This window comes from Crinia signifera, chromosome 6, assembly GCF_055691185.1.
Source record: "Crinia signifera chromosome 6, ASM5569118v1, whole genome shotgun sequence".
In the NCBI taxonomy this organism is placed as follows: Eukaryota; Metazoa; Chordata; class Amphibia; order Anura; family Myobatrachidae; genus Crinia; species Crinia signifera.
Window position 1 is genome coordinate 228,088,066 of NC_139222.1, and position 72,089 is coordinate 228,160,154.

General features: G+C 44.3%; 1 protein-coding gene across 1 annotated transcript; it reads right to left on the reverse strand.

Annotated features, from left to right (window-relative positions):
- Nucleotides 1-5,983: 5,983 nt before the first annotated feature.
- Nucleotides 5,984-42,766, reverse strand: FAS (Fas cell surface death receptor). The gene is made up of 10 exons (XM_083149048.1): nt 42,635-42,766; nt 36,867-37,035; nt 34,684-34,821; nt 28,224-28,350; nt 27,240-27,292; nt 16,075-16,158; nt 15,150-15,172; nt 12,440-12,517; nt 11,007-11,034; nt 5,984-9,658 (listed from the first exon to the last, which is right to left on the reverse strand). The coding sequence occupies exons 1-10, from the start codon at nt 42,662-42,664 to the stop codon at nt 9,354-9,356; spliced, it is 1,035 nt and encodes a 344-aa protein (XP_083005174.1). The 5' UTR covers nt 42,665-42,766; the 3' UTR covers nt 5,984-9,353.
- Nucleotides 42,767-72,089: the final 29,323 nt, after the last annotated feature.

The following is a 72,089-nucleotide window of genomic DNA, read 5'->3' on the forward strand; positions in this document are numbered from 1 at the left end:
CCCCGGCCAAAGCATTCAGCCCTCTGACCGGTCAGCATGGGCAGGGGTCCTGGGGGAGTGGGGACCCCCCCAAAGAAGGGGACCCCCCCCTCCAGAACTTACCAGCCCATGCTGAAGCCCGGGGCTGTCCTCGATGCCCCTGGGCTGTGGGCATCGAGCTGATTAATTGTGTAAAAAAATAGAGAAAATCCTATTGTGTATTGCTGTGGAACTATGAGTCCCAGCAAGCCTGCACCACATGCAGGGACTTGGAGAACCACAAGTCCCAGCATGTGGGGCAATAAAGGGCCCGCTGGGACTAGTAGTCCCACAGTACTACAAATAGTTAAAAAAGTACACAAACACACTGACAGTACAAGTTTAATACACACCAAGCCCATTCATCCATACTCACCTATGTTGACACGAAGCTTCGGTCCCCTTGTCCAGTAGAATCCAGAGGGGAGGCTGTGGAGAGAAATCATACTCACCACAGACGTCTTCAGCGCTTCTCCGGGTGCTCAGCAGCATTCTTCCCACGGTCCGGTGTTCTGTTGACATCTGAGGCTCCGCCTCCCGACCGGGACTTAGGCCCGCCCATTAGCCAATCGTGGTCCTGGAAAACCGGCATGCCGGTTTTCCAGGACCATGATTGGCTGATGGGCGGGCCTAAGTCCCGGTCAGGGGGCGGAGCCTCAGATGTCAACAGAACACCGGAGGACGGTGATCGTGGGAAGAATGCTACTGGGCACCCGGAGAAGCGCTGAAGACGTCTGTGGTGAGTATGATTTCACTCCACAGCCTCCTCTCTGGATTCTACTGGACAAGGGGACCGAAGCTTCGTGTCAACATAGGTGAGTATGGATGAATGGGCTTGGTGTGTATTAAACTTGTACTGTCAGTGTGTTTGTGTACTTTTTTAACTATTTGTAGTACTGTGGGACTACTAGTCCCAGCGGGCCCTTTATTGCCCCACATGCTGGGACTTGTGGTTCCCCAAGTCCCTGCATGTGGTGCAGGCTTGCTGGGACTCATAGTTCCACAGCAATACACAATAGGATTTTCTCTATTTTTTTACACAATTAATCAGCTCGATGCCCACAGCCCAGGGGCATCGAGGACAGCCCCGGGCTTCAGCATGGGCTGGTAAGTTCTGGAGGGGGGGGACCCCTTCTTTGGGGGGGTCCCCACTCCCCCAGGACCCCTGCCCATGCTGACCGGTCAGAGGGCTGAATGCTTTGGCCGGGGGGACTTGTATAAAAAGTCTCCCCCCAGCTGTGGCATTACCCTGCTGGCTGGTTGGGCCCGGTGCTGGTTCTTGAAATACGGGGGACCCCTAGTCATTTTGTCCCCCGTATTTTGGGAACCAGGACCGGCCCTTGAGCCTGGTGCTGGTTTTATAAAATGCACGGAACCCCAACTTGTTTGTTCCTGTGATTTTATGAAACCAGGAACGGCTCTTTCAGCCCGGGGCTGGTTATGCTCTGGAGGGGGGACCCCACGCCGTTTTTTTTTTTATTTTATTTTTTTACCCAAAATCGCATATATGAAAATGCGCACATTTTCATGACTGAAATTCGCCCGAAATCGCGGCAAATCGCATTTTTTGCCGCTAATTCGCATCTCATTACATATGCGAATTCGCGGCAAAAAACGCGATTTTTAAAGGTGCGATTTCTGGCGAGTTTGGAACTCGTCCAAAAATCGCACCCTATTACATTTCGCCCCAGAAGTGCGTCTCCATTCTTATTGTTTATTTAATCATTGTTGGGTGTGGGACCCAGTGCGTTTATTCATGTGCTTCCTTTAAGTGAATTGATTGGTAGTGCTGCCCGAGGGTTGATGTTGAATAGTTTTGCCATCGATGGTGGAGAACCAGATGGTTTCCCACCATTGATGTCAAGCTTAAACTAATAGTATTGTATTGCTTTTTTCCCTAAGGGGCTGGGACACAGCATAGCTACGCCCCTGACACCCCGTGAAGCCCCGCACCTGTATTTTGATTGGCCCAAAGGCAAATCAATCAAAGAAAATGGATGACCATCGATATGTAAAAACATTGATATAGAAATACACTATTGATGGCCAGTTGCACTTTTGCCATCGATGGCAACCATCGATGGCAAAGCAAACGATGGCCAACCCTAGTAGATGATAGATCCATGTGGCGCATGACCTGCCTCCTCCTCCTCATGAGGGGGTGGATCCACTACTCACAGAACCAAGAGGTTGGGGTTAGGCATCGGGGAGAGGTTAGGGTTAGGCTGCGGGACTAGAATCCAGCATTCCTGGGGAGGTTAGAGTCACCCACCAATGAGATGTTAGGGTTAGGCTACAGGACAAGCTCTCCAGGGGAGGAAAGGTTTAGGCACCAGAGAGAGAAACTTAGAATTTGACAGCAGATAAGAACCACTTGGCCCATCTAGTCTGCCCCTTAAGGTTAGGGTTAAAGGTTAGGGTTTGGCTGTGGGACTAGGCTCCAGCACTCCCATGGAGGATAGAGGCAGATAAATACAATCCAGGAGAGAGAGAGAGAGAGAGAGAGAGAGAGAGAGAGAGAGAGAGGGGATAGGGTTAGGGAGGGGAGGGTTAGGGTAGGAGCCAAGGTCATTTAGCACACTTGGATCTAGTCTCATCATAAGTTTATTGGTGCGTGAGCATCCAGCAGCAGCAGCAACCTGTACTGACATCTAGCAGTAAATATTATTGCGTGTATTATCAATGTATTTTTAGTTACTTTCACTCCAGTTAATTTAGTGTACTGCTTAGTTTATATTGTATCTTTATGAGTAGTGAGTGTGTATAAGTACTGGAGCCAGGTGGAGTGTGTAGGTGATAGTTTTCCACACATTGGCACTTATTCAGATCTGATCAAGTACAAATTTGGGCCGAGAGAGTTAGATTTGTGTGAGTTATTTTGTTTCTGTGCAGGGTAAATACTGGCTTCATTATTTTTACACTGCAATTTAGATTTCAGTTTCAGCACACCCAACCCAAATTTAACTCTCTCTGCACATGTTGCATCTGCCTCACCTGCAGTGCACATGGTTTTGCCCATTTTCCAAACAAATTTGTACTGCGATCAGATCTGAATAAGGACCGTTGTGTGAACTCTGCCTGCATGTGAGCAATATTTGCATACGGATTGCATGTCTTAAAAAAGTCCCTGTTCAGCTTGAAATGTCAACACCCTGAAATTGCAACTACATTTAGTTTTGTGACTAATGAGTTGTTGCTCAACATACTGTATTAACTTTTTCCAGACTTTAAATTAAAATGTTTGCACACTGCTGCCTAAATACCGGTTCAGAGCCGTTCACACTGCATAAAAAACGTCTCTGAACCGTGTAGGACTCTGCTTTTTACCCATTTGCAAATACCGGTTATTTGTAACCGGGAAATGTAGACTGGCACATTCACACTGCAGCTCTAACCATTTTAAAAGGCTAAAAAATCGGCAATATACCAGTTAAGAGCTGCAGTGTGAAAGGGGTATTATGCTGCTTTCACATTGCAAAACCTGCTTTGACCAAGTATTTAAAACATTTCTTAAAACAGGTCTGAGCAAGTTAAACCCCTTTCACATCGCCAGTTGTAACCAGTATATTACAGATTCATTAATGGGTTGGCACCTATCCCACTGAACCCGTTTCACGCATAGAAAACAGTGGATGTCATTTGTAATGAAAGTTTAATGGCTCACATGTTTGTACTATAGCTAAAAATAAGCCTGTTTGTGGATGATGATGTACTGGACCAATTACAAATGCCTTTAGTTATATATTGAGAATCCTTTACAGTGCCAGTGACTTGCCTGGAAATGTCTATCTCCCCTCTTATCTAAGCATCTCCCCCTCCCCATCAGTCCATGTTGCTGTAACTATGTTCTGTACTGTAGAAATATGCCAGCAGTGCTTCCCCACTACTTCATATGCTATTTGTCTGGTTTCCTGATTCTGGCTGGTGACATCAGGCAGGGAGACAACCTATCACCTCCTTTTGCAGAGTCATGTGTTCAAACTACCGGGTCTGAAGCTTTCACACTGCAAATGGATTGGCTTTGAAACGCGTAGGATCCTTCTTTTAACACAGTTGCAAATACTGGGTTTTTGTGACCGGTAAATTCACTCTGACCCTTTCACACTGCAGCTAGAACCATTTTGAAACATTTAATAACCTGCAATATACAGTGTTATGGCTGCGGTGTGAAAGGGGTATTTCTTGTGTACCTCTGTGATATACACCCATTTAGTTCTTAAAGTTTGTGGGTCTTACATGAAATATGGTGACTGATCCCAGGGAAAAGATCAGCAGGAACCCCATACCTAGGGGCAGATTTATTAAGCTTGGAGAAGAGATAAACTGGAGATAAAGCGGAGAAAAGGTAAAAGGAGATAAAGCACCAGCCAATCAGCTGTGTTTGAAAAAAGACAGTTGGGAGTTGATTGGCTGGTGCTTTATCTCCTTTTACCTTTTCTCCGCTTTATCTCCAGTTTACCTCTTCTCCAAGCTTAATAAATCTGCCCCCTAGTCTTTGTCTGGACACTGTGACACATTCTACTGAATCCTGCTCTGCATACAGTATGGATCATGGCAAGTTAAATGCCTTCCATCTCAGTGGCACCGAGAGTGGGCCAGGTCAACATATTATTCGATGTGGAGAACCATGTGGGTACAATGTTACAGTGAATATACCTAGAACACTGTATGCTAAAGGATAAGTGCACAAACTTGACATGCTGATACCCTAATGATTGATTTTGGCAGCAGTGTTATACAGGGCAGCAGGATGCATGATATCAACAATAACAGCAGAGCTGGATTAACAACATAACACCTGGGCAGATCTCCAGGGCCCTCCACACATAGCTACATCACTACAGTGGTGGTTTTTACCTATTGGCTGCAGGGCTGCAGCCCCCACCAGGTCAAATCCACCACTGTTCTCTGCCTAAGTGAAGCCAGATGCAGTCTGTGAGACTGATCTGGCTTCACTCTGACTGGCAGTGACTTCGTATTGGAAGTCTGGCCTGCCAGTCACCCAAGGCAGTCCCACTGGGACAGCCCCAAAAACGGGTTCTGCGCATGCGCAGTAGTGCGGATGATACTGCGCATGCGCCGGACCCGGGACACTGAATATGCCTCCAGGGGCTGCTGCAAAGGCAGTCCATGGAGGCTGGGGCCAGCGCAAGCACAGTATGTAAGAAGTTACTGCACATGCGCTGGCCCTGTGCAGGAGACCGGTGGCTGGGACCAGCAATTGCGGCTGCGGTGGCAGCAGCGAGGAGCAAGGCGGCAGCGGAGGGAAGGCCTGCATCGTGGCAGTTGCCCTCCTCCATAAAGGTAAGAGCTGCCACTACATCACCAGTATGGTGGCACTGTGGCATATGTGAACTGGTATTTATCTGTGGTATAATGTGAACTACAAGAAATACACGTTGTTTAACACATTTGTGCCACTGGGAATAATTACACATTAAAGTTTTTATTGGAATCACCAGGAGGATATCATTAAGACAATTTTATTGGTAGGGGGCCCCACAAGTTAATGGCCCTTGGGTCCCCTCAAATCTTTGTCTGGTTCTTGATCTGTTTCTTCCTTATAAATATATTATTACAAGCAACAGGGGAATCAAGGCTCCTTCAATGTATTTAACCACTGATTAGTTCCCCAGGATATTCTAATTCCATCTCTTATGATTTATTGCCCTCTTCTCACATTTGCTATGTGGTGGGATCTCTTAGGGAAAGTGGAAGTACTGATAAAAAACTGTATCGGATCGATCGGATCTGAATTACCCCCAAGAGCAGCATCTTATATTCTAACAATCTCAATATCCACAGGTTATTTTATGGACACCCACTTCAAAGCTTGTGAGGCAAGGACATGCATGTGAATTATAACAAAAGGTGAACACACACTTATAAAACTCATCTGTGAACAGGGACTCTTAGAAATATTTTTTATTTACATTAATGTAAAATGAACATACAGTACCTTGTTTCTGATTCTATAGTTACACCGGTTACACACTTACTGATAATGAGTTACATAGCAGCATACACTGGACCTGCCAGTTTACATAAAGGACAAAAATCCATGTGCACTGTGGAGCCAATCAGTGTACTGGGACCAGTGACATCATTAACCGTGCCTATCTTCTGTCACTCCTACCTGGTGCAGCCCATAACATGTCTGTCTCCACATAAAATGTCTCCAAATACATTTGAAATAACTGGAAATTATTATTTTTTTTGTTAGCGTCCTGCACCAAAGACACCCTAGTTACACAACTCCAGCTCCACAGGTTCTTCAAGTAGAGGCAATAATGTACAAAATGAGGTGCTAATTATTATACAGTAAGTGTAAATAGAAAAGCATATGAGGGTAGATGTACTGCACATGTATATGTCACACTTTCTGAAAAGAGGAATGATGCAGAGTTTGTGTCCAAATTATGTTAAAACTAACTTGCACACTGAAATAACTTGATCATTGGATAGACATGCATTAGGTCCACACAGTGGCGTAAGTTTGTTCCAATTGCCCGGAGGCAAGATATATATTGGTGCCCACACACACACACATATACACAACACAACCCAATAAAACCTTATATAAAATATATATTTATGTTAAGAAATATAGATATATAACACATATATCTCTCAGAAAGCAATATCGTTGGCTTTTAAATAACTGATTTATACTTGCAGGGGGAGGAGCAGGACCCCGGCGGCAGATGACTCCATTGCCTCCCAGAGTTCTGCCTCTGGGTCCACATGGCTGAATGTCAACGGGGTCATTAGGTTGACACAAGCATTAAGTCGGCATGGGCAAGGCGGACAGTCAAAAGGTCAACATGGGGTTTTTCACTGTTTTTTTACTCGAATGTCGATACAGTCAACATGGACAGCAAAACATAGCACTAGCCATGCTTCGGGCAAGGCACCTTACTACACTCGGCACACTATTTTATTCTCCCACCATGCCCTAGTGGATGTTAGGGCATGAAATACCGCCTGTCGGCTCAAAAAAACTGTGAAAAACCCAATGTCGAACTTTAGACCTTCAACCTTTCCTTTGTCAACATAATGCTTCTGTCGACCTAATGACCCTGTCGACCTAACCCCATGTTGACATTCATTAATGTCGACCTACTGGTGTTGACCTAATGCTGGTCGACCTAGCGACCGTATTCCAAATAAATGCCCATATGCCGATGCATACAGCATATACATATAAGATGTCATTATTAACAACAGCATGGTTGTCGTTAATAATGGCCTCCCTCATCCGAACATGTGACAGTGACGGTGAGCTATAATGGCGAGAAGTGCAGATAGCTCGCTGTCAAGTATTCAATCCTCTCCCCTTCATTTGCGATTTCAACCTCGCTGGTTCCCTGAGGCAAGGTGGAAACGGCGAGTGTGGCCATTAAAACGGCGGGACTCACCACAAAATGCAACAAGGATTTCTCCCTTACATTGAATACGGCAAGGGGGTTTGACAGCGAGGATGGCTTCTGTTTCGGTGAGGGAAAAGCCATCCTTGCCGTACAAACCCCCTCGCCAGCCGCATTGAATACTGCCCTTTATCCGTAACTGACTCCCTGTAGGATATTGTAAATATTTAAGCAGCAGAGCAATAAGTACCCTAAAAGAGGAATACTTTATCTTTCTCTTTACCATTATCAATACATCTGCAACTGCCCCTGACCACAGGTAAATATTTGTATCTGTGCTTTTCTCCTTCCTCTTTCTGTCTCTAATGGAGCATGTTGCTTTATGTGTCCAAGGACTAGATGTATAAAACCATGGAGAGAGATGAAGTGGGAAGAGGCTGTAAAAACTGTGCTAGATACAAGCGGAATTGTTGGAATGGGCAATTTCTCTACGTAATCTCTCTTGCTCTCTATGGTTTTCTACTACAACTCTCCAGAGTCTTGTTTGCATAGGCAGATATGTGGGTCTTGGTGTTCTGGGCCTGTATAAGGGGTTTCACACAAACTCTGCATACAGTAAGGTGACATTGTATTTATTCTGCATCAGTCCTTCATGTATCAAGAAATCTATAATCAATATATTGAACGCTGCATTCCTGAGCCATATAATATACCTGAAATCAGGGACATAATTCCCAGAGGCAATGGAGACTCCTGCCTCCAGTCTACAAGCCCTGAAGGGGCAACTGCAGCAGCCACTATGTGGACCTCTGTGGTGCACCTGCTGCTGGATAATTTGCTGTCTCTATCCCAGGAGCACTGCTAACACCTGCAATAGGGGACATAACGGCTGCTGCCTGGTACTGCTCAGCGTGTTCTGCAGCAAGCAATGGTTTACCTGCCGCTGGCCTGTATTATATGAGAGGAGAGCAAGCAGGCCTGAATGATGCAAATCCACAGCATGTAGTGACCTGACCAAAGGAAGAACTCTGGGAGGCAATGAATTAATCTGCTGTCAGGCTCCTGCTCCTGCTCCTAAGGGGGCACCTTTCCTCCACTGCAAGTTTGAATTGGTTAATTTAAAACCACATCGATATCGCTTCTATGGCTGACTCCCCCTCTTTATTTTAAACATAACATACATACATACATACATACACACAAATATATTTAAAAAAGTTGTGGGGGGCACCAATATTTTGCCCCTGAGCAACTGGGACAAACTTACGCCAATGGATCTGACAGGTAGTACTTGACCCTCTCTAACATGCCTAAATATTCCCTATAATTTGATAATAGGTCACTAACAATCAGGACATTTGTCCTATTCCTTTTATTCCACCCATTTTTATCCAAAATAGTTTTGATTTTTGTCTGCCTAAACTAATTAGATATTATTATTATTAGCCTTTTGGGGGGATATAGGTCTTTAATTATGTCTGAAAAGGTAGTAGATATAATTGCAATGTCTGTTATATTTGTGATTTCATTACTGACCATGGCTCTTTACATGTATCCATCAGTTCTACTGTTTTTGTAAGCCAATCATATCTGTGACTGTTGCAGATCATAATTGCCGACTGGAATATTCGAGAGAATCCTCAATTTCAGTTAGTTTCCTTTGATTCCCAGAAGATCACGAAATTCTACGAAACGCGCCATCGTGACTCCTAGAGGTAGCGTCTCAAAAGCCTTTTCAAAATGAATAAAGTGCGTCATATAGTTCCAAAACATGGACACATTTGGGGAAATTTAATACTGACTGAGATTGCCAGAGGTGCGCATGCTGACCTATCTCAGACTTTTTTTAAATCGAAAATGATTTACAAGGCATGGTTTTTCCTGGTAAATGACTGCTGCTTTATATAAAGCTATAGAGAACAGGGTTTGAGTTAAGGAACAAAGAAATCAGTAGTTATTCAAGCTTTACTAACAAGAACTATTACTACTGAGACATCTGTCTTTTACTAATTGGATTATTCTATCAGCAGAATGACAATGATTATTTTGTTGTAGAGTTGTAATAAGTTCTCGAAACGCTCCTTTCTGTCCATGACTATCATACCACTTCTTCAGCAGTTGGGTTTTTTGTTCTTCTGCGCCATACTTTTCATAATCCAACTTCACAGCTTCAATGGTTGGCTCGCTCATATGCATATTTCGTACACACATCACAACAGTGCCAAATTCCAGATCTTGAGCAATAAATTGCAGATGACCTGTTAAGTCAATGTCTAAAATGAAAAAAAAAAAAATAATAATAATATATATGTAAGTAAATTAAAAGGGATATTTGGATTAGACTATTAAAATGACTGTGACAAAGTAATTTTTTTTAGTTGTGATTATTTGGGAAATAATTTAGATTGAAAGACTGTGCTAGATCCTTAGGCGAGCTTAGCCAGGACAGAAACCTCCCGTGGAGCAGAAGTGAGCACAGGTGTCTACTTCAGTGCCTTGGCAAATACTGATCAAAGTTTACAACTGGAAATATTTGAATAATACTGGGAGACTCACAAATATCAGGGTGATCCCCCATGCACCAGGAGAGTAGGCCAACCTCTACAAATCATACCATTATAGCCTTGTCCAGCATAGGCGTAACTAGGAGGCAATGGAGTTATCTGCCCAACGGACTCCTGCTCCGAAGGGGGCACCTCTCCTCCCCTGCTCTATATCACTTCTGTGGCTGACTCCCACTCTTAGCAGGACAACAGATGTCGCCATCACTTGCCTCCGGGCAGATAGGGCGAACTTACGCCACTCTTGACACGCTGTACAGTTATGCATGTTGTGACAGGTATCTTAATATATTGAGAGCACTCTGCACTATATATGTATCCTCTGCTGTAGGGTCCCCGGGACCCCATTCCATAGTGATGGAGGTGTGCGTATGTCACAGCACAACCACCCTGTGCACTGCTGCTAATGCGGGGCTTGTACACACACCGTTTTCCTCCATCCACCATGAGAGAAGGACCTGCCCATGACAGTCTCTTTGCAGTGTAAATGATTGCTGCTTTAAAAAAAAAATGGAGATTTCTTACCAAATCGCTTACTTTCTGAATCTCTCATCCTATAACGTTTCACCCCTAGTGTCTTACCCCCCCCCCCCCCCCCTATTCACACTTTTTGGCAAATGTAGGGAAGCTGAAGGGAGTCTCCCTGCCATAACTGCAACAAGGCCCAAACAGCCCAGGACTAGAATCCCTAGGACATTGTAAACACCCCCCCAACCCCCCCCCCCCCCCCACACACACACACCACCACCACCACTACCACCACTATCAGCCTAGCACTTAGTATTGGGAAATACAGGAAACCCCTGCGGTTTTTGTCCTTTATTTTACACTGCCAGCCAGTGCTCAGAAGACAAAAGCTGGTTATAGATTTTTTTTTTTTATTGTGTTAAACATTTCTTTCCTTTTTAACCTTACATAGGTCATAGTGATCTGTGCAGTACTTTGGCCAGTCTCGCTTGCCACCGATAGGTTGACTGTGTTTTACTGGTCTACATAAAACTATCAATAGTTGCTGCAATGTTCTAAACTGTCTGATTCCTATAAGTTAATGGTATGTTACCTTGCAGATCATCAGGAAATATTGAGCCCTGAAAAAAAAAAATGAAAGAAACAGATCAGATGATATTATGGAAGGGTTAAAGCCTATCACAGGCACAGATATAGGCATACAGTTGTACTGTAACGAAGGACTGCAATTTTGTTTCATTACATTACCATATTGTTATCTTATTTTATATACCTATGGAATTAGGGGGTATAGAGCTTAAAATTATATGGGAATTATTTGAATATATAACAAATGTGAAGAACACTGGCATTTTTAGCGGATATGTTGAACATTTCTCATAGTGGTTCTAGATCGACATGGGTCTAGGTCTACATGGGTTTAGGTTGACAGGTTATTAGGTCAACAGTGTCTAGGTCAACAGTCAAAAGGTCAACATGGGGTTGTTCACTGTTTTTTGAGCCGACAGGCGGTATTTCATGCCCTAGGGCGTGGTGGGAGAAAAAAATAGTGCGCCGAGTGCAGCTAGGCACCGTGCCCGAAGCATTGCAAGTGTATCGAGCGATGCAAGGGGATGCGGTGTACTGGAAACTGCGTCCATGTCGACTGTGTCGACATTGGGGTACAAAAACCCAGTGAAACACCCCATGTCGACCTTTTGACCGTCGACCTAGACACTGTCGACCTAATGCTTGTGTCGACCTATTGACCGGTCGACCTAAACCCATGTCGACCTTGCCCCATGTCGACCTAGAACCATAATGACCTATCAGTGTCGACCTAATGCTTGTCGACCAACTTGCTGTAGACCAAACAATCCCAACCCCACCAGATAGGGTGACACCCTGTTATGTCGCTGCCAATGAGGACACGTCACTCTGAGGCTTGTGCAAAAGATTAAGGGCGGGATGCACTAAAGCAAAAATGCGGTTAAAACCCTATTATCAGGGGTTTTACTGCATTTTGGTATGAACTAAAACCCGATCGCCAGGATACCACGACGGGGAGTATCACCAGCAAAACCTGGCAATACCCCTAGAAGCCTTCTACTCGTGAACCCCAGCTTCCCCACACTGATACGGGCCGATCCTTCTCACCTGTGTCCAGGCAGCCTCCTGCTGTGCTGCACGGACCAGTGACCTCCTCCTCCCTTGCACCAAATTTCTCCTTCTGGGTGCAGGGAGGAGGAGGGGCCAGCAAGACAGGCCACAAGAGGAGGGGGGGAGCCACCGGGGACCCACCGCCACATCGCCGGCTGCATCTCAAGAACAGCTCTTAACGCAAGCGCTGTCCTCTGCGATAATAATTGCACATGTTAGTGCATTATTATCGATGCGGTAGCCGTTGCTGTGCGGTGTTGCAGGGCTGCGGATGTTAGTGCATCCCGCCCTAAGTGATTTACTGTGGTCTACGGCATTTTGGGCTGCTGGCCGTCTTCAGGACACACAAAAATTAAGTGTACAATACAAACTTATATACATACTCACATTAGGACTGCTTTCCGGCCACTCAAGTAGTAAGTGATTCGGAGCCGGTGTAGGGTAGCTGACGGCTGGTAGGAGGCACTACAGAAATGATAAATTATAGTGAAAAACAATGTACTATCACCATCTAGTGGTAAAAAAATATAACACATGCTCGTTTCAGTGCTGCGTGATTAATGTATATAGTTATTCTACGCGATAAAAATTTATTAAACTTACACAAAGTTGTGAAAAGATCTATAAAAAAAATTATGAAGAAAAAGTAGGTTTAAAAAATCCAGAATATTGTGAAACCCTAAATAGTGTGGATCATGAAGAATATAGAAAAATCCATTTCATGTGGAATGAGAAGTAAAAAAAACATATATTTAGGGCCTTATCCTAGTTCACTCTTTCTGTCAAAATCCTTCTTAGATGGACAAAATCATGTGCACTGCAGGTGGGGCAGATGTTACTTGTGCAGAGAGAATGCAGAGTAGATTTGGGTGGGGTTTTCCTTCAAAGTGAGATCTATATTGCAGTGGAAAAATAAAGCAGCCAGTATTTACCCTGCACAGAAACAAACTAACTCACCCAAATCTAATTATATCTGCACATTTTACATCTGCCCCCCTGCAGTGCACATGGTTTTGTCCATCTAAGAAGGAATTTGTCAGAAAGAGTGAACTAGAATAAGGCCCTTAGTGAGAGTGGGGTTTTAGATTCTATTATACTAATAGCTTCGGAGAAAATCTGATGTGAAATGTATCCACAAAAAGAATTGTGTAGTATGTATAAAGGTGCTTTATTTAAGATAAATTCATGCCTAGCAATTATTACAACTTCTAGAGGGTACCGCCTGTCATGTAAACTATTTGTTCCACTATAAGGTAATAAATGTTAGGGGAGGCGGGCGGGAGGGGGGGGGAGCAAAAAATATTTTGGACAGATGGAGAGCAAAATTTCTAGTTGTGCTGCTGCATTTTGGGGTGGTAACCGGCGTTATATGTAAGATTGCACAGTCTGAACAAACTATGGACCTCATTCAGACCTGACCGTTGCTGTGCGACGTTGCAGAGGACTGCGATCAGATAACCGCCACCCAGAGTTAAAGCCCGCCCCATGCAGTGTGCGTTACTGTGACCCTCCCATAGCTAAGCGACAGAGACAGGATGATTGAGGCCAGTGCTGCCATCACACTCCCTCCTTGAGAACGAGTGGGCAGTCATTCGATAGTCGATACACTTTGCGAATTCGCACAACAGCAATTAACTCTGAATCGGGCCCTATATCGTTTGACTGGGAGTTCAAAGGACATTGGGACAACCATTGTGTTATGTGCACATAGTCTAATGTTTTAGGGAGGGTGCAGCCAGGATGGCACAATGGGGGGGGGGGGTGTATGGCACAGCTTGGGGGAAACAGAATAGGTGGACTAGGAGGAATGTCACCGTGGCTCCAACCCCTACCTCACAATGACAGTAATTGATTCAGATCAAATTGCATCATAGGACCTCCTAGGGGTGTGGATTATTAGATATACAGTCAATAGATCTACCCCAAAAGGTAGACATGCAATAGGTGGACAGGGTCAAAAGGTCAACATTCAATAGGTCGACAGAGACAAGATGTTGGAGTAAAAATGTAGACATGTAAAATATAGACACATTAAATTTTTTGGTGTCAATGTCAACAGCTGTCGACATGGAACCCAATTAGTGTAACTCGTACCCTTGCTGGGTTTGGTTCCTCACAACATGGATGGTGAAGTAAGAACAATCTAGTTAAAAGAATCCTGAAAAACTCCTGTTGACTTAGTGATGTGTCTACCGTCTTTTGACATTTTGACCCTGTCATCATTTTGACCCTGTTGACCTATTGCATGTCGACCTTTACCCTGTGGACCTTTTCACTGTGTCGATCTATTGCATGAGGACATTTTAGGGTAGACCTATCAACTGGAACCATTCCCCAGAACCTTTGGACAACATCATGGGAGGGTTAACAGCAGATGTGGTGGGGGTGCTGGCAGTAGACTTGTGTCCATTCTTCCGGGAGGCCCAATTTTCAGGAGCCTCCCAGCCCCTCTGGGAAAGTACGTTCTGTACTCATACGGTAAATGGGTTGTGCATGTCCATGTGCACCACCCTATACACAGCTCTGCTGGTTACATAGATACAGTACAGAGGAGTCTTTCTGCTTGCTTGTTACCAGTCATTTGGGATGGGTATGTATGATATGTCAACATTTACAAGGTTTTCAATGACAACAGTCAGAATGTTGACATGAACGTTATGTTGACATTTAACAGAGTAATGCTGACATGGGCATAACATCAAGTGGTTTATTGTGTTCATAATGTTCATATGGACAGTGAAAATGTTGACAGACTGTAGCATTGGTGACTATTCCAACCTCTATACCTATTTCAAGTCTATACCTACATTTAGCATTAAAATGATGTTAACCTTTGACATTTGACAATCACAATTTCGAAATAATGACCATATAGACATTTCTTATGTCAAGTGTTATATGGTGACATAACATCCATGCTGACATTCAGTACATGTCGGCATTCTGACCAGATTCCCTGGGGACCATACACTGTAGTCAGTTTGAGCATTGAGTAGTACACTGGTAAAGACCACGCTTTCTGCTATACTAGCAGTAGTCAGGAGTACTGTAGCTCATTTTGGTTCATTGAAACATTGTAGTACACATTTGTGCTTACCACATTACTGCCACAGCATTTACCTGGAATAACGGAAAATACAAAAGTTATTGTCTGATATAACACAGCATACAGTATGTAGTGTTATTGCTTAAATATAATTATCCAAATCATCTGTCTCATCACATCCACTCTCCCTACAACTTTCCTTTCTTCCCTTTCTGAATTTTAACCCACATACAGGACATAGCATTATTTGCTGGGATTGATTTACTGTAGCTTCATTTGAAATGAAACAGAGCTGGAACTAGACATTTCAGTTACCTGGGCCATAAAACACTGCCCCCCATAAGGCAAGAACCAGCATCCAGTGAAAGCACTTTCTACAGTTATGATGCCCTTTCCCACATGACTGATATAGAGGTACTCCTCTGGTTGGACTCTTCCAGGATCTGTAGCTGTTGCACCTGCTCATGGGGGGATTGGCCATAGACCTTACAGGGAAGATTCCCGGTAGGCTGATGCACCTGTGAGCCACTGTCTGGCAGCTTCTGCTTATCAATCACCGGCGCCAGGTCTCCTGCTGACTCCCGCTGACAGCTCCTGGTTTGGTTTGGCTATCATCCGCACTGCGTCTCCCGCTGACACATGGGTAGGAAAGGGTAGGAGACCACAGCACCCGCATCGCAGGGGATGGGCATCACCGCTAGCACTACCCATGCAGCAACTTAAAGAGGGAGCAGGGGATTGCCTGCTGGGCTCTTGGGCCCCCCTAAGCCCCCGGCCCATAGCAGTTGCACCCCCTGCACCCTCTTTAGTTACGCCACTGGCAACAAATAATTGATGTGTCACGCTGTAATGTTCTAATTCTTATTTGTGTGTTACAGATAAAGGTTCAGCACCTTAGTTCCTTATGTATATTTACAGTATTAGATATTTCAGACCTGTATAATATATACACTGTAATACATATATTTGTACTTACACATAACATATATTAATACCGATACACATAAAATTACGAATGTTCCGAATGTTCCCAGAATTGCAAGGCGGCTTCTGGGGGAGTCTGTAAGAAAGATATTCACGGTAATTCTAAGAAATACATTTTATGTAAAGTGTTATAAAGGAAATTATTATAATTATGGTGGTCTTAAACGTGTGAGGTACTGTATGGCATGCGATCCATGCAATTTTGATAAAATCGCTGAGACAAATGGCAAGGATCATATGTTATCGCATGTGTCACCCAATGTGATGTGCGGGCCTGCCGATTGCATGACACGTCAATAGATATTATGTGCTGCACATATTTATCAAATTGCTTGTGTGAATGCATGTGTTTTTAACCAATGCGATTGTTCGCAATGCGATCGGCAGGTGGCAGAACGCAGGAGAGCTGTCGACAAGCATCAAGTGGGCGTCCGTGTAGTAGAGCGGACAGCAAGAGAGTTGGCGTGCATCAGTAGTCAGCGGCGGGCAGCAGAATTGGAAAAAAAAAAAACATTTCAAAAGAATGGACGGCCCTCTGATTGGCTGAGGGAGAGCTCTCTCAGCCAATCAGCGTCCGCCTGAATCAGAGGGCCGCCTAGTGTTTTGAAATTTTTCTTTAAATTCTGTTGCCCGCGGCTGACTACTGCCACACACCAGCCCTCCTCAGGGCCGTCTTTTCGTATGGGCTTAATGGGCACTTGCACAGGGGCCCCAGGTGTATAAGGGCCCTATGCTGATAGCTGATGATGCCTTTTTTTCAGGGATACCAGAATTTTGAAAATCGGCCCTGGGGAACTGGAGATATCCAACTTCAAAGCAGCAGTCCAGATCTGACCTGTTAATTGCAATTCCCAGTCATATTTCTCAGGTTCTCTCTGACTGTATATTCCAAAAGCTGCGACTCTCCCCTTTCTGTGGACACTAGCGGCTTGTCTCTATCATGCCCAGAACCAGAGATATCAGCCTTCCAGCAGCCAGTCCCTGCTCCAGCTCCAAACGTCTGGTGTAGTTTTATATTTTTGTCAATGGATTGCTCTGGCTCCTGATCTCTGATACCCAAGTTCCCAGCACCTCCTGAAAGTTGGGACTCTAGGTTTTTATACTATTGAAGGCTAAGAAATCTATTTCCAGATAAATGGAGATATCTGCAGTCAAACAAGCTGCCCTTCCACCGTAAAAAATGACGAATATAAAGCCATTATCCAACCCTCCCCTGCGTATAAAACACCCCCTACCTCCCTGGACGTCATTTACAAGGGACCCTTCATTCAGCTCAGTGCCCCCTTCCACGCGTTAGTGTTCTCCCTCCCACCACCTGTGCAGTAAAGAAGTAATTATCAGAAGTTACTGCTCCAGGTCCTACATGTTGAGTGGAAGACAGAGCACCCCCTGCCACCCGTGGGACATCAAAGCTGCTGCTGATAGCACCCCCCACCCCTAGGAGGGGAGAATGGGTAAGGGCCCCACCTGGTGGGGGGGGGGGGGGGTTGAGGGTTAGTGTCTTAACCCTCAAACCCTCCCTCCGTAAGTGTCCTAACCCTCAAACCCTCCCTTGCAGCCGCCTATACCTAAACCCCTCATAGCCTGAACATATTGCAGCTTTAAAAATACTGTACAGCTTCTTACACCCAAATACATTTACCGTCTTGTGCTGTGCAATATATTACAGCAATATATATTGCTGTAATATAACTTATATAATATAACTAAAGGTTAATAACAATAAAATGTAATCAACTCTGAACCACCAGCAGCACATTTATAGCACATCATTATTAATAGACATAGACAGGCGATGATTGTAACAGTACATTAGTTGCTTCTAATAAATTCAGTAATACCACTTTCAGACACACCACCCAGGAATTTTCCTGCTAAGACCACAGCAAAATCACAGGATTTCATACCTCCCAACTGTCCAGATTTTCTCAGGATAGTCCCTTTTTTGGGGTGTGGTATGATTCATCGACAGTCGGGATCCCGACAGTCATTATCCCGACTGCCTGCCGTGCTGCGGGCACGGTGGCGAGCTACGCTCGCTACCTATTCTATTCTCCCTCTATGGGGGTCGTGGACCCCCAAGAGGGAAAATAGCCGGCCGTCGGTGTTTTAACAGTCAGGATCCCGACGTCGGGTTAATGACTGTCGGGATCCCGACTGTCCGGACCCCATCCGGCAGCCCTTTTTTGGGCCTGTGCCATATCCAGTCCCACCCGTGGCTGACAGTGTCCCACGGTGCCAGATGGAAGTCCCCCTGCCTGTTGCTGCTCTGTTCAGCCCAGCGGTGGGGAATAGACGCGGCGCTCATGCGCACATCATCTAAGCACGAAGACAGAGGGGCTAGGGGCATGACCAGCAGCTCTCAGAGCACTGGCCATGACCTCAATAGTGCTGAAAATGGGGGTGTGGCTTCATGACCATCACATCCCTGTGAAGCCACGCCCCCGCCACACACCGTTGTTGTGTTTAAATGTTGAGAGATAAGGGTTTTAGCTGGAGACCCCCTTTCACACTGCACGTGACCATCGATGAATCATAACCATCAATTGTTTATTGTCAATATAGAATAGTTTTACCATCGATCTGGTTCTCCCCTATTGATGACACAGCAAGTTTTTTATTATTCTCCCAAAGCTGTAGGGACAAGGAGCAGAGCTCCACCCCTGAATCTCATGAATCCATGGCCCCAGATGGGGCCAGTCGGGATGAGGTCTGCTGGTCCACAAAAAATAGGTAGAACGTCAGTAGGTCGCCTTAGGTTGACACATGAAAAAGGTTGACAGTACCTTATATTGACATGGTCAAAAGGTCAGCACATACAATAGGTCGACATGGAAAGAGAAGAGAGAAGACCCAGCTGCTGCATCCCAGGGTTACTTGTGTGCGGGGAGCCAGATCCTACTGCAGCTGAGACTTCATGGTGAGCCCATGTGCAATGGAGTGTCTGTATGATTGTGTGCTGACAGTGTGTGTGATTGTGTGCTGACAGTGTGTTTGTTTTGTGTGTGTGTGTCATGTGTGTGAGAGAGGTGTCAGTCAGTGCCAGGGGAGCAGTAGGGCTGTCAGTGTTGGGATAATTGCCAATAGAAGGGATGTGCATCATAGATTTAATAGTATGAGGATAATATGTGTTTGTCAGAGTTTCCCATTGTGTCAGTACTTTACCCATTGTTTTATTTTTAACCATTTTTTCTTATGTAGTTCACAGGGTTAGATGTGATATCCCTGCAGTGAGGATGCCGGCATTCAATACACCATCATCCTGATATAGAGAATCCCCACAGGAACTCATAAGTGTCCTAACCCTCAAACCATCCCTCCCTTGCAGCCACCTATCCTACCCACCTAATGCTAGTGCCGAGACACATAACCCCTGCAGCCCCCCCCCCCCCCCCCCCAAACACACCACACGAGAGCCGAAACCTAACCCCCTCACCCTTTCCCAGCCTGACCCTCCCACCCCCAACACACACACACATTCAACGGTGATCGTGATGGTGGCTGTCAGGATTCTGGCTTCAGCATTCTGTTTCTTTCGAGGATCAAGCGCCAGTCTTCTGGTATATTGAACCCTGACCACCAGGATGTGGACTGCATCACGTGTGCAGTGATAGCACGGTGATGTTTACAGTGCATTGTAACTTCTAGAGGGGTCAATAGTATAGTGTAGAGTATAGCAGGATCCGCAATGTAGTGTGATATTGAGGAGACAGTAATCTGACAGGTATAAATGGGTCAGCAATGTAGTGGCAGCTATAACAGGATCAGCAATGTAGTGGTGAGTATATAGGGGTCAGTAATGTAGTGGTGGGTATAGAGGTGACAATAATGTAGTGGTGGGTATAGAGGTGACAGTAATGTAGTGGTGGGTATAGGTGGGTCAGTAATGTAGTGGTAGTTATAGAGGTGACAGTAATGTAGTGGTAGTTATAGAGGTGACAGTAATGTAGTGGTGGGTATAGAGGTGACAGTAATGTAGTGGTAGGTATAGGGGGGTCAGTAATGTAGTGGTAGGTATAGGGGGTCAGTAATGTAGTGGTAGTTATAGAGGTGACAGTAATGTAGTGGTAGGTATAGGGGGGTCAGTAATGTAGTGGTGGGTATATTGGGGTCAGTAATGTAGTGGTAGGTATAGGGGGGTCAGTAATGTAGTGGTAGGTATAGGGGGGTCAGTAATGTAGTGGTAGGTATAGGGGGTTAGTAATGTAGTGGTAGTTATAGAGGTGACAGTAATGTAGTGGTGGGTATATTGGGGTCAGTAATGTAGTGGTAGTTATAGAGGTGACAGTAATGTAGTGGTGGGTATATTGGGGTCAGTAATGTAGTGGTGGGTATATATAGGGGTCAGTAATGTAGTGGTGGGTATAGAGAGGTCAGTGATATAGTGGAGGGTATAGAGAGGTCAGTAATGTAGTGGTAGGTATAGGGGGGTCAGTAATGTAGTGGTAGGTATAGGGGGTCAGTAATGTAGTGGTAGTTATAGAGGTGACAGTAATGTAGTGGTGGGTATATTGGGGTCAGTAATGTAGTGGTAGTTATAGAGGTGACAGTAATGTAGTGGTGGGTATATTGGGGTCAGTAATGTAGTGGTGGGTATATATAGGGGTCAGTAATATAATGGTGGGTATAGAGAGGTCAGTGATGTAGTGGAGGGTATAGAGAGGTCAGTAATGTAGTGGTAGGGTATAGAGAGGTCAGTGATGTAGTGGAGGTATAGAGACCATATAGGGGTCAGTAAATTAGTGGTGGTTATAGAGGGGTCGGTAATGTTGCCAGAAAAACATGGACTGTTGGTAGATCTTGAGGACAGGTTTGGCCACCCCTGGTATAGAGAGATCAGTAGTGGCGTGTACAGAGGGGACAGCAATGTAGTGGTGGGAATAGGGGGGGGGGGGGGGGTCAGGAATGAAGTAGTGGGTATAGAGGGGTCAGTAATGTAGTTGTGGGTATAGAGAGGTCAGTAATATAGTAGTGCGTATAGAGGAGTCAGTTATGTAGTGGTGGGTATAGAGTGGACAGTAATGTAGTTGTGGGTATAGAGGGGTCAGTAATGTAGTGATGGGTATATAGGGGTCAGTAAGGTAGTGGGGGGTATAGAGGGGTCAGTAATGTAGGGTATAGAGGGGTCAGTAATGTAGGGTATAGAGGGGACAGTAATGCAGTGGCGGGTATAGAGGGCTCAGTAGTGTAGTGGTGGGCATATAGGGGTCAGTAAATTAGTGGTGGTTATAGAGGGGTCGGTAATGTAGTGGTGGGTATAGGTGGGTCAGTAATGTAGTGGTGGGTATAGGTGGGTCAGTAAATTAGTGGTGGTTATAGAGGGTTCAATAATGTGACGAGTATATCAGGATCAGTAATGTAGTGGCCGGTATATAGAGGTCAGTAATGTAGTGGTGGGTATAGAGAGATCAGTAATGTAGTGGCGGGTATAGAGGGGTCAGGAATGTAGTGGCAGGTATAGAGAGGTCAGTAATGTAGTGGCGGGTATAGAGAGGTCAGTAATGTAGTGGCGGGTATAGAGGGGTCAGTAATGTAGTGGCAAGTATAAAGAGGTCAGTAATGTAGTAGTGGGTATAGAGGGGTCAGTAATGTAGTGGTGGGTATATAAAGGTCAGTAATGTAGTGGTGGTATAGAGAGATCAGTAATGTAGTGGCAGGTATAGAGAGGTCAGTAATGTAGTGGCAAGTATAAAGAGGTCAGTAATGTAGTAGTGGGTATAGAGAGATCAGTAATATAGTGGGGGGTATAGAGGGGTCAGTAAGATAGTGGCAGGTATAGAGAGGTCAGTAATGTAGTGGCAAGTATAAAGAGGTCAGTAATGTAGTAGTGGGTATAGAGGGGTCAGTAATGTAGTGGTGGGTATAGAGAGGTCAGTAATGTAGTGGCGGGTATAGAGGGGTCAGTAATGTAGTGGCAAGTATAAAGAGGTCAGTAATGTAGTAGTGGGTATAGAGGGGTCAGTAATGTAGTGGTGGGTATATAGAGGTCAGTAATGTAGTGGTGGGTATAGAGGGGTCAGTAATGTAGTGGTGGGTATAGAGAGGTCAGTAATGTAGTAGTGGGTATAGAGGGGTCAGTAATGTAGTGGTGGGTATAGAGGGGTCAGTAATGTAGTGGTGGGTATAGAGGGGTCAGTAAGATAGTGGCAGGTATAGAGAGGTCAGTAATGTAGTAGTGGGTATAGAGGGGACAGTAATGTAGTGGCGGGTATAGAGGGGTCAGTAATGTAGTGGTGGGTATAGAGGGGTCAGTAATGTAGTAGTGGGTATAGAGGGGTCAGTAATGTAGTGGTGGGTATAGAGGGGTCAGTAATGTAGTGGTGGGTATAGAGGGGTCAGTAAGATAGTGGCAGGTATAGAGAGGTCAGTAATGTAGTGGCAAGTATAAAGAGGTCAGTAATGTAGTAGTGGGTATAGAGGGGTCAGTAATGTAGTGGTGGGTATAGAGAGGTCAGTAATGTAGTGGCGGGTATAGAGGGGTCAGTAATGTAGTGGCAAGTATAAAGAGGTCAGTAATGTAGTAGTGGGTATAGAGGGGTCAGTAATGTAGTGGTGGGTATATAGAGGTCAGTAATGTAGTGGTGGGTATAGAGGGGTCAGTAATGTAGTGGTGGGTATAGAGAGGTCAGTAATGTAGTAGTGGGTATAGAGGGTTCAGTAATGTAGTGGTGGGTATAGAGGGGTCAGTAATGTAGTGGTGGGTATAGAGAGATCAGTAATGTAGTGGCAGGTATAGAGAGGTCAGTAATGTAGTGGCAAGTATAAAGAGGTCAGTAATGTAGTAGTGGGTATAGAGAGATCAGTAATATAGTGGGGGGTATAGAGGGGTCAGTAAGATAGTGGCAGGTATAGAGAGGTCAGTAATGTAGTGGCAAGTATAAAGAGGTCAGTAATGTAGTAGTGGGTATAGAGGGGTCAGTAATGTAGTGGTGGGTATAGAGAGGTCAGTAATGTAGTGGCGGGTATAGAGGGGTCAGTAATGTAGTGGCAAGTATAAAGAGGTCAGTAATGTAGTAGTGGGTATAGAGGGGTCAGTAATGTAGTGGTGGGTATATAGAGGTCAGTAATGTAGTGGTGGGTATAGAGGGGTCAGTAATGTAGTGGTGGGTATAGAGAGGTCAGTAATGTAGTAGTGGGTATAGAGGGGTCAGTAATGTAGTGGTGGGTATAGAGGGGTCAGTAATGTAGTGGTGGGTATAGAGGGGTCAGTAAGATAGTGGCAGGTATAGAGAGGTCAGTAATGTAGTAGTGGGTATAGAGGGGACAGTAATGTAGTGGCGGGTATAGAGGGGTCAGTAATGTAGTGGTGGGTATAGAGGGGTCAGTAATGTAGTAGTGGGTATAGAGGGGTCAGTAATGTAGTGGTGGGTATAGAGGGGTCAGTAATGTAGTGGTGGGTATAGAGGGGTCAGTAAGATAGTGGCAGGTATAGAGAGGTCAGTAATGTAGTGGCAAGTATAAAGAGGTCAGTAATGTAGTAGTGGGTATAGAGGGGTCAGTAATGTAGTGGTGGGTATAGAGAGGTCAGTAATGTAGTGGCGGGTATAGAGGGGTCAGTAATGTAGTGGCAAGTATAAAGAGGTCAGTAATGTAGTAGTGGGTATAGAGGGGACAGTAATGTAGTGGCGGGTATAGAGGGGTCAGTAATGTAGTGGTGGGTATAGAGAGGTCAGTAATGTAGTAGTGGGTATAGAGGGGTCAGTAATGTAGTGGTGGGTATAGAGGGGTCAGTAATGTAGTGGTGGGTATAGAGGGGTCAGTAATGTAGTGGTGGGTATAGAGGGGTCAGTAATGTGGTGGCGGGTATAGAGGGGTCAGTAATGTAGTGGTGAGTATAGAGGGGTCAGTAATGTAGTGGTGGGTATAGAGAGGTCAGTAATATAGTGGTGCGTATAGAGGAGTCAGTAATGTAGTGGTGGGTATAGAGTGGACAGTAATGTAGTGGTGGGTATATAGGGGTCAGTAATGTAGTGGTGCGTATAGAGGAGTCAGTAATGTAGTGGCGGGTATAGAGGGGTCAGTAATGTAGTGGCGTGTATAGAGGGGTCAGTAATGTAGTGGCGGGTATAGAGGGGTCAGTAATGTAGTAGTGGGTATAGAGGGGACAGTAATGTAGTGGTGGGTATAGAGGGGTCAGTAATGTAGTGGTGGGTATAGAGGGGTCAGTAATGTAGTGGTGGGTATAGAGAGGTCAGTAATATAGTGGCGGGTATAGAGGGGTCAGTAATGTAGTGGTGGGTATAGAGTGGACAGTAATGTAGTGGTGGGTATAGAGGGGTCAGTAATGTAGTGGCGTGTATAGAGGGGTCAGTAATGTAGTGGCGGGTATAGAGAGGTCAGTAATGTAGTAGTGGGTATAGAGGGGACAGTAATGTAGTGGTGGGTATAGAGGGGTCAGTAATGTAGTGGTGGGTATATAGGGGTCAGCAAATTAGTGGTGGTTATAGAGGGGTTGGCAATGTAGTGGAGGCTATAGATGGGTCAGTAAATTAGTGGCGGTGATAGAGGGGTTGGTAATGTGATGAGTATAGCAGGATCGGTAGTGTAGTGGTGGGTATAGAGGGGTCAGTAATGTAGTGGTGGGTATAGAGGGGTCAGTAATATAGTGGTGGGTATAGAGAGGTCAGTAATGTAGTGGTGGGTATAGAGGGGTCAGTAATGTAGTGGCGGCTATAGAGGGGTCAGTAATGTAGTGGTGGGTATATAGGGGTCAGTAATGTAGTGGTGGGTATATAGGGGTCAGCAAATTAGTGGTGGTTATAGAGGGGACAGTAATGTAGTGGTGGGTATAGATGGGTCAGTAAATTAGTGGCGGTTATAGAGGGGTCGGTAATGTAGTGGAGGGTATAGAGGGGTCAGTAATGTAGTGGAGGGTATAGAGGGGTCAGTAATGTAGTGGCGGTTATAGATGGGTCAGTAAATTAGTGGCAGTTATAGAGGGGTCGGTAATGTAGTGGAGGGTATAGAGGGGTCGGTAATGTAGTGGAGGGTATAGAGGGGTCAGTAATGTAGTGGCGGGTATAGAGGGGACAGTAATGTAGTGGTGTGTGTGTATAGGGGGTCAGTAATATAGTAGTGGGTAGGGGTCAGTAATATAGTGCCGGTACATCGGGATCAGTAATGTACAGCAGGATCAGTAGGGGGCATGTCTCTGTCTCCCATGAATAGATTCTGTGCACATGCACATAGTGTCTATTCACTGCTGCTCTGCTAGGAAGAGCAGTGCGCAGCAAGGGGGACTCCCAACTGCCCCCCTACATTACTGCAGTAATGTAGTGGCGGGTATAGTGGGACCAGTAATGTAGAGGCAGGTATATGGGCAACAGTAATGTATTGGTGGGTATAGAGAGGTCAGTAATGTAGTGGTGGGTATAGAGGGCACAGAACTGTAGTGGTGGGTAGAGCAGGATCAGTAATGTAGTGCTGGTACATCGGTATCAGTAATGTAGTAGCGGTTCAGCAAGATCAGTAGGGGGCATGGCCAGTGCTGTGTTAGCTGCTGGACAGGCCCCCCTGTCTCTCTGCCTCCCGTGAATAGATGCTGTGCACATGCGCACAGCGTCTATTCACCACTGCTCTGCTAGGCAGAGCATCATGTGGCAGGGAGGACTCCCAACTACACCTCACCACAGGGCACTGCCGGCCGCTGTTGGGACACAGGATTATCCCAAACATATGGCATGGTCCCGTGAAAATCAGCACAGTTGGGAAGTATGCTAAAAGAATGCGGTCCCCTGCTTTTTTCCCCACAGTGCTCCCCTCTGCCCACTACTCCACCAGCCCCTCCCTCCATGGTCTGTCCCTCCCCATGCCCCTCTCTGTCTGCTGCAGCACCCTGCCCTCACTCTGCCCCACCCTCTCCCAACTGTATATATTATATCCATCCTGGTGCAAAGTGGACCTCCTACTAAGGTCTGTCCTAGTGATCGATGCAGTGGCAACCATTGGATCAGGAGCCTGTGCCCCAGCTCCCACTACTGCACGTACATGTCAGAGATGGGACAGACCATTTTATAGATCAGGAGGATTTACTGCTTTTTAATTATTTGGGTACTCTTTACCTAGCACGGCGCCCACGATTTTGATCGTGGTCATCGCAGGTAAAAAAATCGCGGGCATCGAATGCATTAAAATCAGGTGCGATGCGACCGACGCGATGCCCGCGATTTCCCATAGGGAACAATGTTAAATGTCTCAATTGACCCGATTTTCCTGTTCAATGCCTCAATTGACCCGATTTTTCCATAGGAAACAATGTTAAATGGCCCACAGAGGCCAAATAGGCACCCTGAAGTGTGAAATGGCCCCCACAATTGTTAACGCCACCCCACGATCAACGTGAACCCGAAGCGTGGCGAGCGCAGCGAGCCCGCGAGGGGCGGCGGTACGCGTCCTACGACCTTTTCATACCCCCACTATCCACGTCGGCGTGGAGTTGAGAATAGAATAGTGTGGCGAGCGCAGCGAGCCACCGAGCCCGAAGCGTGGCGAGCGCACGCGTATACCTTCACAGGTAAACACGTCCCTTCACGGGCTTCACAGGTATCCGCGTCCCCTCACGGGGCTCGCTGCGCTCGCCACGCTTCGGGCTCGGTGGCTCGCTGCGCTCGCCACACTATTCTATTCTCAACTCCACGCCGACGTGGATAGTGGGGGTATGAAAAGGTCATAGGACGCATACCGCCGCCCCTCGCGGGCTCGCTGCGCTCGCCACGCTTCGGGTTCACGTTGATCGTGGGGTGGCGTTAACAATTGTCGGGGCCATTTCACACTTCAGGGTGCCTATTTGGTCTCTGTGGGCCATTTAACATTGTTTCCTATGGAAAAATCGGGTCAATTGAGGCATTGAACAGGAAAATCGGGTCAATTGAGAAATTTAACATTGTTCCCTATGGAAAATCGCGGGCATCGCGTCGGTCGCATCGCACCCGATTTTTTAGTGCATTCAATGCCTGCGATGGCCGCGATGGGCGCCGTTGTAGGTAAAGAGTACCATTATTTGTTTAAGATAAATGAATTTAGTATATACATTTATATTCCATTGTATATCAAACAAATGTGTGCATTCACTGGTATACTTGTATTAATACAGTATTACAGTTTTTGACCTTAAGAATGTCATTGATTTGATTTCCTTAAAGTAAAATGAAAACTTACTGCATACAGCGTCTTTTGAGGATGTGCAAGGCTCAGTAACTCCATGTTCACATCTAAAATAAAAGAAACAAAATCAATTGTTTGTTAAACTGAGAATACTATATGATTATATAATAGGATGTGTATTTAAGGACTGTGGGGCAGACCAGAGCATCCTGGTGAGTCAATTTGTATTATTTAATTCTTCTCAAAACCCCTTCTTACATTACTTCTCCATCCCCTTTCTCTCAGGGTTGAGGCTTGTTAAGGCTGCACTAGTGATTGGGCTTGTTTTATAATAATTTATCCATAGGTCCCACACCGCACATACTGCGACCATGTGTTATGACTTAACTTTCTGAAATCCTGCACCGGAGCTGCAGTCCAGGTAAAAAGTTGCCGGTAAAATGCCTGCTGCACATGCACGGTAGCAATTTTTTCTCTGAAATATGACGGGTGCCATGAGAGGGGAAGGGGGGGGGGGGGTAAAGTGTGAGGAGCAGGTTCAGTGTGAGGCTGGCACTTTAAAGAATAACAGAGAACCTGCAAGCTGCCTGTTATTCAGAGAGCTGTCCACTGAGATCAAGAGAAATCGTCTGAGTCAAATAAAAAAATCAGCCAAACTCTGAGTCTGTCATGCTGACAAACGTAATCCAGATTCAGTGCTTGTATTATTTTTTAAAAGGAACAGAGAGGGCATCATAGGTCGCTTGGGCCAGGGGATGAGAGTAGCTGCTGCTGTTTCTGCCACCAGTCACTGGTATTAGAAGGCAGCGTGAAAGCATGCTGGGGCTGGGCTAGGTGGCCACTGCTGCCTACAACGCAGTGGTGACATTATAAATTAAGTATAATGATGTCATGCGTTGTGACGTACTCAACCACAGGCCCCTATTTCATGGAGGCTTCCACGGAATGTGGGAGGGTTGGCAACTATGTATTATGAGTGTTTTCAAGTTGGCAGAGGAATACAAGTATAAAGCAGGGAAGGACAAGTACTGTACTCACTGTGTACAATGCTGGCAGTCTGTGCAGTCTTCGGACTCTGCACCTTTGTATTCTTTACAAAAGAACAATTCTCTGCATTTGCATTTTGAATTCTGGCTGACTGTGCAGTTCTGCAGCAATTCCTGCCCTGAGAGTCAAACAAGAAAAAAATTAGAGCGATCACACACTTTATTTTCTTTATATCTCGTACCTCTGTATTTGCGACTTTTTAGTTCCAATCTTCCTCCAGTTTATTATTATTATTATTTATATGGTGAAAACCAAAATGTAAGTTTCAGCTTTAAATTTAGGCTAATTTGCGGGGGGATGCGGTCCTTAGGTCGGCACAAGAAAGGTCGACACTCCTTAGGTCGACACCGCAAGGTCAAGAGGCATAAGGTCGACAGCGTCCTTAGGTCGACAATGCAGAAGGTGGGTTGGTTTTTTGTTTTTTCCCCCACTGTGGTTCCATAACAGGTGGTAGTTTATGCCCTACCATCCACTAGGGCAGTGGTTCCCAAACTGTGTGCCGTGGCTCCCTGGGGTGCCTCGGGACACATGCAGGGGTGCCCTGGGTTGGTAGTCCAGGACCAACTCAAATTATTAATGGTTAATTATTTATAAGCAAAAGCAATGCTGGTGGCTGCCATTAATAAAATGTGTACAAACAGAAGCAAATCCTGCCCTTTACCACATACCTGACCCAAAGAATCACATATAAACCCAATCTAATAAATTTATTCTTGGCCTAGGGGTGCCGTGAAAAAATTTTGATACTCTAGGGTGCCGTGATTCAAAAAAGATTGGGAACCCCTGCACTAGGGCATGGAGGAAGAACAGAATAGTGTGCCGAGCACAGCCAGCGATGCGAGGTGCTGCCATACACTTAGACAAATAAATAAAATACATGGCAACCTCCTGCATTGTTGACCTCCTGCTGGTCGACCTAAGGACCATGTCGACCTTCTTCCTGTCGACATTCCAATGTCAACCTGAGTGTCGACCTTTCTCGGGTCGACCGAATGAACCATACCATTACTGTTACCATCATAGAAGCCCATGTTAAACTTTTAAATACTGTAGTATTCCTTGAATCCTCGCTTTCTTTCAAAACACACATTCAGTACCTTTTACTATCTTGCCATTTCCATCACAAACATATTTCCAAGATCAGGCCCTTCCTCTCCCTGGATGCTATTAAGATCCTCATCCACTCACTGGTCCTTTCCAAATTGGACTACTGTAATCTCCTACTATCTGGCCTCCCTAACTAGCACCTCTTTCCACCGCAATTTACCCTCAATGCTGATGCCAAGCTCATCTTTTGCATCCCCTTTATCACAGGAACTACACTGGCTTCACCTCTATTTCAGAATCAAATTCAAGCTTTACACACTTAAGCCAGGTACACACTGTAGTGTACATTAAATATAAATGGGAGAGAGTGGGTGAAGGTCCAAAACCATTACGTTGCCTATGGCCCCTTAAGGTATAAATCCACCTCTGTCACTAATAATGTGATTTATTGGAATTGTGGTATGTTCCTGTTACAAGGGTAACAATGGGAAAATCATTGATTGCTTCATTAATCCTTTGATAAATAGCAGTGATAGATCACGAGAGGGAAAAAGATAGATGTATCATGGGGATGAGGTCAGGATCCGGACAGAATGGTTATGGTATAGCGGTTAAGGTGGCCATACACATGCAGATTTATCTTCAGATCTGGGTGGTTGGAACAAAAACATGGTTATGGATGAGAGCAAATGACAGTTGACCATTTGCTTGGAAATGCTGGAAAACTGACAAACTGTCACTCATCCATAACCATGTTTTGGTTCCAACCAGCCAGTTCTGAAGATAAATCTTACTAGTGTATGGGCACCTTTTGACGCGGTCTAGATAGACCATGTTATGGCCGACCACGCTTAGTTGAACCCATCTAGTTAGATGTCTAAAGATAGTCAACACTGTTGAGAATATCAGTATTGAGAGTTAGACACTAGCATTAAGTCGACAAGAGCGTGATCAACAGTCACATGGTTGACATGAGCTTTTCAAGTGTTTTTGGTGGCGACGTAGACCTAGGTCAATATGGACACCAAGTAGGTGTACAGTATCCCCTCGCATGGCTTGCTACGCTCGCCATTCCTTGGGCAAGTATTATAATCTGACTCTATGCCCACTTGGATGGTAAAGTATGAACCAAGTCAGTCTAAAGCCAAAAACTGTGAAAAACTCATCTTGACCTTGTGTCTGTCGATCACGTTCCCATCGACCCAACGCTGGTGTCTAACTTTTGTTTCTGTCGATCTAGACGCTTTCGACTATCTTGCGGTGTGTAACTGGACGCATTTGACTAAGCGTGGTTGACCATAACATGGTCGATCTAGACACTGTCGATCCGTTGATCTTATTGGATCCCAACAGGAATTACTGGGGTTAGAGTTAGGCACTATGTGGAGAGTGAGTGTTAGGCTGTGGGATTGGGCAGTTAGGGATAGGCTGCAGGTTGACATGAATTTCTCATGATTTTTTTTTACCGACTTGTTCACACTTTACCATACAAGTGGGCATAAAATTAGATTATAACCCTTTTTGCTTAGGTCAACTTTTTGACCATGTTGACCTAATGCAGGTCAAACTTTTTCATGTGTGGACCTCTTTACTGTCGACCAATAGACGTCAACCTTTTTACCGTAGATCTAATGACCCTTACCCAACAGTCAATAGGTAGAAATCAAAAAGTCTCAGTTCTGGTACTATATACTGTAAGTCAATGTTAACAGTATAATTACCACATATATTGGGCAGTACGGATGGAGTAATGGTTGGCATTACGGCCTCACAGTACTGAGGTCGAGTTCAATTCCCACAAGGCCCTAACTGTGCAGAGTTTGTATATTCTCCCCGTACATGCGTGGGTTTCCTCCGGGTACTCCGGTTTCCTCCCACATTCCAAAAATATACTGTTAGGTTAATTGGCTCCTAACAAAATTAACCCTAAAATGAATGTGTGTGTGTGTGTACATGTGGTAGGGAATATATATTGTAAGCTCCACTGGGGCAGGGACTGATGTGAATGTTTAAATATTCTCTGTAAAGCGCTGCGGAATATGTGTGCGCTATATAAGAAACTGTTTATAAATAAATATATTTTTCTTTACCGTCTCTTATTGCATACCAACATTGTGTAATGCCAGTATGCATGATTACTTACCTCCCTGAACAAGGTACAGATATGCTGTCTCAGCAAAGCACTGTCTTCCAGGTATATGACCCAGTAGTACTATTGCACATACGTGGTCCTGTGCAGACGAAAAGTAGGTACAGTATATACTCGAGTACTGTATAAGCCGACTTTTACAGCACATTTTTTATGCTGAGAAAGTCCCCCTCTGCTTATACTTCAGTGACCAGCTTGGAGGAGGGGACAGGCGCAGCTGCAGGAGATGGCGCAGCGATGCGGGAGGAGAGGACCCAGCGTGGCTCTGATGTGGAAGTGATGCTGCGGCTGCAGGTGGAACGCAGAAGTGAAGGGCTGTGAATTCCACTGCAGTGGCACACTCCCCCCTGCCTGCCGGAGATGCAGCGCTCCCCCTATGCGCCGGAGACGCAGCACTCCCCCTACTCATCCAGGGGCACCCACAAGGCAGAGCAGCAGGTACTGTTTCTGTTCAGAGGACCTCTGCTCTCTGTGTGTAAGTGTGCCTTTACAATAAGTGTATGTATGTTGGTGTGCCCTATACCCTGTACAGTGTGTGTGTCAGTGTGCCCCTATGCCCTGTACAGTGTGTGTGTCAGTGTGCCCCTAGACCCTGTACAGTGTGTGTGTCACTGTACCCTTAGACCCTGTACAGTGTGTGTGTCACTGTGCCCGTAGACCCTGTACAGTGTGCGTGTCACTGTGCCCTTAGACCCTGTACAGTGTGCGTGTCAGTGTGCCCCTATAACCTATACAGTGTGTGTGTCAGTGTGCCCCTATGCCCTGTACAGTGTGTGTGTCAGTGTGCCCCTAGACCCTGTACAGTGTGTGTGTCAGTGTGCCCGTAGACCCTGTACAGTGTGTGTGTCAGTGTGCCCTTAGACCCTGTACAGTGTGTGTGTCAGTGTGCCCCTATAACCTATACAGTGTGTGTGTCAGTGTGCCCCTAGCCCCTGTACAGTGTGTGTGTGTGTGTGTGTGTCAGTGTGCCCCTATACCCTGTGCAGTGTGTGTGTCAGTGTGCCCCTATGCCCTGTACAGTGTATGTGTCAGTGTGCCCCTAGACCCTGTACAGTGTGTGTGTGTCAGTGTACCCCTAGACCCTGTACAGTGTGTGTGTGTGTGTGTGTGTGTGTGTGTGTGTCAGTGTGCCCCTAGACCCTGTACAGTGTGTGTGTGTGTGTGTGTGTGTGTGTGTGTCAGTGTGCCCCTATACCCTGTACAGTGTGTGTGTGTGTCAGTGTGCCCCTAGACCCTGTACAGTGTGTGTGTGTGTGTGTATGTGTGTGTATCAGTGTGCCCCTAGACCCTGTACAGTGTGTACGTGTGTGAGTGTGCCCCTAGACCCTGTGCATTTCCCACCCTAGGCTTATACTCGAGTCAATACGTTTTCCCAGTTTTTTGGGTAAAATTAGGTGCCTCGGCTTATATTTGGGTCCACTCGAGTATATAATGTATTATTACATTATATACTCGAGTGGACCCGAATATAAGCCGAGGGCCTATATATATGTGGAAGCCTTGAGTTGTAGTCCCATCTGCCCTTTTGTTAATCTGGTGTTGTTTGAAGCCACATTATATTTTCCATAATTTAAATTCCCCACTTCTCATAACACTCCCACAACAGATAAATATGACACATACCTAAAGTATGTCAAGTTCTAGGCAAATGTAACTGAGGCTTATCACATGGTCTGGTGAAGAGCAAATAAAGTGACTGAGTTAAGTAACATAGTTCACAATTGTGACAGCATAAACCACAGAGCTGACGCAATGTCAGTCAGAAAAGTGCAAGTCATGGGTCTGGCTGAGAAGGGAATTCCCTTCTCAGATATTCCCTTCTGACATAGAGAAACACAGCCCAGAATGAACTTAAGCCAGCGAATGGAAAAGAGCGAATAAACATTTGTCACAACAATTAGGTCATTTTGTCTGTTTACCTGTTAATCCAAAAATTAACTATTCAAGGATAAACTACTGTATTAATGTTGTTAAAACTCTAGGAATAAGTCATATAATGAGCACAGCCAATGAGGATCTTGTGGGTATATTTACTAATAACCTGATTCTAGATCCAATAATTATCATTGTTTATTGATGCTATTCGCAATAATAAATTAAAGTACCAACTCAATATACCATTGTACCATTGTACACATGCAGGGACAAAGGGCCCGATCAGGGGCGGATTGGCCCACCGGGAAACCGGGCCATTTCCCGGTGGGCCGGCCCAAAACTCTTAAAAAGGGGGCAGACAGCGCTCGCCCCTGGGCTGGCTGGGCCGCAGCACTTTACCCAAATCAAACATGGCCGCACAGCATCTCCCAGTATTATTGAGTTGGAGCTGGGACAGAATTGAGGCAAGAGGTAGTTTTTAGAAAATCCGTATATCTCAAAATTAGCCCCCAGTCTATTTAAAAACAAAGAAATTGGAATAAAAAAAAGAATATATGGTTACCACAAGGGCCAAAGGGTTTCCACATATGGGGTAAAGTAGAATGTGCTTCTGCAAACATACTCTGAAGAAAACGGAGAAGTTTGAGAATAAGAGTTTCATTAAATGTACAAAAATCGATGTTGTATACATAGTGGGTGGTGCGGTCTACAATATATGGGCCACACAATTAATACCTCATTCTGGATTTTTTGACACAACTCAAAGTTGGCCTTCCATATCTGTGCCACCAGGAATGGTCCTATTATTTTGTCCTACACAGAACTTTTCCCTTATTATCCCTCTAACACCACAGAGAAGAACAAATTGTACAATATCAATATATATCAAAGTGGACAGGTTGATAATCTATCGATTGCAACTAAAATGCCTCTATAATCTATCAAAACCATTCTATAAAAAGATAGCTAGCGGACAGCTAGGATGAACTCTACAACATAATTGGGTGGAGAGAGCCAAGAGGAGCTCATAGGCAAGCGGGGCTGCCACCGCTGTATCTTTAAGCAGTGACGGAGAGTAGTGGAGGGAGAAGAGTGGGGGGCCCAGCGTGATGTGTGATTAGATGGAGGGTGGAAGACAGATGTTAGATCCCCATTGCAACTGCACTTGCTGCACCTATGGTAGCTATGCATTTGTTACAAGCTGATTGGTTGTTAGGGTAATGTCCTCTTTAGAAGGGTTGATAGTGTAGCAAAGTGGGACACAAATATTGTATTTTCTGCCTTTTTTCATAGCTGAAACACAATGATTCACGTAATATTTTGCGGCAACTTCCCATATCTTTACACAGCTAAACTTTACCTAGTCCATGTTTACCCTACCTGACATAGAGTCACAGTGATTGCATTTTAGGCAGTGATGATAACCATTCTTTTCATCCATGTAATCCTCCCCCTCAGTGCATTGGTTGCAGACTGAATCACCATGGTCTGTATCACAATGAGATTGTGCAAATGTTCCTGCCAAAGTAAGAAAGGAATGTTGTTAGAAAAGCTATTACACAGACTGTCCATTAGGTGTCACTGTAAGTATCAGTGGCGTAACAATAGCCCCGCAGACCCCACGGAGGCGGGGAGGCGCTGAGTAAAGTGTGGACGCCGGGTGTCTGCGGGGGCTATTGTTCCACTGCCACGAGCCAAATTTCTGGCGCGCGGGGGGGGGGGGTGCTATGTTTAAAGTTACGGCACTGGTAAGTATGGTATAACGTTGGTTCTCAGGTTTTCTCCACAGGTCATGTTTTGAGGATTTCTGTCTGTGGAATCCAGAGAGATCGTCGCTCATCCATTTCAAAATATATGAACTCATATGTTCATTATTATACTTCTGATATAAATGTTTCACCTAATAATGGGGCTTTATTGATGTCATTGTCACAAATTAGCTGTATCCCATAATGACCAAAGATACATAAGTCATCATTATTATCTTGAGCCTATTATATAGCTATGTCTGAAATCAGATATGTCCATAGCATCACCAACATCTTACTTGGGAAGTCTGTTTTGTAGGGCTAGGCAGAAAGTGATAATGATGACTGCTGAATCTTTAATTGATACAGGGAACACAGATGTCCCATTATATATATATATATATATATATATATATATATATATATATATATATATATATATATATATATATATATATATATATACAGTATATATATATATATATATATATACACATACACACAACCAGCAGGCAGTGGTTTCAGTAAAGGAGAATGATAGCAGTCATAGCTTCTAAAAACGTTACCAAAGCTTCTAAAAATTAAGAGTTTCAGTTTCTGTAGCATTTCTTTATTACATCCTACAAAATGACAGATACATTTTGATTGGTTGCGATATTACCTCTTATCACCTTAATTTTTAGAAGCTTTAGTAAATTTGTCCCATGGTGTATAAGAACCGACAGCAATTATTTTGTTCATATAGCAAACATACATAAGTAACACACACATATTTTTGATTCCTACTTTGACCAGTTCATTGTTGACTTTGGCATATTAGAAACCCATGCAGGGTTTTCACTGATTAGCAACAGTTGTTCTAGGATAATCTTTATTTGTACCACTTTCAGACAGAAAATTCCTAAAATAACGGATTTTTCTCAGATATTTCAACCCTGATCCGACCACTGGCTCCTGGCACCCTTTCACACAGCACATTTAACCCTTCCTGTGTGGACCCCTTTCACATAGAACCCTGATCAGCCCTGCGATATAATGTGTGGGATAGAAAATGGACTGTTTTTTTGGGCCACATAGAGATGAGGTCCAGTGCCCAACCATCTCATCCGATCAGAGAGACCCACCTGCTATGCCAATCAACCAGAGACCCGCCAGCTCATCCAATCAGTACCATTTCAGACAGCCAGCAACCTGGTAACTCGTGGAAACTATGTTAATTACCTGGATCAAACTGGGTTGACCCTTTCAGACAGAAAAATGACTCGGGTCGAGGCTTTCTTTTGCCAGAAAATGACCAGGTTGTTTTGTCTGTCAGAAAGGGGTATTAATGTGTATTGGACTTTTGTTTTGCCAACTTTCTGGTTGCCCTCTCTGGGCACCCACACCTCACCCCACTATACAATGCCGATATTAACAACATTGTAAAGTAGGGATGTGATGATGCAAAGCTCTACTACACCCCATGCACCCATGCACTGTACCATGCACCCCCCCCCCCCTTGTGACAACCTAGTTGCCCTTTCCCTCAGTGGGCAGCCAGAAGGTCGGCGGAAGCGGGATCATTTGTCTACAGCAGCGGTTCTCAAACTGTGGGTCCTGACCCCAAAGTAGGTCACGACCACCTCAGCATGTTTACTTAATGTCCCCCTCTACAGACACATTAGCATGATCATCAGCGTGACCCCATGCTGAGGTGGTCGGGACCCACAGTTTGAGAACCTCTGGTGTAAACGGATTTTTGTCTCATCTATGGGTTGCCTTCTCTTAGTACACAAACACTCATATATTACATGATGTCTGACTTGTGCAACTTACCTTCCGTACATTTTTTACAGCAGTGTTTTTCTACTAAGTATTCATCAAATGGACAACTCATTTGTCTCTTCTGCAACTTGTGGAATAATGCACCTTTTCTCTTCACATGTGTGTCTGAGGAATTGTGATGAATTGTAAGAGGCAGCACACAATTAGATCCAAACAGGGCCTGTAATGGAGATAGTCATATTTATTGTATGTACAGTACGGTATATCAAATAGTGACAACCCAAGTACAAAGTCATGAAAATTGTCATTTGAAAAAGGCTTATATACAGTACAGCATAGGCAGGTTATGATGCATTTAATCAATTACATTTAGTGTTCTTCTTGCTGCAAAATTAAATTTAAGGAAATTACTCTGAAAAGTAAATGCTGTTATTCAGAAACTAGCCATAGTCGCATCTATGGAAATCCTGAAAAAAAAAAATAATTGTCACGTTTCCATGGGATGTATCTAATATGCTGACAGTCGGTATCCCGTTGGTTAGGATGCCGATGCCAAGATCCAGACTGCTGACATTGCTGCCAGCCGGAATCCCGGTGCATAGTCTATTCTCCCTCATGGGGAACCACGACCCCCATAGAGGGGGAATAGTACCTAAGGGAAGTGAGCCACCGAGCCTGCAGCATGGCAAGCGCATGGAGCCCGCAAGGGGCCTCATTGTGCTCCCCCGCTGCTGGCATTCCGGCAGCCAGGATTATGCTGTAGGGATAATAACAGCTGGGATCCCGACTGCTGGGAAACCATACTGAACTTGTTTCCCTTAGGATCTTAGGTTAGGTGCACATTAGGCAGATACCGGTACAATTTTCCGTAATAGAATGAGAAATCGTTCGCATTGCATAAGGTATATGCCAGGCATGTCCAAACTATGGCCCTCCAGCTGTTGTGAAAGTACACATACCAGCATGCCTTGTAATAGTTTTAGCATTCCTCCATAGCAATACTGTGGCAAGGCATCATGGGACTTGTAGTTTCACAACAGCTGGAGGGCCATAGTTTGGACATGCCTGGTATATGCACTATTGCACTCTCATGTGGGTCGCATGCGGCATCTTCCAGTTGTGGGTGCTGCGTAGCCGACCAAAAGATATTGCCCTAATTCAGCCCAACCATCGCAACATTTGCCCATTGCACAGATGTTTAGCCACCCTTAGGGTTTGCCACATATCAATGTAATTGCTCTGTAAAATCACCAGTGAACAAATATTTTGCTATTCACAGAGCATGAACTATTAATATTAAGGTGCCCATGCAATTTGGGCCAATATCACCCAATCCCGACGGATCGGGCAGAGAAATCAGATGTGTTTGACTGTGCCCCTCGGGTCCGATGCATGGTCCCATGCGCATCGGACCTGCTGCCCATCCGACCTCCTACTCGGCCCTCCTCCCAGCAGCGGGGAACAGGATCGCATGAGATCCTGCCTCCGGGAAGGTCTCAGGTGGCTCAGAGGGGGTCAGATGGCCATAAAATGCTGCGATACATCGTAGTAGTGTATGGCCACCTTTAGTAGACAATTTCAGAATGTTTTGACAACTCGAAAAATGATCTGAACTGGCTAGAAGGAAATATGTTGAAAAGAAGTCATACGTGCTTATATTAATTTTGTCCCCTGGGTCAAACCAGACAGAAGGGTTCCTATTGTACACGGCATCACATTATGCGATATTACTGTATATACCCCATACCACTCAGTTCATGATACTGAGCAGTGGAGGAAGGGGGTAAGCTGCCTGAAATTATCAGAGAGTAGGCATGGAACAATGATACTACTTACAGTATGTAGGTCTACACAAGATTTTGTTTTCTCTAAAGCTACTGAAAAAAGTCAAGACGGGGCACTTGGAATTAAGTCATAGCTAGACAGGTATAGTCATCAATGTTTCTAGTTACTTTATTCACCACTTCTTCATGATAAGTAAGACATGCTTTATAAAGTTTCCCCACACCACAGGAAATCAACCTATGGTGTCCGGGCATGGTCAAGAGACGCATATGCATGACGTCATAGTCCCGTACCTGTTATCGTGGCTTTGTTAAAACATGATAAATACTAGGCATGCCAGAATCAAAGTGAAAGCATGACAAGAACATGTATCCATGGATAATGCCATCATAATGTATGCGCACAAGCAAGGGTGTAACTAGCATAGGTGCAAGAGGTGCAGCTGTGATGGGGCCCAGAGTGCACATGGTTTTGCCCATTTTGAGAACAAATTTGTCCTGCCTTCAGGTCTGAATTAGGCCTAAGTACAAACTTCACTGAGTTCCCTCCACACTAAACTTTGGGTGGTACGAGTTTCACATGCCTAGTTTCACGCAATTTCCTGTTAATGTGGTTTCACAATATACTGTAGCCTTTAGAGCATTAGAAGTACATCTTCACCCTAGTTTGATTAAAATCTTCCTACACAAATATGCTGAACAAGTAGGTCACGTTTGCTAGCTAAGTACTGTACAAAGTAGGTGGATGTCGTAGAAAAATAGATTATGTATACAGTACTTCCCAACTGTACCGTTTTTCGTGGGACCGTCCTGTTTTTTTGGGATTGTCCCGCCCCCAAAAAACGCACAACATCTATTCAGCGGCTCAGAGGGTGAAAAATGGGGGCGTAGCCAGATGGAGCCCTCATTTGCATAGGCTACATCTTCCATATACATAGACCACACCCCCTTTCAATGCGCAAGTGTCCCTCATCAGGTGATTAAGAAGTTGGGAGGTATGGATTATGTGAATCTGGGACGAACCTGGGTTGCCTAATATATGATCTGGCTATGGCAAATACGATTCTATAATGGGTTCAATATGTGTGGTAAACAAGAGCTCCTGGGTCAAGGATTCTGTATGAGCTGATAGGCATCCAGACCTGAATTAAAGGCCTCATGGGCCTGGAGCTGAGAGTGTTCAAGAGAGTATTATGATAAGTGGAGGTGAGGTGAGGCCAGTGCCATGTAGAACCCATACACTATACTGCTCAATGTCTCCTGAAATATATAAAAGTACAAGAATTGCATCATTGTGAGGAAAATAGAAATAGATTTATGGCCAATCATGTGGCCAGCTGGTGGCTGTCTGGTGACCATCATGCTGCCATGATAATAGGCCTATTTTTATCTGAAAGCCTGGAGCTGCAGATCCATTCACTCATTGTTAATCTGGCCCTGTGGACATTGCATTTTATCCTGTACTGTACCTTTAATGAGACAAAGTTCCCAGTAAAACATATGGAAATAATTGAAAGTAAGAATGCCTTATGTCCCTACATATTCTTCTAGCTCCAGTATAGAGAAGAAAAATGTTAGTTGCTATTTGCTAAGACTTTTGGAAGCTATTAAGGGCAGGGCCGGTGCCACCACTAGGAAGCTCTAGGCATTTGCCAGGCACTGGAGGGAGCTAGTGTGCAGCAGGGACTGGAGCAGAGAGGTGAGTGGCACCCCCCCCCCCCCCCCACCCGGACAATGACGTGGCATCACATCGGGCATCACCCTACACCAGGGCTATTTTTCAGCAGGCTCCAGCAGGTACTGAGGCCCTTATTCTAGTTCACTCTTTCTGACAAAATATTTCTTAGATGGACAAAACCATGTGCACTGCATTTGAGGCAGGTGTAAAACCCCACCCAAATCTAATTCTCTCTGCACAAGTAACACCTGCCTCACCTGCAGTGCACATGGTTTTGTCCATCTAAGAAATATTTTGTCAGAAAAAGTGAACTAGAATAAGGTTTAAGAGTGAACTAGAATAAGGTTTAACCATCTAGAACAGGGGTATACAATATACAGCCTGGGGTGCTCATAAATTCATTGATTTATAAACAACTTTACTTTTAATGTGACTGGTAGTGCTGCAATTGAAATTCATCAGGTTCAGTGGATGAGAGAAGTAGAAGAAAGAAAGGGGAAAAAAAAGACTGAACTTGGGTTGACCCATATTAGGTCAACATGCATTGGGTCAACCACTGAAGGTCGACGTAGCTTAAGTCGACACATGAAATAGGTTGACAGGGTTGAAAGATTGACACGAGCATTATGTTGACAATAGAAAGGTCTACAGTCAGAAGGTCGACATGAGTTTTTGTTTTGAATGTTGACATAGTCATCATGGGCACCGTCAAAGTGTCCCACTGCGTTCATCAGGCACAGCTGCATTTTTTAACAGTGTCTGCGGCCTGCAGTAGAGGTGTGAATATAGCAGCATGGGTGCAGTTCCACAGCGGGCACTGGTAATATGCTTTAACCCTGTTAAAACAACTGTTTTTTTGGGGCGCTTTAAAGTAAACTTCAATAAATTGACTTCAGATCATTTGCCGGCAATAACTAAAGTGATTCACATTACTCGACTATGGCTCTGGCATTTTTAGCGGATATTTTGCACTTCTCTCACAGCAACGTTGGCACTCAAAGTGTTAAAGCATTTTAACAGTGTCAGCTGTGTAACTGCACCCATGCTACTATACTCACATTTCTACTGCAGGTCGCAGATAGTTACAAAGGCAGCTGTGCCAGCAAAGGAGATAAATAAATAGTGGGGCCACATGAATAAGTTCCTGTATGTTTTATCCTAGACTATGTAGTTACACTACCAGTGTTGAAGACCTTTTTCTGCTGGCAAAAGTTTCAGTTATTGTATTAATATAACACAGTATGTATGGTATGACGCTGTTGTAGTGGCCAATTTTCTGAACAGTTTACAACATAGCTGCCTACCCTCCTGCATTCTGCAGGAGTCTCCCTGAAATAGTAGCAATCTCCCTCTCTCCCTCATTAGTTTACCAATCTCCCTCATTTCTCCTAGCCCACATTACGATGTTACATTTTTTTTGGGAAAAAAGGAATGAGAGACAGATACATTTCCATTGAATCATCAGCACCATTTCTCAGCATTTTACCAAGTATAGTAGCTAGGGTTACCAACTCATCCCTTTAATCCGGGACACCTATTAATTACACAGGTTCTGTGGCAGTTTAAAACCAGGTGAAATGGATTCTTGAGGTGTGGCAGTTTAAAACCAGGTGAAATGGAGTCTTGAGGTGTGGCCGTTTAAAACCAGGTGAAATGGAGTCTTGAGGTGTGGCAGTTTAAAACCAGGTGAAAGCCAGCCACAGAACCTGTGAAATTAGTATGTGTCCCGGATTAAAGTGATGAGTTGGTCACCCTAATAGTAGCTCTTACTAACTGCTTTGGGGCTCAACTAAATTTGTATTTTAAATTACACACCCACGCTTCTAGGTGCCACATTCACAATCTCTTTTCACAATCTCTCCATATATGGAACTAGACACGCCCTTTGGGTGGAGCATGGCGCGCCCCTCAATGGGGCGCAGCTGAACATTCTACTACCAACTATAATCTCCCTGAAATTAGTTTTCAAAAAGTAGGCAAGATTGGTTCACAAACGTTGCTGTGTACGCTCAACCAGCAGGGAGAACATGACAGTGCATGTTTATCTATAGAAGCACAAGTTTAGCTACTGTAACTTCGTGTGTTAGGTGTAACCCCGCAAATGAATTCCTTTTTATTATTTAAGATCAAGCATTCCAAAGGAACAGTATAGAAACCTTAGCATGATAGCAGTGACAGTTGCAATGACTTTCCTGTCATACTGTACCAGTACCTTCTCTATATTACAATATATATATGTTCTCGATTTAAGTCCAGGTCTTCATTTCCTAAATCTCTCTACGAAGTAACATAATAGTTCTGTGGTAAAACAATAATCATACATTATACACAGACAGTTCATAGAGATTTAAACTCACCAGACACAAGAGAGCCGGTCGTAACTTCATGTTTGTTCAGCTTGAGCAGCCACAAACAAGCCTAGGGAGAAACTGAAAGCAGTTCAGAGATTACTAGTTTTAGGTCCACCTCATATACTGTATGGGGCAGTCCTAACAAAGTTGATTTCTTGTAAGTGACAGCTCTCCCGTTATAACTCACACAACAACATGTACAGCTGTAAAGTGAGGACAATATACTGTCTTACTTCCTTATACAGCTTATGTTTTCATGTCTCCATGGTACTAAGAAACAGCAAACGTAATATTATTTCTGGAAGTGTCTGTTAAATAAAACACAGCTTGTTTGCGTTATAAAAATTGCAACAAAGAAATGAAAAAAGTATTTTGGATAAATATCCAATCACTAGTCTGGAAAAATAGTATAGGATCCAAGAGTTATCGGTGCTCAGGGGAAAACGCAGGATTTGCAAGGGGGGTTTCAGCTCATTGCCAGGGGGATTACATGTTTGTTTCCATGATATGGGATCCCATGCTTGTTGCTGAGGAGATTACATTCTTGTTGCCATGGGTTCCATGCTCGTTGCCATAGGGAGGTAAATGCTCATTGTCCAGGGGTAGGTAAATGCTTGTTGCCCAGGGGGAGCTAATTGCTCATTGCCCAGGGGGAGCATTAGACCATGTGCCCCTCCAAAAATGGCTGCCGCCGCAAAGGAGACAGCTGCTAGAGGTCCTCCTGCACCTCTAGCATCTGTCAGCATGACAGACACTAGAGGTGCAGGAGTACCTCAAGGACATTTTGGGAAGAGCGCAGGGTCTCTGTAATGTTGTCAGAGACACTGCACCTCACCTCCACTACGCCGCTCCCCCCCCCCCCCCCCCCCAGCTCGTTAAAATAAATATATCTGCATTATAGTGTTGCGGCGTTGATGCGATAATATCGTGTCACTCTGTCCAGCACTAATATACAGTATATATAATTATATATAATATACACACACATATACACTGTATTTACATGCATACATTAACTAAATAAAGCCTCAAGTGACTCTAGGCAGTGGTTGATAGCCTTTGTGCACAATTGGAATAACTAAAAAAGCGCAAACACACACACCGTAAAAGTATAACTTTAATAAACATGCACACACACTTACACACATTCTGGTCCACTTGTCTAGTAGATTCTATAAGGGGACCTAATGGTCTGACCACAAAAAAAATTTGGTCAGACCACATCATTGACCTAAATGAACTTTGTGGTTTAGCTAACTGCAAGTTCTCATTTACACTTTAAAATGGGGGTTTCTTCCCCATAGTAACTATACATTGAGCTCTGCTTTGAGTGACAGCCTAGCAGAGCTAAACCAGAGGAGTGCTGCATATGTGTCGCTCCCTGATTGGCTGCTAGGTCCATCACCTGGAGATCCAGCAGTTGGTGGAACGGTAGTATCTTCAGTTCCCGTCGACAAGGTTTTTGCATTATCTTATTTATTTATTTTTAAACTAATGAATGTCTTCATGGAACAAACTGGACCCATCTACACTGGCATTAGCTGAGTAAATTTAAAATACATTTTTTTTTAACAGGTGCCCTAATGGATTCTACAGGACAACTAGCCTGAAGGTGTGTAAGTGTGTAATAATATTATGTATGTTAATTAAAGTTATACTTTCACGGTGTGCGTGTTTTGTGTTTTATTTAAATATTTGGCTGTAGAATTACAAGTGCCGGTGGACCCTTTAATGTCCCACTTGCTGGTACTTCTGGTTTGTTGCCTACTTTCAAAGTCTCAAGCTGGAGAGGAGATTGTCAGCCCCACCCCTAGCACGGCAAATCCCCCCAATTCGCAGGTCCCCGAGGAGGGGGGCGGGGATATAAAATGGCGTTATTTGCAATCCCCCCCCCCCAGAATTATCCTATAAGATTGCAAATACACACATTACATTCTGCCAAATTGTAATATATTATTATTAACTATTCAGTTGGGTAGTCCTTGGTATTATGTGGTAGTAGTACCACTAGATGTCACTCAAAAGCAGGTTAATTTAAATGTATTGAAGGACATTTAATATTATGGAGTGGAACATTTGCAGCAATAACTCTGGTGTACCGTATCTTCGATCTTCTATATCTGTCTTCTTCTTTACATTTTATAAATTAAAATCTGTCTGTTTGTTTGTCTGGTTGAAATAAACTCTGACACCACTGAAATCAATTGCAAAATGATTTTCACCATTGTGTAGGTACATTTTTCCCAATGATCACACACCTGGATTACTTCCAACTAACTAACTAGAGACTGTTTAACTGTCCAAGGGCTTCTTTAAAGAGACATACAGACTAATGCAGACTTCAGCACCTGTATTCTAAGTAAATGGTGACAATTGCTATTATTTCTTGAAGAAGATGAAATTGTAATAAAACCCCCTTTATTTCACTGTCACCTGTTTAACTCCTGCCTCTCTGTGAAGATGTTCCTGATAGGGTTACCACCTTTGTGTTGAGCGATTCCCGGACAGTGACCCGCCACTTGACACACCCACAGCCCACCCATTGACCCACCCCCAGCCCCGCCCCATGTGTTTTATTTTTTACATTCGCTTCAAATCTATTCTTGATTTCGCACACGGTAATGCCACATACACGTTATGTCACGTCACACACTGTAATGCCCATTACACGTTATGCCACACACTGATGCCCATTATACATTACGGCACACACCATGATGCCCATTACACCTTATGCCATGAGTGGACAATTAAAAAAAATTTGGACAAAATGGACAGTGCGCACCGAAAATTTACACCATAATGCTTATTACACGTCACACATCAGTATTATACCACATGCCATAGTGCCTATTACACGTTATGCCAGGGCTCAACAATTTTTCTTAAAAAGAAGGACAACAGTGACAGTGCGCACCAGAGGCCATAATGCCCATTATGAGTTATGCCAGGGCTCAACAATTCTTTTAAACTAAAGACAACAGGGACAGTGTGTACCGAAGGTGCGTGCCAAAAACTTACACCAGAATGCCTATTATACATCACACAACCATTACATAAGTATACTACATGCCCATTACATGTTATGCCACACACTCTAATGCCCATTACAAGTTATCCCAAACACAACGTAATGCCCATGACATATACTAAACACCATAATGGCTATTACATATTATTAATGGTTATTATGGTTATTACATATAACACACACACCTCCTACCCCATCTGCTGCCCTGCAACAATATTACATACTGTAACAATTGCTCAGACTATAACTCACATTAGAATTGGGATGCGCTTATCATTCCGGCACTCAGGATGCCAGCATTCTGTATACTATCCTGACTTCCCTCACAACCCTGGTGCCAAAACTCTGAATACATCAGGATCCCGATCAGTAATTATGCGGAGCAAGCTAGTGGGCATCTGGGGACGAAAAGGTAAAGTTTAGGCACTAATGGATGGAGTTATGGTTAGGCTACAGGGAGTGGGCGTTAGGATTAGGCACCAACAAGGGAGGGTTAGGCTATAAGGAGGAGGGTTAGGTTTAGGCAGTGGGGGTGATAGACTAGTGGGGAGGGTTAGGGTGAGGCTGCAGGGGGGTGGTGGGTTTAGGCTGCTAAGGGGGTAGGGTAGAGAGTTAGGGTGTCTTCAAAGCCCCTGCCAGCATCTTCACTATCTGGGTGCTGGGGTCAGTATTATGACCACTGGCATCCTAAATGGTGGGATACCATATGTACCAACTCACTAAGTCTATAGTACATGCCAGAGGAAATGATTCAATATAATGTACATAAAAAATTATAATGTGTATAAATGTGTATTTTTGTCCATAGTATTATATAAACACACTGCACTTACATATAAATGTAATGTCTTTTTGTCCATCGGCGGTGGCGGACATTGGCAGAGAGCTCCGTTGTCACGGGGCGCGCAAGCGTCTCGGGCGTGCATGCCCCCTGGCGGGAGCTTGTGGCTGGCAGGGGGCCAACATGACAGGGTCTACATCTGTATGTGGAAACAAAAAACAATACAAAAAGCAGCGCTAGCAATAAAAGATGAGTGAATCAGATTTCAAAAAGTTATAACAATTTATTAAAAAACAATAATTAAAAATTCATGTATAGCAGCATTTTCATTACATAAAGATAGATCTTGCGTTAATGCAAATTGAATGGATGCACATGAACTTTGAATTTAAAATCAATATAAGATGACCAGATCTCACGTGTATATGAATGTCCCCATCCGGGGTGGAGGATAGAAGAAACCCGCACTGTCCACACTATAAAGTAGTCCCAAAAGATTGTAATGGAGTCCAGAATAAACGGCGATTTGTATTCCTGTGGGCTCACCAAGGTTGGCCATTTGATACCAGATCCTGGACAAACACTTTGGAGGTTCACCTGCTCAATCATCTGACCACCATCTTTCCCCAACAACATTGGAAGTCTACGGCTTAATTCAACTACCTACCTGGATACTAGGCCACGAGGTTGAAGGTAGGCTTACATAACATCAGCCACTCCCTCGGTGAGCCCACAGGAATACAAATCGCCGTTTATTCTGGACTCCATTACAATCTTTTGGGACTACCTTATAGTGTGGACAGTGCGGGTTTCTTCTATCCTCCACCCCGGATGGGGACATTCATATACACGTGAGATCTGGTCATCTTATATTGATTTTAAATTCAAAGTTCATGTGCATCCATTCAATTTGCATTAACGCAAGATCTATCTTTATGTAATGAAAATGCTGCTATACATGAATTTTTAATTATTGTTTTTTAATAAATTGTTATAACTTTTTGAAATCTGATTCACTCATCTTTTATTGCTAGCGCTGCTTTTTGTGTTGTTTTTTGTTTCCTATTGCATGGGGATTGACCCTCCCCACTCAAGCAGCTGCTCTTAATTGAGGTAACAACTCTGTCAAAGCGCTCCAAAGAGTATACACAGTAGTGTCTACTCATTTCTTTTGGTCTACATCTGTATGTGTCTGTGCCCCCTGATATGGGGACAAAATAACATTAATGGGGGACAAACTAATTGGGGAACTAAAGGAGGCTGCCTAACTTAATGGGGGCTGCTTAAAGTAACTGTTAATAAAGGGGACAACTACAGATTGGGAATCTAATGGTACAACTACTAAGGGGGGACTAATGGTGCACTAACTTTTGTACATCTACTGAGGGGGAAACTATACTACTGTAAGTGGAAAACTACTAAGGGTACAACTACTAAGGCTACTACTAAGGTGGGATGTTATATATAATATTTTACTACAGCGCTACCCCAAATTGGTCTCTCTGTGCTGCCCAATGTCCCGTATCAGTCCAGGAGAGCTGCCACCCATTTTTTTATTGAACTAAAAAAGGTGTTTTTTTTTTTTTAACTGCAAGGGCTGTTAAGTGTGTCCTATCATACCAGGAGTGTTGTATCAGTCCAGGGGTGAGCCAAGTGTGCTGTATAATTTATGGGTTGCTGCTAAGTCTGCTGTACCAGTCCTGGGTGCTACCCTTTTTAAAAAAAATAAAAGCAAAAAATATATATTTTTTTATTGCAAAGGGTATTCAGGTGTGCCATATCAATCCAGTTGTGTTGCCCAGTGTCCCGTATCAGTCTAGCTGTGCTGCTCAGTGTCCTGTATCAGTCCAGGGGAGTTCCCCCCCCCCCCCATTTTTTTTATTAAAAAAGGTGGGGTTTTTTTTTGTTTTTTTTTACTGCAAGGGCTGTTAAGTGTGCCACATCATATTAGGGGTGTTGTATCAGTCCAGTGGTGAGCCAAGTGTGCTGTATAGTTCTTGGGATCAGCCAAGTGTGTCATATAATTTCTGGGGTGCTTCATAATCAGCAGTATAGTTCCTGGGGAGCTGCCCTTTTTATTAAAAGATCAAAACACTTTTTCTCTTTTTTATTGCAGGATTGCCGTATAATTCCAAGTGTGCCATATCAGGTCAGGGGTGCCGACATATGTGCCAAATAATTCCTGGAGTGAGCCCAGTCTGCCATATAATTCCTAGGGTGAGCTGTATCAGCCCAGGGGTGATGCTAAATGTGCCGGATCAGTCCAGGGGTGATGCTACCTGTGCCGTATTAGTCCAGGGGTGATGCTACCTGTGCCGTATCAGTCTTGGGGTGATGCTACCTGTGCCATATCAGTCCAGGGGTGATACTGCCTGTGCCGTATGAGTCCAGGGGGTTGATCCTATTAGGTGCGGATGACTCGCACTTGCGGGCGCACTTGACAGTGTACTAAATTCACTTAAAAGTGCTCGCACCTCCATAGGGGTGCAAGCAATTTTAAGTAAATTCGGCTCAGCGAAGGGTGCGAGATCAGCTTAATTTGGGTGCCATTTTCAGCGTTTAAACGGCCCCAGAACAGCAACTCGCACCCTTCTAGGATCAACCCCTAGGGGTGGTGCTAAGTGTGACGTGTCAGTCCAGGGGTGATGCTAAGTGTGCCATATCAGTCCAGTGTTTGTGCCACCCACTTGTGTAGCTTAGCATAGTCATCCAGCTACCTCGGTGCAACCTTTTGGCATAAAAACAATATAGTAAGGTATTCAGAATAGACTGGAAAATGAGTGGAAATTAATGTTACTGAGGTTAATAATAGCGTAGGAGCAAAATAAAGTGCCAAATTCTGCGATTTTAGCAAATTTTGATGTTATTTGTTAAAAAAAAAATACAGATACGAAACATGTCGAAACACTGAAGGGTGGTGTTTTGGAACAGTTCCAGATCCAAAACACTGCAGAGATACAGATCCAAAACACGTTTCACGAAACACTAAAAGTGGCTGGTGCACATCCCTAGTTCTGAAATCAGGGATAAACTGTAGTGGTCCTTAACAGCGATGGCCTAAGACCTCCATCCTTCTTCTTATCAAGAACTCCAGCACCAGCTGGATATTTTTAGAGGTAAATTTACCAAGCTCCTGTGTTTCTGCCGAGCAGCCCTGGCTGGAGTCCCTGGGGACTTCCAATAAAGGGGTCTCCCCCTCCAGAGCTCCCAAGGGCCAGTGCTAAAGCTGGGTGCTATGTCCTGGAAAACCACAAGTACCAGTATGTACAAAGAGAACCACAAGTAGGCATTTTTACCTTGCATTTTTTAGAGCCAGCTTAAAGAGCCAGGGTCTGGTTATGCTTAGGAGGGCAACCCTACACCATTTTTGTTTCTTCACATTTTAACCCTTTCTTTTACATAAAGAAGCACTGCACAGATCCCCAAACATGCATCTATAAGGTGGTCTTTTTGAAAAGTGCGTTTTGAGCCAAATTTAAGGCAGTGTTTGCAAAAACGAATGTTGGTCAATTTCTGTAGTGTAGTGGGGCCTATGGAGAGTCCTGACGAGTTTGGCCAATGGTCTATTGATTCGTACATCCGTGAGTTCCATGAGTAGATAGCATTTCAGTGGCTTTTTTACTGAACACCTCTCTGAGGAACCGATATGGAGCTGGTAGAGCATCATCTTGAGGGATGGTTGAACTTTGAATAACTCAGCGTGGCAGTCACTGTGTATAGATCACATTTACTGTATGCACTGCCCCACCACATTTAGGATTCTCCTGCACTTTGAGGTGCACCTACTGTATCCCCTTCCTATTCATATGAAGGTGCGATGAGGGGATTCTTGGCTAATAGCACGATGGTGGCCCTGCCACCTCTGCATGGCACAGCAGAAGGTGTACCCCTTAAAAGACCTGCCATGTAGATTTCCTGAAGGGAAATTACATAAAGTCATTATGCACGATATAAATAACAATAATAATATATGGTGTATTGATCCAACTGTGGAAAAATACAGTTGGGCTCCATAGAAAATGCCCGTATGTTGACAACATAATGTCAACATGGTCTGAATGTCAACATTCATAATAATAACATGAACATAGCTCGCCAGAACATCCCCGCTGGCAAGCACTGGTGGAGAGGGACTCCATTAGACTGGGAAGCGCGAGCGTCCCAGTCAGTCGGTGGCTGGGCAGCAGGACCCTGCCCATTTCTGCTTCAGGGAGACGGGCAGTGTTAGGGGGGTGTGGGGGCGGTGGTGACTGACATTGAACGGCGGCAAGGCGGTGGGGACTGGCGGCGGAACTCGGTTGGAACTGGGCGCATGAGCGTTTTGTGCACACGCACCCCCTTCTGAGAGGGGCTCCATTTGTAATGTTCACATTATGAGGGGTTGGCAGTCAGCATGTTGAAATAGCATTTTAGTGTATTTAAGACTCAACTGTAGCATAGCCTCCAACATGACCCATTCCATTAGGTACAAAATGCTCTGTCCCTGGACAGTTACAGATGTGAACCTGCAGCACAGTCCAATATTCAAATAGGGGAGCCACACCTACTGCCACCCCAAACATCACTGTCCTGGACTCACTGGCAGTTGATGTGACCCCCCTCTTTGAATTTTGGACTGTGCTGGAGTCCAATCTCTGTAACTGTCACTGGCATGAAGTCCAGGAACAGAGCATTTAGTACCTAATGGAATGGGTCATGTTGGAGGGTATGCTGTAGCCCACATGTCTTCAACCTGTGGCCCTCCAGATGTTGTGAAACTACAAGTTCTAACATGCATTGCTACATTTTTTCCTATAAGAACATGCCAGAACGGTCAGGGCATGCTGGGACATGTAGTTCCACAACATCTGGAGGGCCACAGGTTGAAGACCCATGCTGTAGCCGGATCCAAACAATAACATGAGTTGTTGACATGGTGACATTTTCAGAGTCTGCATTTTGACCATGTCGACATACAGTACTGACCCAGCCTAAGTCTACAGTATAACTGCTACCTATATGATGTGTATTATGTGTTGCTACCTTGCAGTTATCTGTGACTAGCACCCGTGTTCCATTCCATGCATTGTGAAACAAATGGTGTAGCAGACTTTGTCCAGACTTTAGTTAAAAATACTTCAAATCAGACGTTTTTCTTCTAGCAGAGCGTGTCTCTGAATTGGACAAGAAGTTTGGCCACAAGCCATGTTTTCGCTCAGCCAATCATTTCAATGTTACCATAAATGTAGATCTCGGGCAGGATGTGCTCCAGGGCTCATTATTATAGTTAGTGAGCCGGGAAGATGTACTGGAGACAGATCACTTCTCCACAGCTAGGGAGTGGTATATGTACATTACAGTATTCCTAGCAGTACCGTATATAAAGAGTGGCACACAGCTATACATGTAGCTCGCCTTGGTGAATTAACTGACCAGCATCTAAGTTTACGGGGAGACTCAAATAATCTTTCAAAAGGTAAATTGTTCGATAGTCTCCAAATTACATATAGTACAGTTACTTGTCTTATAGCAAACCCTAATGCAAATGGCTTTTAATTTACAGTTTTGCAGAAATATTATATCAAACAGTACATAAAACACCATTCAAGAAAAGTAATTGATAACCTGGGGATAGTGGTAATTCTTCTTCTTACCACACAGTACAATGCAAGATTAACTCCAATATAAGAACTTTCCTTGGCTGTCTTAACATCATTTTCCGCTCATGTAAATAAATGGTTAATATTTTGAACTAGGGATGGCCATCATTGTGGTCGCCATGGATGGTTGCCATATATGGCGATAGTACAAACAGTAGCATAATATCTATTGGATGACCATCAATGTTTCTAACGGGTTTGGGATCATTTGGTCTACAGCATTATGGTCGACACCATTAGGTCTACATGAGAAAAGATTGACATGTGTCTAGGTCGACATGGTTCTAGGTCAACATGGTTCTAGGTCGAAAAATCATTAGTTCGACAGGTCGTTAGTTCGACATTGTGTAGGTCGACAGTAAAAAGGTCGACATGTGGTTTTTCACAGTTTTTTTACCTGAATGTCAACACAGTCGACATTGACACAGTTTAAAGTGCACCACATCCGCTCGCTATGCGCCGGGCACGGTGCTTCGCTACGCTCGGCACACTATTTTATTCTCCCACCACGCCCTAGTGGATGGTAGGGCATGAAATACCGCCTGTCGGGACATGTTGGCTCAAAAAACAGTGAAAAACTCCATGTCGACCTTTTGACTCTCGACCTAGACAATGTCGAACTAATGACTTGTCGAACTAATGACCTTTCGCCCTAGAACCATGTCGACCATAATGCTGTAGACCAAATGATCGCATCCCGTTTTTAACTATTGATGGTCATCTACTTTCTTTGACTGACTGGCCCATGGGCCAATCAGAACATGGAGGTGTGGATTCACTAGCCTCGGTGGCTGAGCTATGCTCCGTGTCCCTGCACCTATGGGAGAATAAAAGAAAAACTATTTGGCTTTGCTGTACAATCAATGGTACAATCATCTGGTTCTTCAGCATATCGATGGCAAAACTATTCTAAATGCTCCCCCTGGCTTTGCAGTAGTGTTGGAGAGAATCCAAGAGGGGTGGGGAGACAATGCGGGTATGCAGGTTCTCAGTCTATTAATCATCTACAACAAGGACATACACTGCACTGGAATTTACACTTAGCTTTTTTTTAGCATATGTGTCCAAATACACCTTTTGCTCAATTGAGCCAAATAGGCACATCTGCATACCTCCAAACTGTCCCGATTTTCACGGAACCATCCAATTGGGGGGGGGGAGTCGTCCCGATTCCCGCCCAGGGCCAGCTGTGTCCCCCCTGCTAGCTGCTGCTCTGAGCAAATCTTAGCAGATCAGCAGGGAATAGACACAGTGCGCATGCGCACAGTGTCTATTCACTTCAGAGAGGGAATGGGATCATGGCCAGCAGATCCCACAGAGCTGTCCATGCCCCCAATAGTGGTGAAAATTGCGGGCATGGCCTCACAGGCGCAGGTCACACTGTGAGACCACGCCCCCTAATTTCAGGCACGCCCATGTCCCTCCTCCACTACCACCAATGTTAAGCGGTATGCATTTGATGCATCACAGATTTGCAATTTAGTTGAACCAAGCATTTTGATGCTGGTGCTGGCATTATATTTTCTTCCATATTAGACTGTGGGGTATATGTACTAAGCCTTGAAGAAAGATAAGGTGGACAACAGAGATAAAGGATCTTATTCTAGTTGATTCTTTTGTGCACATATTCGCACGCATCGATACACAGAGCGACCACTTGCACGCAGTCAAGAGTACCAACTCCCATACCGCATGCGAAAGTGACACTTCGCAATGATACACAAAGGGGAGTACACTCCATCCAACCACACACTTGCGTGTACATAGGGACATATAAGTGAATGCAGATTCTTTCACTGTGCGTACAAGCAGTGTTCTATTTTTGACCAGATCTGTACGCATACACATGCATTCAACCCATTTAAACCTGCTCAACAATATGCTTTATTACATCAATTGCTTATGCTTCATTACATCAATTGTCTTTATTGAAAGGAATTTTACAAATTAGTGTTCATTGTCAATTACCAATTAAACTTTATAAGCACATCTGGGTATCTTTATGGAAGGGGACTCCTGTCATGGAGGACAATGGCTCCCGTGTACGGATGCAAGCACTTTCAGTGTCTATACATTTATTTAAACAAGTGGATACATAAAACTGGGATCTGAAAAGATGTTAAAAGAAGTCCGGTACCTTGTGGCTGGGGTATTGGCCTTATACCCCAGACCGTCACCGTCAGCAAGCAGTATCCCAGTGCAAGAAACAGCAAGTGCGCTCCTCTCCTACACTTTCTGTTTCTTGCAACCTTTATGTGCACCATCTTCTTTGTTCTAGTGTGAGTGTAGTGACCCAATCCCAGATTCCTATTCATACCATGTGGGCTGAATAGATGTTTTTCTCACACACGCTTTTATTTATTTTACATATTCCGTCTTCCTGAGGAACATCGGATAATTGTGTATGCAGACCTTTCATCGCCCCCGGTCCAATTCTCCAAACAAGCTTTCCGAATTTAGGGGTTGAGTGGTGACCCTGTATTTGTGGATCCGGCTGAAGAAAGTTGTTTGCGCCTTGGGACTTATTCTCTTTTTTGTTTGTACCAATTAACCTTTGTAAAGCTTATTTTACATATTTTTTTTTTAAATCACACAATTCCTTCAAATTTGGTTTCATTTCCACTCATTTCCAGTCTATTCTGTCACAATATTGTTTTTAGGGCAAAAGGTTGCACCGAGGTAGCTGGTAGCAAGTGTGCGGCACAAACACGTGGCTCATCTAGGAGTGGCACTCCAGCGGCAAACAGGATGGCTGTTTGAAAAACTAGGCCCCAAAAAGCACATAATGGCAGAAAAAAAAAAGAGGTGCAAGATGGAATTGTCCTTGGGCCCTCCTACCCACCCTTATGTTGCGTAAATAGGACATGCACACTTTAACAAACCAATCATTTCAGCGACAGGGTCTGTCACACGACTGTGGCTGAAATGATTGGTTTGTTTGGGCCCCACGAAAAAAAAGCAAGCCACCTCTCCCTGTACAAACTGGCTTTATAGAGTAAATATGTCGTCCTCATCCTCATCCAATTAATTTTGAAGAACATCATCTTCTCCACATTTTGCGGAAGCAACCTTCTACACTGCTCACTGACCAGGTTCCCCGCTGCACTAAAAACTCTTTCAGAGTACACACTGGAGGGGGGACAACTCAAGTAAAATAGAGCCAGTTTGACTTTGCCTTTTTTGCCCTGCCAGTACAGGTAAGGACTGTCTGACATGTCTACTTGGATGCTGTCCCCAAAGTAACCTCCACCACCAGGATGGGAAGGTCCGTCATCGCAACCACCACCCTTGGACTCTCCTTGGGAATTTGTGATACCGTGTCTTTAGAAGGCTGAGTTGTTTGCGGTCTTTTTTTTTTTACAGCTTAACTCGCTTTACATTTCTAGGGGGGGGGGGGATGAGGAGGAAGGCTGTGTTCGTCATGTGAAGCTGGAACACTAGTCAAGAACATAGGCCAGGCCCTTAGCCGTTCCTTGCCACTCCGTGTGGTAAATGATATATTGGCAAGCTTACGTTTCTCCTCCAATGAAATTTTTTTTTTCTTTAACATATTCAGCTTTGCCTTTTTGGATTTCACAAGCCCTTGACGATGACATTGATGGCATTTCATCATCATGTTCTGTCTTGGCTAGTTGCAGCAGCTTCAGCACTTGGAGGAAGTGGTTCTTGTACTGTTGGTGCCTCCATATTTTGGTTCTCCATTATCTTTCTGGAGTACAGCTACACAGCAGCAGAGACACAGAAAATGTTTAAATGATTATTATTTACGTTAGTAACCCTTATTGTAAAAAAAATCATTATTATTTATTATTTTGCAGCACTGATGTGCGGTGTGCAAACAGGTGAGTTGAAAATTGTACTACCTTGGCCTGTACCAGCTTAGTCACACAGCAGCATACACAGAAAAATAACAGTAAAGGATTATTATTAAGAAATTTAAATAAGTAACCCTTATTGTCCAAAAAATTAGATTGCTTATTTTGCAGCACCAATTATTTTACAGCACCGGTGTGCACACAGAAGAGGTGAGACTTGTAGTATCCTGTACCAGTTTACAGTCACACAGCAGCAGACACAGAAACATATTTTTAAAGGGATTATGAAATATTAATCTATGAGGCACAGGCACAGATTACAGGTTAAATTTACTACAAAATGTCACAGGTATAGACTCTGTTATACAAGCACTAGTAGTGCCACAGACAGTCACAGGACTGGACTACAGAAGAAGTGTACTGTACAGTAATACTTCTAATGTGCGTAATCATTACCGACCTTCATATATTATTTGTTTTGTATGCAGTGGCGTAACTATGAATTGGGCACCCCCCCCGTCGTTAATGGGGGGCGCCCCCCGCCGCACCCCATCCCCCATCCCCTGCCCGCAGCCTTACCTGTCTTGCTGGTCCCTTCCCGGCTCCCTTGCTAGCTTCATTCTTCTGCTATGGAGACGGACCAACACAAAATGTCCGCCCCCATACAGCAGTCAGTTTCAGAGAACTGTCTGCTATATGGGGCGGACATTTTATTGTGGTCCGTCTCACTAGCAGAAGAATGACCACCACTGAAGTCAGTTAAGGCTGCGGGCGGCGGATTGGTGGGCGGCAGATGGGCGGATGGGAGGGGATGGGAGGGGGCTAACTATAGCACCACAGCACCCCCCCGCGACCGCGGGGGCTGCGGTGCTATAGTTACGCCTCTGTTTGTATGTCTGTCATGAATTGTGTAAGTTCTCATTGTAATAGCTAATATATTCGGGTGCCGACGTCGGGATCCCGACTGTGAAAACACCGACAGCCGGGTTCCCGACGGCCACCGGCTATTTTCCCTCGTGGGGGTCCACAACCCCCATAGAGGGAGAATAGACTAGGTGGCTCGCATAGCGAGACACCGTGCCCGCAGCGTGGCGAGCGCAGCGAGCCCACAAGGGGCTTAGTTGCGCTCACCAAGCTGTCTGGGTCCGACCAGTCGGGATCCCGACGTTGGGCTAATGACTGTCGGGATCCCGACTGTCGGACCCCTGTACCACACCCAATATATTCACCATTAAACTTGTAGGTAAGGTAACAAGTGTCCTTACTGTGGGCCTGCATTGTGTAGATCTGCTTAGGTAATTGATTAATGACACAAACTTATATGGTGTATAGCTCAGTAGTGTGGGCAGGTGTATGTGTTTTAGCAATTGAGGGGGTTGATTAGAGGTGTGTGTGCTAGGCCGTTTAGTTGCAGCCTAGGGAGTCACCCTGAATTGCATATGATTTTCCAGCCCAATATTGCAAGTATAAGCGTAGTATGTGAAAATACGCTGCATTTGCAAATTCGCAGCCGGGCATGTCAACTAGAATAACCTCCAAAGTATCAGCCAATCCTCTCCTGTTATTTATCAAACACACCCTTTAACATGGCAGCTAGTAGGTCATTGGCTGGTACTTTCTCACCATCCACTTTATCATTATTTTTCACATGGTCAAATCATAGTAGGTTAATTTTTATAATAGATCACATATTGTAAAAGTGGCCAATACTGTTCTTCAAACATGGGAAGGTTCAGCTCAAATCTCTCTCTATATAAAATAAAGTCCCTGGTAAGTGTCTGTTCATTTAGGCCAGGGATGGTGAACCTTTGGCCCTCCAGCTATTGCTGAACTACACATCCCAGCATGCACTGCTACAGTTTTGCTATTTGGCTATGCTAAAACTTCAGCAAAGCATTCTGGGATGTGTAATTCAACAACAGCTGGAGGGCCGAAGGTTCCCCATCCCTGATTTAGTCTAATCTTGAGAACCATTGGGTAAATTTGATTCAGTTCCACTATTTCATAGAACATTTGCTGAAGAAAGTTTTGGTAAATGAACCTGAATCTATGACAGAAGGGAGCAGAGCTGTAATGACTTTAGTAAGAGTGACAATTTCAGTAAGAGAAGAATGGTGGAGCTCTACACTGCACACAATGGCCAAGAGTGTTATTTAGGGATGGCCATCGACGATTCAAAATCATCGATGGTTCATGGCCAATGTCGAATACTTTTGCCATCGATGGGGAGAACCAGATGGTTTCCCTCCATCGATGGAACAGCAAAACGACGTTTTGCTTTTTTTTTTTTTCGAAGTGCTGGGATACGAAGGCCAATCAAACACAATGGATAACCATCAATATGTAAAAATATTGATGGTCATCCATTGCATAGTTTAGCACTATCGATGGCCAGTTGCAGAATTGCCATCGATGCCAATCATCAATGGCACCGATGGCCATCCCTAGTGTTATTGCAGTACCTGGGCTCTCATAGAATATTTCAAGAAAATATTCAAAACAGTAAATGATCACAGCTCATATTCACATATGTCCCCAACCCCATAATACCTCCTCTTTCGTCTGCTATCATGTGTCATCAGTAATATAGGCAAATCTTTCCTATGAGTGCCTTTGCCCTATAGCTCCCCAAGAGTACCTAAATGCACGATTTGCATATACATATTTACAGCGCTTTACTTTTTCCATATTTTGTTATGTTACAGCCTTATGTTACAAAATGGAATAAAATCCCTCAAAATTCTACACACATTTCCCATAATGACAATGGGAAAAAAGTTTTTGGGAGATCTTTGCAAATTTATTTTAAATGAAAACTAAGAAACCACATGTACATAAGTATTCACAGCCTTTGCCATGAATCTCAAAATTGAAAAAAGCCCAGGGACAGGGGGCATGGTCAGCAGCTCGCAGAGCACTGCCCATGCCCCCGCAGCAGCAAAACCAGGGGTCTGGCTTAGTGATCGCAGACATCCCGTGAAGCTATGCCCCTTTAGCCTAAACCATACCCCCTTTTCAAGCATGCAAGAGTCCTGACTCAACATGCGTACCTGAGTTGGGACAGCAGTATAGGAGTACCGCAAGAAGACATACAGTAGGGCAGGCATGTCCAAACTGTGGCCCTCCAGCTGTTGTGAAACTACAAGTCCCATCATGCCTTGCCACAGTTTTGCTATTAGGGAATGCTAAAACTATACCAAGGCATGCTGGGATGTGTAGTTTCACAACAGCTGGAGGGCCACAGTTTGGACATGCCTGCAGTAGGGAGACAAGGCAACTCCCAGACTTACTGAAAGTCCACTCACAGCACCTGAAAACCAGGGTGACACCATCAATTCCCCTCACCCTTTTTTGTGGAAGTATTAACAGAATTTGAGACACAAGGTGCAGCAGCAAGGCACATCTGACCATACAACATCTCTAAGATGCTGTTTTGTGAACCTATTAACATCAGGGAGAAGGACACTCCAATTTACCCACAACAGCGGGATGCAGCTGCACATCGATACCACCACAAACTATTGGTACTATTACAGTCACTGCAAATCATTAAAGGGGGCCAAAGGCTTTGGGATTAGGAGCCTATGGGATTTTCAAAGAGATTCCTAAAACCCCTGTCACATCACAAAAATAACCAAGGTCGATACCGGATTGTTGTCAGGTTGACACAGGTCTCTGCGCTATGTAAAAAAGCCTTTTTGAATTTCCCCTTTTGCAGCATCCCAGCATTCTGACCCGGGTTAAAAGAAGGGTTAAACCCAGGTTACTGTGAAGTGAGAATGGGTAACACAGGTCAAGCACTATGGAGGAGGCAGCACTTGAAGACATAGTCAGCTCCAAATGCCACCTCAACTCCTGTCCCTGATGATGTGTTGACGCTGTGCCCCACCCCCACCTGAAGCCAGTGACCCAGCTTATTGCCGGGTCGCTGTGGGGGTGCTAAACCTTGCAAATGCTGGATCGCTCCTGGGATGGACTCATGTCCAAATCCCGGGTGTGGCCCGGCATTTGCGATGTTAAAAGGGTATAAAGAATCATCTGAACCCTGGTAAGTACTCACCCCTGGTGACACTGCACTGACTTCAGCAAACTTTTAGATCAAACAGAGGATACATATAAGGGCAGATTTACTGAGCTTCACAAAGTGATAAAGTGTGTAATAACCTATCAGCTCCTAATTGTCATTGTTCAAACACAGCCTGTAAACATGACAGTTAGGGGCTGAGTGGCTGGTACTTTATAACTATCCACTTAATCATCTTTCAAGGCTTAGTGCATCTGGCGCACAGATTATATTCTCCAGTATATCAATCTGAGCATATTGTGTTGTCAGCATTTGAGCATAATTGAATACATTTATATTGGGATTACAGCAGCCAGACCAAGTCTCCAACTATCCACCTACCCTTCCCAACCAGAGCAGGGCAGAAGCAGCCAAGTCTCCAACTATCCACCTTCCCTTCCCTACCACAGCAGGGCACTGCTGCAGCAGCCAGACCAAGTCTCCAACTATCCACCTACCCTTCCCAACGACAGCAGGGCAGGAGCTGCTGCAGCAGCCACAGCGTCTCCAACTATCCACCTACCCTTTCCAACCGCAGCAGGGCAGAAGCAGCCAGACCAAGTCTCCAACTATCCACCTTACCTTCCCTACCACAGCAGGGCACTGCTGCAGCAGCCAGACCAAGTCTCCAACTATTCACCTACCCTTTCCAACGACAGCAAGGCAGGAGCTGCTGCAGCAGCCACAGCGTCTCCAACTATCCACCTACCCTTCCCAACCGCAGCAGGGCAGAAGCAGCCAGACCAAGTCTCCAACTATCCACCTTCCCTTCCCTACCACAGCAGGGCAGGAGCTGCTGCAGCAGCCACAGCAAGTCTCCAACTATCCACCTATCCTTCCCAACCACAGCAGGGCAGAGACTGCTGCAGCAGATACAGAGTATTCTGAAAACCCTCAATGAATCATAAAACAATCAAGAGAAAAAATAACCTATTGGGGATCGATCTCACAACGATAGCTACAGGGTTTGAGTCACAGACCACTCTGCCGATAAGTCGCTTATTAATATCAGTTTGTCAAAAGTTTTATAATGTGAAAATGTTTTTAATTTAATGGACCCTTATAGGCCTTTAAGGGTTCACTGTTTATTGTGTTGTATTCAGAAAGTCATAAGCTTTCCAATAACATACAGTATCACTATGCATGACAACAGAAATAGCATGTACCATTATGACAGCACCCTTAAGATGGGTCTGATTAAACCCATCTTCAAACTTAGGGGGTTCTAATTCACTCTTTCTGACAAAATCCTTCTTAGATGGACAAAACCATGTGCACTGCAGGGGGGCAGCTGTAACTTGTGCAGAGAGAGTTAGATTTGGGTGGGGTTTTACTTCAAAGTGAGATCTATATTGCAGTTTAAAAATAAAGCAGACATTATTTTCCCTGCACAGAAACAAAATAACTCACCCAAATCTAATTCTCTCTGCACATTTTACATCTGCCCCCCTGCAGTGCACATGGTTTTGTCCATCTAAGAAGAATTTTGTTAGAAAGAGTGAACTAGAATAAGGCCCACAGATTGTTTCTTAGGCCGGTTTCACACACTCCGGCTCCTGCCGGACGGCGAAATCCCGCACGGCCAGGGAGCCGTGCCGCACACATTAGTTGTGAGTGTACACCAGGCATGTCCAACGTTGGCCCTCCAGATGTTGTTAAACTACACATCCCAGCATGCTTTGACACAGTTTTGCTATTAGAGCATGCTAAAACTATTGCAAAGCATGCTGGGATGTGTAGTTTCAAAACATCTGGAGGGCCAACGTTGGACATGCCTGGTGTACACTATTGTGTCCATTCACATGGGACGGCCACGGCCCGGCCGCACGGTTGCAGCCGGATCCTGCCACTGGAAGGGACGGCTGCCGGGCTGTGGCTATCCCCTCCATGATAATCTACTGTGTGTGGCATGGCTCCCTGGCCGTGTGGGTTTTCGCCGTCCGGCAGGGGACAGAGTGTGTGAAACCGGCCTAAAGATGATAAGGTAGTGTGCAAAGTGTGAAGACGATTAGTTAAAGCAGGCATGTCCAAACTATGGCCCTCCAGCTGTTGTGAAACTACAAGTCCCATCATGCCTTGCCACAGTTTTGCTATTAGGAAATGCTAAAACTATGGCAAGGCATGCTGGGATGTGTAGTTTCACAACAGTTGGAGGGCCACAGTTTGGACATGCCTGAGTAAAAGTGTTCAAGAGTTATAGTAGAACACATGGACACATAAACTTTCAAAATGTTATACTTTTGCAGAGGATGGATAGCTATTTGTTATCAATACTAACGAGCAGTGTCGGCTCTTACCATTTTGGAGGAGGGGGCTGCCGCAATGCAGCCCCCCCTCCGCTGCCCCCCACCGTGTTGGAACACCTCCCAATAAGACTGCCTTAAGTGACTGGCAGGTCTGACTTCCAATAGGAAGTCACTGCCAGACACAGTGAAGCCAATGCAGCCTCACAGACTGCATCTGGCTTTACTTAGTTTAGGCAGAGACAGTGGCAGATTTTACCTGTTGAGCTGCCACTGTAGCTCATAGGTAAAAACCGCCACTGCTAACGAGCCACTACATGCATGTTTCAACATTAGACTTTTTCACAAATCCTCAACTCCATTTTTTAATATATCTTTTTATTGTTTTAGTTTTATAATTGAGCTCTAATCTTGCCTCAATACTGTTTTAAATATGTTTTATTGCATTGTATATGTATATTGCATTGTATACAGTATGAGTATACTTTGTACTGTTTTCAAATACAGACCATTTTTTTAATTAAAGTAATATTCTTTCAACCAGCAATCAATCAGTTTTGCTAAACATTTGTCATCCCCTCCTAATCACGGGTGTGGTATGATTCACCGACGTCGGGATCCCGACTGCCTGGTCTCAGACAGCATGGTCAGCGCAACAAAGCCCCTTGCGGGCTTGCTGTGCTCGCCACGCTGCGGGCACGGTGGCAAGCTACGCTCGCCACCTATTCTATTCTCCCTCTATGGGGGTCATGGACCCCCACGAGGGAAAATAGCCGACGGCCATCAGGAACCCGGCCGTCTGTGTTTTAACAATCAGGATCCCGACTGTCGGGACCCCGTCCGGCACCCCTAATCACAACAATAAGGACCTTTCACGGAATGTAACAATACACTGTTTCATTCTGAAAGTTATAGAAACAAGGGTACTTCTTTACTTTCACGGCGCCGCGCGTCAGAGTCCCCTTGCGGGGCTCGCTTCGCTCGCCCACGCTGCGGGCTCGGTGGCTCGCTACGCTCGCCACGCTAATTAAAATCAACTCCATGCCAACATGGATAGTGGAGGTATGAACTATCCATGTTGGCATGGCGTTAACTTCGTTTATTTTACTTAGTTTGTGGCGAGCGTAACCCGGAAGTAGCGCGGCGCCATGCTGGCGCCATGAAAGTAAAGAAGTACCGAAACAAGTGACAGATTGAATATAAATTGTATTAATATCACACTGCTTGATTACTATTACTCAGCACCGTTACAGCACATTAGAGATAGGGTATTGAGCGCTGTTTCCCACAACAAACCTTTTCTATTTAACAAATCAGGGAAAACAGCCCTGAGAAAGCAGCAACAATAGAAGCATATATAGAAATATAATAACACACTCGCATACCTCCCAACATGACCCTCTCCAGGAGGGACACATTGCTCTGTTCCTGAACTTCCCTCTTAATTTATGATTACCATCAGCTGTGCTGAAAACCCTTTCATATCAATGAACCTGTTCAAAACAGGTGATGGCAATCATACATTAAGAGGGAAGTCCAGGAACAGAGCAATGTGTCCCTCCTAGAGAGGGTTGTGTTGGGAGGTATGTGCTCGGTGCGCAGGTAATCACCAAATTTCCTCTGCTGTTACACAGAAAAGTATGACTTTAATTCACACTCTTACATACTTACCCTATCCATGATAACCCAATGGAGTGGCTCATTTCCTGTATGATTCCCAGACCTCTGTCAGCCCTTATTGGCTTAGCCCTGATTGGATCTAAGCATTTTCATGGAGATGCTTACAGCCAATCAGGGCTCAGCTCAATAGGGTTACCTTGGGGTCAGGGTTGCACTGTTAGATGCACGCCATTGAGTTTTGAGTTAAAACTTGTATTTTTATTATTTCAGTTAAAAAGTAAGAGGATGGAGCCCCCACAGTCAAAAATTATTTTTTAAATGAAATAATAAAAACACAAAACTCAATGGCGTGAGTCTAAAGGTGGCCATACATCAGAAAGATCGGTTTAAAGCCCTGTACACACGCTTCGATTTGCTTTTGATTCAATGTTAGATTCGATTTTCTATCAGATCTGGCATTCGATCTTCCCATTCAATTTGGCATTAGATGTGTACTTTCGCATTAGATATCGAATTCGATATACATTCAAGGTACATTGTACACATTCGATTTACTAGATCGAATTCGATATTTCCTTGGATGCACAGTAGATTTTTCTGTTTGATTTTGTGAAAACGGATCGAATGCAGATCGAAAGTGACACAAAAACCATTCGATTTCGTTTAGGATTCGATTTGATTTTGCTATAAGCAAAGTTGAATCGAAAATCAGGAAAAATCAATGCATGTGTACAGGTCTTTAAGACCGGTCACAATCAGGATTGTGTACAATTTCCCTTCAACTCCCCGGAATTATTTGTTGTTTTTTGGACACACAATCTAATCACAATCGATCATACAATCAGTCATACAACCCATCTGCTGCATGATTGTATAGATTGGAGATTAATTTAAATAGGGGGCTGGCCTACTGGGGGTTTGGATGAGTGGAGGTCCCCTGTATTTTAGGGACCAGCCCCGGGCTCTTGAGCCGGCCCTGTTTCCCAAAATATGGGGGACAAAGTGGGTGGGGGTCCCCCGTATTTTAGAGATCCAGCACCGGGCTCTTGAGCCGGCACTGGTTCCCAAAATATGGGGGACAAAATGAGAAATGAGCAGGGGTCGGGAGTTTTTGGACAGGGGGGTTCCCAAATAAAGGGGTCCCCCCCTCTCCAGGGCACCAGGGCAGGCCTGGGCTGAAGCCGGGGCTATCCCCCACACCCCTGGGCGGTGGGTACGGGTTGATAGTTGTTTTAAAAAAAATTGTCCTTTACAGTGGAACTACAGGTCCCAGCAAGCCTGCCCCACATGCTGGTACTTGGGAGAACCACTGGTACCTATAGCCCCCCCAGTAAAGAAAATATTACAACAAAAACACAACACACTGGTTTTTGTCAAATTTTATTAAGCTGCATCTTCTTTTGTTCACCTCAGTGTGCCTTGGTTCCCGATGCTCAGCACCATTAATCATTGCCACATTGGCAGATTTATTTATTTACAGTTTCTTATATAGTGCAGCATATTCCGTTGTGCTTTACAATTGAAAACAACACTGATTAAACAAACTGGGTAGATGCAAACCAACATGGAGGTAGGAGGGCCCTGCTCGCAAGCTTATAGGTGAAGCTGCACCACTATCCCACTCCCATGCACAAAACCTTTAGCTTAAAAAAAAAAAATACATGCTGACCACAGGGGGCCCTTGATAGAAGGGGGTCATGGGGTACTGACCTCCTGAACTCCCTTAATCCGGCCCTGTGTGGACATGTCTCTGTCATGGCAGGTCACAAATCTCCCACATGTAAATGTTGAGGGTGTGGGCATCCTGAGTAACCTGAGGGTTACTCAGATAATCTATGTTCACACAGATGATCTGATTCAGTTCTACTACAGACACCTTAGACCAGGCATGTCCAAACTATGGCCCTCCAGCTGTTGTGAAACCACAAGTCCCATCATGCCTTGCCACAGTTTTGTTAATAGGGAATGCTAAAACTATGGCAAGGCATGCTGGGATGTGTAGTTTCACAACAGCTGGAGGGCCACAGTTTGGACATGCCTGCCTTAGACCGTTTTGCCTATGTTAGCATAGCTGCTGCATTCAAAGGTGCAGCTAACGGCAACCCTCTCTGAACCAGACCCATTGTGAGGTTAACATCCATAGGCCTGTACAGGTGCTATTAGCTGTCTGAAGAGCATAAGACACTAATATTACAGTATATGGTGATTCCTTTTATACGCACATGCCTAATATTACCAGTGGCGGATTCAGGGGGGGGGGCACCTGGGCACGTGCCCCCCCTGTCATTAATTTTGTAGATGAGGACCAGAGCTTTCCAACGAGCCCAGCCCCATGTCTCTAGCCCCCCGGGAACCGGAGATATCGCCTGGTAAAGCTGTAACTTTTTTTCCCCATAGGATAATATGTGACCCGTCAATTCTGAACCCCACCCGGTTCCGACGGCTGCCAGTTCCCCCCCTGGCATCACAGGAGCTTGTGGTTGATGTCATTCAATTTCAAATCACTGGGCCTTCAATATGATACCAGGATGGTCCATATCGGTCAATTGTTTCCAGAGATATAGCGTGTAAATCGTTTTTTTTTTATGTTTGAAATATTAATTTCATGGCTGTTCATGTTCTTCGAGGGCAGATTACTCTGGAACCAAACGTTCCAGTTTCACTGGACCAAAATCATTCAAAGCCCACTCAAAAGTTCTTCAATATGATACTTGTCTCATGTAAATGGGTCAGTTGGTTCCAAAGATACTGTATAGCCGGTTAAATGAGATAACTGGTTAAAGGGGGGGAGGGGTGATTTTCTCTCCCCCTCACACCAGAAAATGCAGGGACTAGGCTGGTGTAAAAGGGGCCAACCTGGGAATGCATTTTCTGGTGTGAAATGGGTATTATTTCAAATAGCTGGGACCTGCAGTGCTCGGAATACAGCCAGGCTCTGCCACTGTCAGTGGCTATCACTTCTGCCTGGTGGCGGCTGTCCCCCATTTACCACGAGCATGTATTCCCCGTTGACAATGAGCATGTAATCCCACATGGCAACGAGCATGGAACCTCTGGCAATGAGCATGCAACCCTTGGCAATGAGCATGTAGATAAGCAGCACTTACTGTATGTAGCATAATTTTTAATAGGCATTATGGTGTTTGGCATAATACATAATGGACATCATGCCGTGTAACTTAACGTGCAATGGACATTATGGTGTAAATGTTTAATGCGCGCCTTTGGTGGACAATGTCCCTGTTTATGAAGCGTATTGTAAATTTTGTCTTAATCTGTGTGGCATTATGTGAATTCTGGCTCAATCCGTGTGACATTATGTGAATTTTGGCTTAATCCATGTGGCATTATGTGAATTTTGGCTCAATCCATATGGCATTTTATGAATTTGGCTCAATCCATGTGGCATTATGTGAATTTTGACACAATCCATGTGGCATTATGTGAATTTTGGCTCAATCCATTTGGCATTATGTGAATTTTGGCTCAATCCATTTGGCATTATGTGAATTTTGGCTCAATTCATTTGGCATTATGTAAATTTTGGCTCAATCCGTGTGTTATTATGTAAATTTTGGCTCAATCCGTGTGGCATTATGTGAATTTTGGCTCAATCCATGTGGCATTGTTTGAATTTTGGCTCATTCCATTTGGCATCATGTGTAAGGGGCAAGTATAATGGGGTCTAGTATTTTGTTGCATAATGTGTAAAAGTTGTATATGGTGTTGTACACTACACTCAAGGACACGCCCCCTGTTGAGTGGCCACACCCCTTTTTCCAGAGCGCGCCTTCGGCGTGCGCACAACTACATCCTTCACTTTTTTTGCCATGGTGGGCCTGCATACTTTAAATGCCAGCGCCTATTTTTAATCCCATTGCCACCCTCTCTCTGCCACTCTCTTAGCATGTACACTGGCACCACTAACACTGGCCCTCCCCCACCTAAACCCTCTTTTTTCATGGTGCCCCCCCTGTCATTTTATCCTGGATCCGCCTCTGAATATTACTATCGAGTGACCTAATGCTGCTTGACTGAAAATCTTATAAACAAAAAATATTTCAGTCTCGAGAAAACCCTGGCAGATTCCAAACAATAAAATCACACTACACATATTTTTCGAAGCCCTTTAATAGGCAACTGTGCTCGGGAGTAAGAGAACAAATAGTGTGAAGTTAGCTTGTCGGTTCCCTCCTCAGCTTTATGAAAGAAATTCCTAAATCAAAAAGAAGCAGACACATACTTCGCTGCAGCCCTGTTCTGTATGGACCAATCACAGGGAAGGAGGAAGAACTACACACAAGAAGCAGCTTTCACCTTATAAAGTCAAGGCACAACTGGTATTTTGTGTGTTATGAGTTTAGGGGATTACACACATTATTTCATGTTTTCCACAATACTCCCTGAAATATCTTTTTCGAGCCACATTTTCAGTGGTTTTACATGTTCTGAAGCAAATGATTAATGGGTTCCCTTGTAACTGTGTTTTATTAGCTACTGGATGCAGGTTAGGGCTTTCAGATATAGTAACAACACAAAGGTCATACACTGTGAGCATAGCAATGGCAGAAATGCATTGGAATCCAAGGAGAGGCTCATTTGTTGCTTTGAATCACTTTATTTTCATTGAATAAATGTTATCCAGTATATATTTTGGAAGGACAGATACAGCTTCCAATGGGCACAATAGTATAGTAAATACATTTATATTTAATGAAATGGAGACTGCATTTTTGTGATCCTTCCCCTTATACTCTATCAATAAATGAATTAGGTACTGTATTTTATTCGGGTTGGGATCATTTGGTCTACATGATGGTCCACCGTCATTAGGTCGACACCATTAGGTCGACATGGGAAAAGGTCGAAGTGGGTCTAGGTCAACATGGTTCTAGGTCGAAAGGTCATTAGTTCGACAGGTCCTTAGTTCGACAATGTTTATGTCGACAGTCAAAAGGTTTTTCACTGTTTTTTTACCTGAATGTCAACACAGTCGACATGGACACAGTTTCAGGTGCACCAAATACACTCGCATTGTTCGCTGCGCTTGCGATACATCGGGCACAGTGCCTCACTGCGCTCGGCACACTATTTTATTCTCCCACTATGCCCTAGTGGATGGTAGGGCATGAAATACTGCCTGTCGGCACATGTCGGCTCAAAAAACTGTGAAAAACCCCATGTCGACCTTTTGACTGTCGACCTAGGCATTGTCGAACTAATGACCTGTTGAACTAACGACCTGTCGAACTAATGACCTTTTGACCTACATTGAACCATGTCGACCTTTTTCCTATGTCGATCTAGACCCATGTCGACCATCATGCTGTAGGCCAAATTACCACATCCCATTTTATTCATATCATTTCATTTACAGGTGAACTTTTACGTTTTGGGTTATAAGAATATGTACCAGTATCTATGCTTATTTCCCTCTTTCTTATTTTTTTACTATTTCACATGATTTGAATTTTTTATTTAACTTTTTCCATTTTAAAATTTATTCGCACTCCTACCTGCCATACAATGCATTAACTTGTAATACTATAGAGTGGGATTTCAGTCTATGTCCAAACATGTCAACATACTTGTACTGTATTGATCAGTCTCTGCCACCGGGGGCACTATAGCAGAGATAATCCAGACTCCTATCATCTTTACAGCAGTGACAAAGTCACAGGTCTCTATACAGTCACCCACAGATGGGTTATGAATCAAACCCCACATGCCTTACACTTCCGTTCAAAAGTTTGGGGTCACTTAGAAATGTCCTTATTTTTTAGAGAAAATCACTGTTTAAAAAAAAATAAAGATAACATTAAATTCATCAAAAATACACTCTATGCATTGTTAATGTGGTAAATGACTACACTGCAAACGTCTGTTTTTTAAAGGAATATCTACATAGGTGTATAGAAGCCCATTTCCAGCAACCATCACACCTGTGTTCTAATGGTACATTGTGTTTGCAAATCACATTAGAAGACTAATGGATGATTAGAAAACCCTTGAAAACACTTGTGCAATGATGTTAGCACAGCTGAAAATGGGTTTGCTCGTTAGAGACGCTATAAAACCGACCTTCATTAGAGTATCTGAAGCATCACATTTGTGGGTTCGATTATACTCTCAAAATGGCAAGATTCCATGCGAGAAATTGCCAAGAAACTGAATATTTCCTACAACGGTGTGTACTACTCCCTTCAGAAAACAAGACAAGCAGGCTATAACCAGAGTAGGAAGAGAAGTGGATGGCGCTGGTGCACAACTGAGCAAGAAGTACATTAGAGAGTCTCTAGTTTGAGAAATGGATGCCTCACATGTCCTCAGCTGGCAGCTTCATTAAATGGTACCCGCAAAACGCCAGTATCAATGTCTACAGTGTAGAGGCAACTCCGGAATGCTGGCCTTCTAGGCAGAGTAGCAAAAAAAAAAAACATATCTGAGATTAGCCAATAAAAGGAAAAGATTAATATGGGAGTGAATTTCCTTCTTCAACAGCACACCTCCAAATTATGCAATAACTATTTAGGTAAGAAGCAGGCAGCTGGTATTCTGTCTGTAATGGAGTGGCCAGCACAGTCACCAGATCTCAACCCCATTGAGCTGTTGTAGGAGCATCTTGACTGTATGGTACGCAAGAAGTGCCCATCAAGCCAGTCCAACTTGTTTTGAATTTCTAAAGATTACCTCAAAAAAATAACAGCTAGAATGCTGTAATTGCTGTATTATTAGGAGCATTCTTTGACGAGAGCAAAGTTTGAAGGACAACATTTTTATTTCAAATAAAAATATTTCTAACCTTGCTAATATCTTAAATATATGTTCTATTCATTTTTCAACTCATTTGATAAATGAAACACAGTTTTCATGTAAAACACAAATTGCAATCCCAAACTTTTGAACGGTAGTGTACAGTATGTAAGTGATCAGGTACACACAGGGCCGGATTATAATGGGGGCACATGGGGTCAGTGCCCCTGGGCCCCCCTCTAGCTAGGGGCCCCCTGTAGTTGGCATGTATTTAAAAAAATATATATATATTTTTTTTTTTTAGCTAAAGGTTTTGTGCATGGGAGTGGGGTAGTACTGCAGCTTCACCTATCTGCCAATGTGACAATGATTAATGGTGCTGAGAATCGGGAGCCAAGTGTGCAGTGCATTACTGGGAGTTGACTAAGTCCCATGACACTTTGCACCAGAGGGCAGAGGCTGAGACGTTTGTGCTGAGCTCTGATTGGTGGAGCTCATTACATGCTTCTCAGGCCCATGGATAACAGCAGCAGCAGCAGCCTTGTCATGGGAGGGTTTTTAATCAGAGGCAGCACTGGGACTGTGAGGTCTCCTACAGAGTAAGGTGCAGAGGGACAAACACAGGCTTTTCATGTGGTATGTATGTATGTATGTATTTATTTACAGTTTCTTATATAGCGCAGCAGATTCCGTTGCACTTTACAATAGTATGTATGTGTATATATATATATATATACATATATATATATATATATAGAGGAAAAATAGTGGCCCCTATAATGCGCTTAGGAGAGCAGCACCTCTATAGTACCCTGCTGTCAGTGAAGGTACGGGGGGAAAGAAATAGAAAAAGAAATAGGGGTGCGCTTGATATACCACTTGGTGGCTAAACATACAATAAGTAAAAACGTATTTTTCATAAAAGCAGAACAATATTTATTATAAGTTCATCCAACAATAAAAGAATCTTTCATTAGTTCAGAATTTTTCAGAAGTGTGCCACATACACTGTGAATCCGCGGCCTAACGCGTTTCGTCCCTTAGGACTTCATCAGGGGCAGAGAGTCAATCGGAATGGATGTGGTCTTCTTTAACCAAAAAGCAGGGTTAGCATAGATCAATACACAAATGACAGTGTGGGTTTCTTCAGAATTCTAGCGGGTGTGTCTATAACCCTTTAGGGTGGATGGATGAATTTCAACACCAGCAATGGGATCACATATACACAAAAAAATTTTATTAGGATATCCCTCTGTTCACAATAGGATGCAATTTCCTTTGGGGTGGGCAGAAGAACTTCGACACCAATACAAAAGAAAATTGAGTATCCCTCTGTTCACAAATAAGTGCAATTTCTAAAAGCGTGTAGACCAAGTATCACAGGGTCTCCAGGAGTTAATATGCAAATGACTGGATAGGGCACCTAGAAAGCGTGTCAACCGAGTATCACGGAGTCTCCAGGAGACACAGGCTCCTGGAGACTCTGTGATACTCGGTTGACACGCTTTCTAGGTGC

What these genes read in the sequence shown, in the direction of transcription:
- FAS (XM_083149048.1), bottom strand. Translation starts at nt 42,664, where the DNA reads ATGAAGTTACGACCGGCTCTCTTGTGTCTG. An exon ending in GACCGGCTCTCTTGTGTCTG is followed by an intron (nt 37,036 to 42,634) that starts GTGAGTTTAAAT and finishes TCTCCATTACAG; the next exon opens with GCCCTGTTTGGATCTAATTG. An exon ending in GGTATTAATATATGTTATGT is followed by an intron (nt 15,173 to 16,074) that starts GTAAGTACAAAT and finishes CCGTTATTCCAG; the next exon opens with GTAAATGCTGTGGCAGTAAT.